A 72,089-nucleotide genomic window follows, 5' to 3' on the forward strand; every position below is an offset into this window, starting at 1 on the left:
TATAAATCATTCTATTATAAAGAGACATGCATATGTATGTTTATTGCAGCATTATTTACAGTAGCAAAGTCTTAGAACCAACCCAAATGCCCATCAATGATAGACCAGATATAGAAAATGTGGCACATATATACCATGGAATACTATGCAGCCATAAAATGTATGAGTTCATGTCCTTTGCAGGGATGTGGGTGAAGCTGGAAGCCATCATTCTCAGCAAACTAACAGAGGAACAGAAAAGCAAACACCACATGTTCTCACTTATAAGTGGGAGTTGAACAATGAGAACACATGGACACAGGGAGGGGAACATCACACACCAGTGCTTGTCGGGGGATGGGGGTCTAGGGAAGGGATAGCATTAGGAGAAATACCTAATGTACATAATGGGTTGATGGGTACAGCAAACCACCATGACACGCGTATACCTATGTAAGAAGCCTGCATGTTCTGCACATGTATCTGAGAACTTAAAGTATATTTAAAAAAAGAGAGAGAGAGAGTAGAAGAATGGTAACCAGAGGCTGGGAAGGGATGTGGGAGGGTAGGGGTGAGGTGGTAATGGTTAGTGGGTATAAAAACAACAGTTAGAAATAATAAATAAGACTTACTATTTGATAGTACAACAGAGTGACTATAGTCAATAATAACATAATTGCATATTTTAAAATAACTTAAAGACTGTAATTGGATTGTTTGTAACTCAAAGTATAAATGCTTGATGGGATGGATACCCTGTTCTTCATGCTATACTCATTTCACATTGTATACCTGTATCAAAACGTCTCATGTAACAAATATATATACCTGCTATGTACACACAAAAATAAAAAAAGTTAAAAAATACATTAAAAAATAAACTCTCACAGAACAAATCAACGATACAATATATTTTTAACTTGGAAGTTTAGCTGTTCATCAAGGTCTTTTGCTGTTTATGAATCATCATGTTAGTACTGCATTAGTTTACACATTGTTTTAATATGACTTGGAGCAAGAGGGTGTATAATTGTTTTTACGTTTCTTTCCACTGACTGCACAGCATTGTTTCTTCCTGCACCTGAAAAAGTGTTTTCTCCTACCTGACACTTAACGAGGACATTTTCAGGCATTTAGCAGCAAATGCATACAATTTAGAACATATCTTATTTATATGATTAGGATTTAAAATGAAGCAGATTGCCAAATAGTATTAGAACAGCAGACATACAGGGAAAATTGTGTCCTTGTTATTTTGCTGTCTATTGTGCATTCATCTTGTTTTTATCTAGTCTCTCTTTCTCTCTCTCTCTGTTTCACTAAGATAATAGAAATAAATTAAACCAATGAATCAGTTTTGCCTCTCACAAAGACTGTAATGCTAACTAAACCAAGAAAAAGACTAAAAGGAAATGACTCTTTCTTAGTTTTCCCTTGTAGTTTCAATTATTTAAGGTGTAATTTGAAAGCATCATGAAGGTTGAGTTTCAGTAGAGACTTAAAGTACTTTGCAGAAATAAGTCAATTTCTTCTGAGCAACAATAATACATTCACTGGAAAAATGGTGAACATTATTTTTTTTTCATTTAGAAAAAGATGTTCCTTCAAGACCTAAATGATTAGGATATCACTCAGCCACAATGAAGGGTTATGTCCTTGAGTCTTTATACAAGGGCACTTTCTACTTCAACTCACTGCCACTGTTGGAAATAACAGTACAAAACTCTTATCTCATCTTAAATGTTACTTGGATATCAATGAATACAGCATATATTTAACTTGATATTTTAATTCCCATCCCCAATTTTAAAGTATACTCTATTTTCCTATTAGTATCTACCTTTATTATTTTTATCTTTAAGAGGGCAAAACACCTTTAAGAGGGCAAAAAGGTATATAGCAAGATGCCTTACATGTAAATTTTTTTTTTACTAGTGTAGTGTCATACCCCAAAATATCATAAGATATGGGGAAATGACTTCCAATATTCCACATATCATAAAGTGAAGAGCAAACTTCCATCCTTTTATTTAGGAATTCATTGTAAATATATTGTCTCCTGAACTAATTTGTTTCTACCTAACTGCTCCTCTGTTCACCTACCTCAGAGTGTTTTGAAACAGAGAAAGTAAGATTCCTTACTGTTCTTGATATAGATTTGTCTTCCCTCCTGGAAAGATCTCAGTCAGATGAAAAAAAAGAGATGGGTTTTTAAACTGTCCCAGATTCAAATATGAGCAGTAGTATCCATCTGGTAGGAGAAAAAAAGAGAATGATTTCAAAATACATGCTGCTTCACCAATTCTGACATGCAAATACTTATTTCTTTCTAAATGTACACAAATGAGGGTAAAGTGTTAGCATTTCCTCATGTTATTTACTTGTTTTGAAATGTATATATTTGTAAATTGTTAATTTGCCCCTTTTCACAGACACTAATTCATCACAGGGACATCATTGATAAACTCTATAATATTTTAATGGATAACCATTTGAAGCTTACTATGGACATGGAAGATTTTTAAAGGGGCAAATTTTCTATTAACATTAAGCAAAAATTAATTTCTTGCTGTTATAAATTTCAAAAAATACAATTGCATATGCATATGACAGAGCAGTAAGTTTATGTTGATCTTAGTTAATTATGGAGCAGAGATAAGAGAGATTAATTCTGGTATCTGCTACTGGCTTCCTTTGTGACCATGACCACACATTTCTTGGCTTATTTTTGTAGTTGGGATAATAATAAGTCTAATCTTTCTCAGAAGGATTTGATTTAAAAGCACAGAATACTTTCACCTCTTAACACTAACTGAATCTAACTGAATATTTCTATTTCTGGAGGGAATAAGGAACTCCAAGTCATCAGATCTTCAGTGAACAAAATGGAGGTGTCTTTCAATCTTGGGCGCATCAGTTCAAGGATCCTGTTGACCATGAAACATTCATAAATCTCAATATTAAAACAGACACTGATAGAAGAGAAAGAGAGCAAACACAGGTAATACAGAGACTGAAAAGATTATTTTGAAGGGAAATGGTGCTAAGGGACTGAGAAAAGACAATTAGATTTTCTACTTCTTGAGAGCCAGAAACAATGTCTTATTTAACTTTGTATCTGCAAGGTCTAGTATAGTGCCTGACACTTACTAGCCTTTTAGTAAATGTTGTTATGTGAAATTGAGAGCACAAATTAAACTTTTTGAATTTATTGTAGAGGTGGTTAGATTTTGAGGAAAATATTTCAGAAGGCCATTTTCATGTTGAAGTATTTGGGAGTTGGCATAGCAGATGTTAGACATTGCACTTGGAAACTAGGCCTTTTTGTAAAATGAAGCAATATGTTGCTAAATTTGTCTAATCGAATTTCCTTCCCTTATGAATACATGGCATTAATCGCTGTTAGCTCCTTCACCCTCTGAGTAATATTAAACCAACTGTGACTATATAGTGAAGAGAAAGCAGGAATTTATGAGAACATTCAAAGTAAATAATACGTTTGAATTTGTCAATAGTATGAATTCCCTATTAGTTAATATAACAACTTCGAGATGTGACCTCCTCCTTTTCCGATTACACACAGGTCCTCAGATTGAGCATAGCTTAAAAAGCTGCTGATATGAGAACTTTACCTAGAATTGAGGAGAGTGATGAAAGAAATAGGGACTAGTTGTGTTTTCTTTCTAGCCCCTTGGAGCAATTTAAGAGTTGCTCTTGTGAATGGCACAATTACACCTATTGAAGGGGAATGATGGATGATGTAAGAGTTGAGCATCATTCTGGTTGCTATATTTGAGCTTTTGACCATTTCCTCAAAGCCTTAGCAGAGATGATATTCCAGAGAAGAACAGATTATCTCCTTTTGTGTGATACCACAAAATCTACACTATTATGAACTCTGAGTTCTGTGGTTGACCAACATATCTAGGAGCAGTAAAGTCACAAACAGATAGAAAATCTTCAAAACAGTAGAGCACTCTTACATTGAGAGTAAAAAGGCTATTCTGAAAATATTAATCATTGTCTCTCTTAGGAAAGATTTTCAAGATTTTCTGTAAACTCCTTGTGTGTGTTAGAAAAGTCTGAGTTACGCTGTGGTAAAATAAAACAAGCAAACAAATAAAAACACATCAATCCCAGTAGCTTAAGACAAACAAAACTTGTTCTGTGCTCACACCTGTTCTTTTCTGGGTTCAGTCAACTCCACAAAGAAGTCATCCTCCACGTGTTGGCTTGAACTTCCGGATTCCTTTTAGCAACTCTGTGTTGAGACATTTTTCCACAATCATTGTAATGGCAAAGAGCAGGTTAAAAAGTCTATCACTAACATATTTTCTTGGCTAAAGCATGTCATATAGCCAAAATTGTGTTGGTTCATGCACAATTTTTCCTAGATCATTAACCTTTTGTGGCACCATGTATCAGGAGCTTAACTGCAATATATTAGCACAGCCTAATGTGCCAAATCACAGAAAAATACTGTACTTTACACAATGTCCATTCTTTTTACTATCTTCCTCTAAGCTGGATATAAGCTTATGTTCTGTCTTAGAAGTGCTTATTGTATGTCTCTTTCAAATTTTTGTTCATTTTAGTCTTGTTTTCAGTACTATTCCCTCAAGCTATTTTCACATTTTTCTTTCAAGATGAAGTCCTATATATAGTGTTGCAGTTCTTTGTTTATGAGCAGTTTAACATACCAATTTATTACCAGTGCTATAATTTTATTAATTTTTTTTTTTGCTTTCCACAGTGTTGAATAGGGTTTGAGTAGTCAGCTCAAACCTATTTTTCTCATAGTATCTTTTCTTTCTAGTGAGTAATTTTGCAGGATGTGATGTTTTCCTAGTAATGCATATATTACTTATAACAGAAACACTTGTATTGCAGTTAGTGTTGTACCAGTACTATAAAAGTAGTTCTAGCTAGCATGAGGATATAGAGGGGGCTTTGTTCCAGCAACCATTTCATCTCAAATTTGAGTAACACTTGCTAGGTTCCTATATAAATCAGACTCCCCAGAGACTTTGAGCAGTGGTAGAGTAGTCTAGAACTTTGTTTAACAATTAAACATTTCAAAATCTTTTGGCTGCTAATTCTATTGTCTCACTGTGTTATTCTATGTGGCAATGATCTGCCTGCTCCAAAATACTGGGTAATTAGCTTATTTTTTTAACAAACATCTTTTGTCACATTAAGGTCAGAATGCTTAAAAACTGGGAATTTACATCTTTTGTTAGGCTGTTCACTAGAAAGGTATCCCAATTTTTACATGAATGTTTACTCCACCGAGCATTGACCACTGAAAAATTAATGCAAACTCTTTTAGCCCCCCATCTCTGATCTGGTCATTATACTTATAATTCTACTGGTTAGAGAAACTAGCTGTCATTTTCTCTTCTTTTTCCCCCTTTTTTTTCTTTTTTAGTGATTTTAATAGTTTTGGGGGAGCAGGTGGGTTGTTTTTTTTACACGGATAAGTTCTTTAGTGGTAATTTCTGAGATTTTGGAGCATCCTTCACCCAAGCGGTGTACAGTGTACCCAATGTTTAGTCTTTTATCCTTGCCCCACCTCCATTCCCCCTGAGTTTCTAAAGTCCATTGTATTATTCTTATGCCTTTGCATCCTCATAGCTTAGCTCCCACTTGTAAGTGAGAATATAAAATATTTTGTTTTCATTCCTGAGTTAATTCACTTATAGTAATAGTCTCCAACTCCATCCAGGTTGCTGCAAACGCCACTATTTCATTCCTTTTTATGATTGAGTAGTATTCCATGGTGTATATATACCACATTTGCTTTATCCAATCGTGTATTGATGGGCGTTTGGGCTGCTTCTGTATTTTTGCAATTGCAAATTGTGTTTCTATAAACATGTGTGTGTAAATGTCTTTTTCATATAATGAGCTCTTTTCTTCTGGGTATATACCAAGTAGTGGGACTGCTGAATCAAATGGTAGGTCTATTTTTAGTTCTTTAAGGATTCTTTCTCTATTTCCCATAGTGGTTGTATTAGTTCACATCCCCACTAGCAGTGTAAAAGTGTTTCCTTTTCAACACACCCATGTCGGCATCTATTATTCTTTGATTTTTAAATTATGGTCATTCTCAAAGTAATAAAGTGGTATTTCATTGTGGTTTTAATTTGTATTTCCCTGATAATTAGTGATGTTGAACCATTTTAAATACATTTATTGGGGATTTTTAGATCTTCTTTTGAGAATTGTCTATTCATGTTCTTTGCCCACTTTTTGATGGGGTTACTCGTTGTTTGTTTTTTTCTTGCTGATTTAAGTTCCTTGTACATTCTGGATGTTTGTCGGATGCATAGTTTGTGAATATTTATCCCCTTCTGTGGAAGTCTGTTTACTCTGCTGCTGACTATTTCTTTTGCTGTGCAGAAGCTTTTTCGTTCCATCAGGTCCCATTTACTTGTTTTTGTTTTTACTGCATTAGCTTTTGAGTTTTTGGTCATGAAGATTTTGCCTCAGCCAAAGTCTAGAAGAGGTTTATCAATGTAATCTTATAGAATTTTTATAGTTTCAGGTCTTAGATTTAAGTCTTTGATCCATCTTTGGTTGATTTTTGTATAAGATGGGAGATGTATAAATTTTAGAATTTTTTTTCTAGTTCTGTGAAGAATGGCAATGTTACTTTGATGGGAATTACACTGAATCTGTAGATTGCTTTCGGCAGTATGGTGATTTTCACAATATTGATTCTACCCATTCATGAGCATGGTATGTGTTTCGCTCTGTTTGTGTTGTCAATGATTTCTTTCAACAGGGTTTTGTAGTTTTCCTTATAGAGGTCTTTCACCTCCTTGGATAGGTATTTTATTTTATTTTTTTTTACAGCTTTTGTAAAAGGAATTGAGTTCTTTATTTGATTCTTAGTTTGGTCGTTTTTGGTGCATACCAGTGCTACTGATTTGTGTACACTGATTTTGTATCCTGAAACTTTACTGAATTCATTGATCAGATCTAGGAGCTTTTAGGATGAGTCTTTAAGGTTTTCTAGGTATACAATCATATCTTCTGTCAAACAGTGATAGTTTGACTTCCTTGTTACTGATCTGGATGCTGTTTATTCACCTTCTTGTCTGATTGCTATGGCTAGGACTTCCAGTCCTATGTTGAATAGAAGTGGTAAAAATGGGCATCCTTGTCTTATTCCATTTCTCAGGGTGCATGTTTTTACCTTTTTCTCATTTGGTATAATGTTGGCTGTGAGTTTTTCATAGATGACTTTTATTGAGGTATGTCCCTTTTATGCCAATTTTGCTGAGAGTTTTAATCATAAAGAAATGATGGATTTTTGTCAAAAGCTTTTTTATGCATCTACTGAGATGATCATATGATTTTATTTAAATTCTGTATGTGATGTACTGTATTTATTGACTTATTTAAGGTAAACCATGCCTGTATCCCTGGTAGAAAACCCTCTTGATCAAAGTGTATTATCTTTGTGATATGCTGTTAGATTCAGTCCACTAGTATTTTCTTTTTAGGATTTTTGCATCTATGTTCATCAGGGATATTGGTCTGTATTAGTAGTAGTAGTTGCTGTTACGTCCTTCCCTGGTTTTAGAATTAGGCTGATACTAACTTCACAGAATGATTTAGGGAAGATTCCCTCTTTATCTTTTGGAATAGTTATAGTAAGATTGGTGCCAATTCTTCTTTGAATGTCTAATAGAATTCAGCTGTGAATCCATCTGGTCCTGGACTTTTTTTGTTGGCAATTTTAAAATTACTATTTCAATCTTGTTACTTGTTATTGGTCTGTTCAGAGTTTCTATTTATTCCTGATTTGTTCTGGCAGAGTTGTATATTTTCAGGAATGTATCCATCTTCTCTAGATTTCCTAGTTTGTGTACATAAATGTGTTCGTAGTAGCCTTGAATTATGTTTTGTATTTCTGTGGTATCTGTTGTAATATCTCTCAATTCATTTCTAGTTGAGCTTGTTTGCATCTTCTCTTTTCTTGGTTAATCTCAGTAATGGCCTATCCATTTTGTTTATCGTTTCAGATAACCAGTTTTTTGTTTCCTTTATCTTTTGTATTGTTTTTGTTTCAATTTCATTTAGTTCTGCTCTGATCTTTGTTATTTCTTTCTTCTGCTGGGTTTGGACTTCGTTTGTTCTTGTTTCTCTAGTTCCTTGAGGCGAAACCTTAGATTATCTATTTGAACTCTTTCAGACTTTTTGATGTAGGCATTTAATGCTATCAGCTTTCCTCTTAGCACCACTTTTGCTGTATCCCAGAGTTTTTGATAAGTTCTGTCACTGTTATTGTTCAGGTCAAATAATTTTTTAATTTCAATATTGATTTCATTATTGACCCAAGGATCATTCGAGAGCAGATTATTTAATTTCCATGTATTTGTATAGTTTTGAGGGTTTCTTTTAGAGTTAATTTCCAGTTTTGTTTCACTGTGGTCTGAGAGGATACTTGATATAATTTTGATTTTCTTCAATTTATTGAGACTTGTGTTGTGGTCAATTATATGTCCTATCTTAGAGAATGTTCCATGTGCTGAAGGAAACAATTTATATTCTGCTGTTGGGTAGAATGTTCTGTAAATGTCTGTTAAGTCCATCTGTTCTAGGGTATACTTTAAGTCCATTGTTTCTTTTTAGACTTTCTGTCTTGATGACCTGTTTAGTGCTGTCAGTAGAGTACTGAAGTCCCATACTATTATTGTGTTGTCATCTATCTCATTTCTTAGGTCTAGTAGTAATTGTTTTATCAATTTGGGTGTTTCAATGTTAGGTGCATTTTTATTGAAGATTGTGATATTTTCTTGTTGGTCTATTTCTTTTCATCATTATATGATGTTATTTTTCATTTTTTTATTGTTTTTGCTGTAAGTCTATTTTGCTTGATATAAGAATGGCTACTCCTTGTTGCTTTTAGTTTCCATTAACAAGAAATATATTTTTCCATGCCATTACCTTAAGTTTATATGAGTCCTTATGTGGTAGGTGGGTCTCTTAAAGACAGCAGATACTTGGTTGGTGAATTTTTATCCATTCTGCCATTATGCATATTTTAAGTGGAGCACTTAGTCCATTTACATTCAATGTTAGTGTTGAGATGTGAGGTACTGTTGTTTTCCTCATGCTAGTTATTGCCTTAATACCTTGTTTTATTTTTTTAAATTCTGTTGTTGTTTTATAGGCCCTGTGAGATTTATGCTGTAAGGAGGCTCGATTTTGGTGTATTTTGAGGTTTTGTTTCAAGATTTAGAACTCCTTTAAGCATTTCTTGTAGTGCTAGTTTAGTAGTGGTGAATTATCTCATCATTTGTTTGTCTGAAAAAGACTTTACCTCTCCTTCATTTATGAAGCTTAGTTTTGGTGGATACAAAATTGTTGGCTGACAATTTTTTTAAGGAAGTTAAAAATGGGACCCCAATCCCTTCTGACTTGTAAGGTTTCTGCTGAGAAGTCTGTTATTAATCTGATAGGTTTTTCTGAATAGGTTATCTGATGTTTTTATTTCACAGCTCTTAAGATTCTTTTATTTGTTTTGACTTTCAATAACCTCATGACTACATGCCTGGAAGATGATCTTTTTGTGATGAATTTCCCAGGTGTTCTTTGAGCTTCTTGCATTTGAATGTGTAGATCTCTAGCAAAGTCTAGGAAGCCTTCTTCAATTATTCCCTCAAATAAGTTTTCCAAACTGTTAGATTTCTCTTCTTCCTCAGGAACACCAATTATTTTTAGATTTGGTCATTTAACACGATCCCAAATTTCTTGGAGGCTTTGTTTATTTTTTAAAATTCTTATTTTTTTGTCTTTGTCTCATTGGGTTAATTTGAAAGCCTTGTCTTTGAGCTCTGAAGGTCTTTCTTCTGTTTGTTTTAGTCTATTGTTGGAAATTTTAATGGCATTTTGTATTTCTCTAAAGTGTGTCTTTCATTTTCAGAAATTGTTAGTGTATTTTCTTTGTGATATATATTTCTCTTGGGAAGTTTTCATCTAAATCCTCCATTGTTTTTTAATTTCTTTAAGTTGGTTTTCACCTTTCTCTGGTATCTCCTTGCATAGCTTAATAATCCACCTTCTGAATTGTTTTCAATTCAGAAAAATTTCTTCTTGATTTGGATACATTGCTGGCAAGCTGTTGTGATCTTTTGGGGGTGTTATAGAACCTTGTTTTGTCATATTGCCTGGACTGTTTTTCTGGTTCCTTCTAATTTGGGTAGACTATTTCAGTGGAGAGGCCTGAAACTTAAGTCTTGCTGTTCAGATTCTCTTGTCCCGTGGGGTGATTCCTTGATGTGGTGGTCTCCTCCTTCCCCTAGGGATGTGGCTTCCTAAGAGCTGAACAGCAGTGATTGTTATTGCTCTTCTGGGTCTAGCCACCCAGTGCGGCCACCAGGCTCCAGGCTGGTGCTGGGGGATGTCTGCAAAGTGTCCTGTAATGTGATCTGTCTTCAGGTCTCCCAGTAGTGGATACCAGCGTCTGCTCTGGTAGAGGTGGCAGGGGAGTGAAGTAGACTCTGTGAGAGTCCTTGTTTGTAGATATGTTCAGTTTGCTGGCTTTCTCGAATGCTGATTCTTCTAGCAGTGAAGTTGTCCTTTGTACACACTCAGGGCCTCTGGTTAGCCTGGATGTTGCAAATAGTGTAATTAGGTGTTGTCGTCTCCATCCTGGGATCAAGATCATTTTGTCCTGAGTTGCTGTAATGGCATGAGTTGGTTGGCCTCCACCCAAGAGGTGATGCTTCCAAGAGAGCACCAGCTGTGGTAGTACTAGGGAACTCTAATCCAACCCTAAGATGGCCATGGTAAGTATTTTGGTTTCTCAGGTGGTGGACAGAGCCATAAAGCTCCCAAGAGTTTCTATGTTTTGTGCTCAGCTACCAAGACATATAGGGACATACCTTCAGGTGGAGGCAGGGTTGGGTGAATCTGGACACTCCTTGGGTGGGGCTTGCCATAGCCACCGTGAAGGATAAGGGGTGACTCTCATGCCAATGTGGATATGTTCCAGAGGGGATCTTGGCTGCCTCTGCTGTATGATATAGTTTGCCAGAGGAGTGGGGGACAGTCAGCAGTGAGAGGTCTCACCCAGCTCCCATGCAGTTGTTGAGGTCAGTTTCACTTCTGCAGTGCCCCACTCAGACCATGCCCTAAGCCGTGATCTACACCACTGATACAGCAAGCATGGCTTTTGGATCTCACCCTTTCCCACCTGCCCACTTGGCAGCTCCTGTGGTACTGCACTCACTCATATCTGCAGCAACTCCCACTCATCCCCCGGACCCTGATCAAGAAAATTTGTGTCCACTCAAAACTGCTGCCAGGTTTAGTTGGGAGCTTCCTTTGCCCCATGACCCTTCCTTAATTCTAGTGTCTGCTTTCCCCAAGGGTTCCTGTGAGATAAGAGTTAGGATTGGCTTATCTGGGCTCAAGCTGGAGACTGGAAATGCGGGCAAGGCACTTCCTGCTGCTACTTCTACTTTTATATTTCACTCAACTCTATATCCATTTCATCTTTAGGTAAGGTTAAATCCTTTTCGCATGACCTAGATTTTCAGATTCCCCAGTGGGGCCGTGTATTCAGAAGTAGGTTTCCTCCCTCTCACATTTTGGGAACTCACATTTTTTTTTTTTTTTTTTTTTTGCCTGTTTTGTGGAATTTGCAGTGGTGTGCCACTTCTTTCAAAGGATCTTTGAATTCTTTTGGTTTTCCTGATACGTTTCTGCAGTGGTCCCTTGAGTGAAAAATCATCGTGTGTCTCCACATGCTGTTTTGTTTGTTCATGTGGGAGCTGCATGATAGCCCTGTCTCCTATCTGCCATCTTTCCCAGATCTCCTTAGCTGTCATTTTCAAAAGTTGTTGTTTAAATGTAGGACCATTATTCCAATCATATGCTAATAATATAGTGATTATAACTGAATTCAAGTACTGTTTATACTAGCAAACAAAGATCTTTATAATTTTGACTCCTTTCTTAAAAGAAAGAAAATTAACTTGACCACAAGAAAATGAGAGTAAAGTAAGTGACTGACAATGACTGACCATTTCTAACCTTTGTTGGAAATATTAACGGTAGCCTTTGTTCTCATTCCCTTTAGTGACACAGTGTGAACGCATTTGTACTGTCATTAGAAAGTCTGTGAAAGTTGCCAGGCATGGTGGCTCACATCTGTAATCCCAGCACTTTGGGAGGCCACGGTGGACAGATCACCTGAGGTCAAGAGTTCGAGACCAGCCTGGTCAACGTGGTGAAACCCCGTATCTCCTAAAAATACAGAAATTAACCAGGTGTAGTGGCAGGCACCTGTAATCCCAGCTACTCGAGTGGCTGAGGCAGGAAAATCTCTTGAACCTGGGAAGCAGAGGTTGCAGTGAGTTGAGATCACACCACTGTACTCCAGCCTGAGTGACAGAGCAAAACTCAAAAAAAAAGAGAAAAAAAATTCTTTGAAAGCCACTACTGTCTATAAACAGGCTTTTGAAAACCCTATCACATATATAAGGGGCCATGTTCACAGTGGTCATTACAGTTATTTCTTGGTAGTTAAAATGAGAGGATGATGACAAAATAAGCTTTTTCTAATTTAAAATTGTTTTTGATTGTATACAAAGGCTTAAAGGCATGCGATATACTTAAATATCATCGTCCATCTCTCTCACTCTCTCGCTAACTGCTTTTGGCAAGGGACATAATGAGTATGTTAAACTAGGGTATATTTAGAATTGGTAGACTGAGGAGAATTCTTATAACCCAAATGTCAGTATTGGATATACTGCAGCTGTACAATGAGAAGCCTCCGAAAAGAGATTATTCTACTTTTGCTTTTTCAGAATCCTGTGGCTGAGGCAAAGGAAGAGATATGAAAAATGGCTTAAAATGATTTATTGTAAAACATAGGCCTTGACTACTAACCTAGAAAGTAGCAGTAGGAAAGATGTCACAATTTTATGAAATGAACATAAAGTAGGAAATGAACAAGCTTTGGAGTTCCCAAAGTTCCCTTCTTCAGTTAGTACCTTCATCTTGCAGGAAGAACTTCTCATTCCTCCAAAGCAGATGTATTCAATGTTTTTCTATGCCAGGCTAATAAAAGACTTTTCATTGTTAAAATATTGGAGCCTCAGGTTAAAACTCATTGCAAGGTACTTTGATTTTAATGAAGAATTTGGGAAAATAGTGTACATGAAGAGCTTTCTGTTTGTAGTGATTGCCTTAAAAGGTAATTCAGTTCCTGTCAGAAGTCAGCAATTAGGGTTTTAAATGAAAGATGCTATCAAAAATAACAGCAGCATTTGGATGTTTCATAGATTCTCTGGAAATACACATTTCATGTGCAATATATGGCATTATAACTGTTATTTGGCATCTCTCACATGGTAAGTCAAATTGCTGTAGAAAAAAAAAGTTTCAGCCATAAGAGGCAGAGATTCTGGGCCTTATTTGTAAAATGGGAATAGTATTTCCTCATAGGTTTGCTAGGAGACCAAATAGGATAATACATTCAGATGTGCTTTGTGAATTGTAAATTGCTCAGCAGATATTAATTCTAATTCCAGCGTCATGTGCAATTAGTTCTTGTAAGAATGTTTTTTTCACCAATATCCTAAACTTCCTGGTGAAACCAGGTATGCACTTTCATTTGATCACAGATAAAAAAAAGACAAATTATTCTCTGTAGCCAATAGGAGATCAATTTTTTTAAATGAGAAAGGCAATATAATTGGAGCTAGTCTAAACCATCACAGACATCTTTCAAGAAATGGCCTCATTTTTACCTATAACTGGAATTCAATTTATGTTGTTTTGTATTTCTGAACAAATATAAGAGATCAGGAAAAATATGTGTTCTCTGGCTTTTCTTTGGTTCTCTCATGTGACTTTCTGAATCAGCCTTTGCTGGGGAGAAGTTTCAAAGAAATTTGCAATCACTCTCTCATATTCATCTTCTGAGGTAGTGTGCAAGAGGTCTCAGTGTATGAACAAGAAAACTAGAACTGAACATTAAAATTAATATAACTTTCAAGTATATAATATTGTCTTAATTAACAATGATTTAAACTTATCAGTTGAATTATTTAATTAAAGAATACAATAATTTTATTTCCTAAGGCATATATATATAGCTATTATATATAGGTGTATATATATATAGGTATTATATATAGGTGTATATATATGTATTATATATAGATGTATATATAGTTATTATATATATAGGTGTATATATAGGTATATATATAGGTACTATATATAGGTAATTGAACTTTTGAACTGCTGTCTTATAAATGTAATAATTCATGTTATATTTCATTAACATATTATTCTGAATTCAATTATTGTTTAGAGGAAGTTAGTTCTAAAAATTATATGTAATTATAATTATATGAATATTTTTGTATATTTATAATACAATTATATAAATATATATAATTATATGAAATTATGTATGTATAAAATATTTACAGGCAACAATTTTTGATATGTACTCAATTAAATAAATATACTCTATGATTTTATACTATGCATTCATAGTTTTTTAAAAATAATTTTTATTTTAATTGTGTCATTGGGGTTGCAGTTCTTTTTTTCCCTCTCTTGTTATAAATTAATTATTTATTATGACTCTACTAAAATTCAAACCTTCTAATATGTGCTATCCAGACTCATGATTCTATTAAACTCTCTACTAATAAAACATATATGTAGTTTGATACAGAAATAAATGTTTTCACTTATTGAAAATAAAAACTTGAAATAACCATTTTCTTGGCTTTGGATAAGAGACCAGACCCTATACATTCTTTCTTTATTTGAGCCTTGTCTAAAGCTGCGATGGTTACCAAAATTTTCACAAAGACTGACTCCCTGTTTCTAGCATGCAACTTCATGGATAAGCGCTATAATGACAAGGACCAGAGAGTATGCTTTCATTATACTTCTCAATCTCATTTCCTGCCTGAGACAGCTGGACATTTTTACTGGTGGAAGAGGAAAGAAGGACTTCCACAATACTTTGCACACTGTAAATTCTCAATGTGTTTGTTGAACAAATGTAAAATATTTGCCAATTCCTCAAGCAAATGCCTTATTTCCCACGTCCTATATCATAATGCACATTCATGTTAATGAATATACTACAAGTGCATGTGTACAATACAAAAATGTTTCATTTCACTAGAACTTGAGATGTCAAAAAGTAGCTGATTATCCTGAGTATAAACTTGCAGGGAATAAGGGATTGGTGGTAAGTTGTACAGTAGAATGATATTTTTTGTGCACTGAAAAAGAAGAGGTAATTTCAGCACTTCATCTCATCGTGAAAAAGCATGGCTGTGGGAGCCATGTTAAAGCTGTGCAGGAAGTGCAAGGGAAGGAAAATCAAATAGGACAAAAAGCTAACTGACAAGAGCCATCTCTGGATTTGTTTATTATCTATACTGAAGTAAAAATTAAAGACGTATTTTATCGGAGACATTTAAAATCATTTGATTTCATTACCCTTATATTAGAGAATTTATTTTTAATTTGAAATATGAATAAATTTACATGCAGTTCCTGAAATCAGATCTTATAAGGGCATTAAAAATATAGTATTTAGTTAGAAACAAATACTTTTTATTACATTTTGTATTTACCATACAACAGAGGAGGTTCATATTTATGTAGTTGTCACTGGTTATACAACGCGTTTCTACTATCTGTAAACTATATCTGCTTCATGTGGTAAGGCCAAAGGAAGGTAATATATGTTATATGAAAACTGAACAGCCTAGTGTCTGACACTCACTAAATTGGAGACGTCATCTTCATTTTCATCATAACCATCATATCTTTCAAAGGTTAAAGAGTACGCTTTAATCCTGTTTTGTTCTTACTCTTTTATTAAGTTTGAATTTATACAGAAAAATAATCTAGCATCCTTTGAATTCCTTGACATGCCCTTCTTTTAGATTTTTCCTTTTCTGTTTTTAGTTCTAATAGCAGTTGCCAAATTTGGTGTGGTTTAGGTGTAACTGAACCCCACTGTATTGTATGAGAATTCCAGAGTAAGTAAAGTCCTTTGTTTTCATCGTTTTCCGGAGTAATTCACAGTCAACAAAGACCTATGTCCTGTTCCTACGCCTTAAGTGACAGCATAGATATAATAGTTTAGGTTATATTTTTCTGAACTGAGTTGTCACACTTCTATCTATCTTTAAGCTTTTCTTGAAGCTTATCTGATGCTTTTCTGTCAACTCAAATAGCCATGTTATATCTTCTCATGGTTTAACACATCCACATACATTGGCATTTTTCTCATTTCATTTGACTCTGTGCCGTTTAAATTATCTGAGAGGTAAGGAACAGAGCCAGATAACACTGTACTCTGTTGTGCAGGCCTCCTGAAGATGTGTCCTAAAATAACTTAAGAAAGGGGCGTCTTTCAAGTATGCAGAATATAAGGCCACATTTGTGCTATTATTTGAGGGATGCTATAACTCTTCCCTTGTCCTCAAATACTTTCTGCCACACACAAAAATGTCTCCATCCTCAACTTTCTGTATTGTGAATATGTTAAACAAATTTTAGAATGCTTTAGATCCTAATGGATTTCCTTGGTTCAGGAGACCCAACTTAAACTTCATTTTATCTGGGAATACCTTCTTGACTCCTCTAGGTAATTAGGCTTTGCCCCATTCTCCTACTGGTCCCTGTCTACACTTTAGTCATAGCACAAGACAAATTTACTTGTTTCCATGATAGCTGACACAGTGCCTGAAAGAAAAATGCTCTCAATACATATGGATCAACAAATAGGAAATAAATAAATGGGGCAAATGCTTAGGGGAAATATTTTATTTTAAGCCTGAAATACCTCTCCATGAAATATTTGATAAGATCTTCATGTGAGTTGATTTTTTAAGAATAGGGAGTTGTAAGGAGTGAGGGGAGTGGGTGTTATCTGTCATACAAATGAGAGGGGTGTTCTCTGTGGAAAGAAGTGTGGAAAAGATTGGTAGATACTTCTTAAAGCTTTTCTTAGAGCCTGACTGAATTAAATCTTTGCATACCTAATCATGTCCTCTTTACCATTCCACACTATCTTCTGTAAAACAAAAATAAAATTCTAAGCCCCTTAACCATCTGAATAAGCTCCTACTCTCGGCTAAGGGCATTCCAAAGTTAGCTTGAAAAACTAGTGTCAGGCCATGATGGGTATGGGGAGCTGGACATGCTTCATTACACCCTTTTTCCTTTCGGAATTACTGGTAGAACAGACTCTTTAAGCTTGATAAGAAACATTTACAATCTCTTCTCCCTGAGGCCTCTTACCTGGAGGCTTCATCTGCACGATAAAACCTTGGTCTCCACAACCACTTATCACAACCCAGACATTCCTTTCTATTGGTAATAAGTCTTTCAACCAATTCACAATTAGAAAATCTTTGAATCCTTCTATGACTTGGAAGCTCCTGCTTCCCAGTTGTTCTGCCTTTCTGGACTGAACTAGTGGACATCATATATGCATTAACAGATGACTTCTGTCTCCATAAAATGTATAAAACAAAGTTGTGGCCCGACCACCTTGGGCACATGTTCTTACAACCTCTGAGGCCTGTGTTAACAGGCCATTGGTCCATCATATTTGGCTGAGGATAAATCTCTTAAAATATTTTAGAGTTTGACTCTTTGTGTTGACACTTCCTACATCCTATCGCACTCTCTGACAACACTTTCTTTTCATACTCTTGCCTTTGTGTAGCAAATTTACCTACTAATAAAGGATTGAATGTAAACTAGGACTTTCTATTGATATGGAGAAGGTATACAAACATAGAAACATATTAAGAAACAAAAAATGATAAAATTTAAAGCTGTAATATTCTGATTTGTACATATTCATTTAGAATGATTCATTGTTTTAGCAAAGAAGGTATGTTTTAATTTTTCCTAAAGTGCAATATAAAATATTAAAAGTTTTGAGAACAAATGTTACATAAACCAAATAAAAACAGTCATAGCATTTCTCTTGGATGAATGCCTGTCACTCAGAACACATGGTCTTCTGCTAATCTACCTATAATGGTGAATTTTGTGAAAGGTTATTTTTCTTTTTTGTTAGTAGTTTTCAGAAGAACATAGGTGTTTACATGTGTAATATCGTTTTGAGTAACAAATGCCTCTGACTTTATGACAATGTGTCCACTACTGTTTTGTTGATATAGCAATATCTCCTATGATACTTGCATTCATTCTTATGTGTTTTACTTGTTTTAGAATTAGAATAAATAGAACATTTTTCCATTTAGGAAATATTTTGGGGCTAGAAATTTGTAATAAAATAAAACTGATACACATACAAATAGATGTAAGGTTGAATGTTAGATGTGGAAATAAAGGAACACACTATTAGGATTGTGAGTGGAGAAGACTGAAACATAATTAACATAATTTTTAAAACACATATTTGAATATTCCAAGAAAAATGTCAATTCTTGTTTCTACATCCCTCATGTATATTTTGAGGATTCTGACAATGTTAACCTGAGAAATACCATCCTTAACTGTCCTCCTTCTAACTGCATTCCTGGTTGCATCAGCCTTTTCAAGCCAATTTTCAGTCAGTAGTGGTATTTTCTTAAAATTAACATGTGGAAAATTGCATTTAATTAGTAGAGAGCATCCTTTTTTCTCTAGTTGCACTTTAGTAACACTTTCCATGTTTCTAGCGTTAGTCTACCTCATCCTACCAGCCCATTTTATTCGCTCATGATTTGGACCATATGGTTTATCCTTATGAATGAATGGCTACCTATGTGGTATGATGTGAAAAATACTGACATGCCTCTTAGTTTCTTAATATCTCCCCTATGGGTACTGACAGTATTATTGACAAACTCCATTTTTATTATTCCTATGATAATTTTGAACAGTTTAACCTTTATTAGCTGCAGTATCTCTTATAAAAGAGACTTCATGCAGCATTGGGTCTGCTTGCCCCTCTGCCTTCAGCCATGTGAGGACACAGCATTCCTCCAGATCCAGAGGATGCAACAATAAGGGACCATCTTGGGAGCAGAGAACAGAAAGCAGCTATCACCAGAAAACTAAACTTGCTGGTGCCATGATCTTCAACTTTCTAACCTTCAGAGCAATGAAAAATAAATTTCTGCTCTTTATAAATTACCTAGTCTCGGGTATCCTAGTTCAACGGCATGAATGGATGAAGACATGTGATTATAACAATACTGATAAATAACTACGGTGAAAGATGTTAGTACTGCTCACCAGTATTTCTCATTCTTCTCTCTTGCTGGATACAAATGAAAATTGTACCTCCCTTCCCCTTTGAAAATAGGTGTAGCTGTGAGAATTATCTTGAGCAGGCAATAAAATATGAGTGAAAGTAATGAGTGTCACTTCCAGGTAAAGCTCTTAAAAATGTGTCTTGTTCTCCCTTATACCACTTCCCAGCACCCAAAGCAAGTGGCAACAGTCCAGATAATAGAATCTGTGTCAAACCGCGTCCCTAAGTGAGGACTATATGAAGCAGAGCACCTCTCTCCAATCTAAACAATGGACTTGTAGAACATGTAGTAATGGGGGAGAAACAGACTTTACTGACTTTAAACAAATGATATTTTGGTGTTTAATCATAGCACATATTAGCATATCATAATTAACATAATTTATTCTGTGAGTTTCAGTATTTCATTGTAATGAACATTAATTTTTTGTGGCAAATTATACAAAGACATGGGATATTTTTTCATTTACTTGTGTCTTCTTTCTTTCACCAATATTTTGTTGTTTTTAGTTTATAAATCTGTCACTTCCATGTTTACGTTTCAAGACTGTTTTGGCTATTTGGGTTTCCCTGTGACTCCATATGAGCTTTGGGAAGAGTCTGTCTATTTCTGAAGAAACTATCATTTAGATTTTTATAAGAATTGCATTGAAACCAAGCATTCCTTTGGGGAGTATTGATATCTTAACAATAGTAAGTTTCTGAATCTATTAATAATGGCTAGCGTTCCAATTATTTATATTTTTTTAATGTCTTTCAGCAATGTTTTTTACTGTCTTCGATATTTTCTTTGTTATCAGTCTTTCGTCTTCATGTATATCCTTATTTTCTTCATTATTTTATTTATTTATTTTCATTATTAATCTTTCACCTCTAAGTATTCCCAAGTATTTTATTCTTTTTTTACTATTATTTTCTATTGTGGTAAGATATACATAGCATAAAAATTACTATTTTAACTATTAAGTGTATGGGTCGGTGGCATTAAGTATATTCACATTCTTGTGCAATCGTTCCCTCTATTTATCTCCAGGATTTTTATCACCAGAAACCAAATCTCTGTGCCTATTAAACAATAATTCTCCATTCTCCTGACCACCAGTCCCTAGTAGCCATTATTCCACTTTCTATCTTCATGAATTTGACTACTCTGGAAAGCTCATGTTAGAGGAACTATACAATATTTTTCCTTTGGTGACTGGCTTAATGTCTCCACTTAGCATAATATCTCCATGGTTTGTCCATATCATCGGATGTGTCAGAATTTTATTTGTTTTTGTGGTTAGATAATAGTCCATTGTATGTACCTATCACATTTATTTATCCATTAATCTGTTGACTGACACTGGGTTATTTCTATCTTTTGACTATGGTGAATAATGCTGCTATGAAAATGGTGTACAGATATCTATCTGAGTCCCTGCTTTCACTTATATTGGGTATATACCCAGAATTGGGATTGCTGGATCATATGGTAATAATTCAGTATGGAATTGCAATCCCATTTTCCATAGCACTGGTACCATGTTACACTACCACCAGCAAAGCGTGAGGGTTCCAATTTCACCACAGTCTCACTAACACTCGTTATTTTCTGTTTCTTTTTTCTATTTTTTTTAAATAACGAGCTTCAGGAATTCAGATGAACTAAAGGGAGAAAGAGAGAGAGAGAGAGAGAGAGAGAGAGAGAGAGAGAGAGAGCACATGCTGAGCTGTTAGATGTAGGAATAGCTGATTAAAGCAGCAAGCCAAAAATGAAAGAGTGAACCATTTAATGGCTTACTACAATGGTATAAGCAAGAAGCTAAAACCAGAAACAGTGCCAACACACCCTGCTCCATTTCCCCTGGTGCACTCATGAAGGGTCACATGGATCAGCACGAAAGTGGGATATATCTTAACCATTGAGAAAGCTCCCAAATGAAAGGCTCTAGCCGTTTTATGTCTCTGGGCTTAGAGGGAAAGCTAGAAGTGGAAAAGAACTGGGTACTGAGTCAGAGTGGAAAAGTGCTTTCAAATTTTTCTCCTCCTTACTCCCATTAGGAGGCAGAAGGACCTGAAGAGAACCTTTGCAAAAGGCCTCAGACAAAGAGATTGAAGAATGAAGGCGCCAGGGCTAGGAGTGTACATATGTGATGAGCGTGACTAGACAAGAAAGGCTGAGAACTTGATTGCAACCCTCTCTAGAGACTGTAATAAAATGGCTCTGCCTGAAGTCTGGTGTAGAGAGGGCAATTTTCCCCTGTGATGCCTGTCAGGTTGTTTTCTATGGTCTGGCCTGAAAAATTACACATAGGTTTTTAACCAGGCACCCTGCTCTTAAGTAGGCATCTTAATAGAGTGAAGTTACATCTCATTTGGTTTTGATTTGCATTTCCCTAGTGACTAGGGATAGTAAGAATCTTTTCATATGCTTATTAACCATTTGAATATATATATGTTGGAGATATGTTTGAGTCCTTTGCCCAATTCTGAATTGGGTTGATTGTTTTTTGTTGTTGTCTAGTTACAGAAATTCTTTATGTATTGTAGATATCAATCTCTTATCATATATTAAATTTGCAAGTATTTTTTTCCATTCCACTGATGGCCTTTTCATATTTTTGCCAGCATTCTTTGAAATATAAAAAGTTTTTAATTTTGATGAAGTCCAACTTAACTAGTTTTTTTTGTTGTATCCTGTCCTTTGATATTTTATACAAGAAATCATAGCCAGACTCGAGGTCATTAGGTTTTCTTTTTTTTCTAAGAGTTTTATAGTTTTGACTTTTATGTTTAGGTCTCTGATCAATTTGGAGTTAATATTTGTACGTGGTGTAAGGTAAGGGCCCAATTTCTTTGTGCATGTGTGCTGTGGATATCCAGTTTTCCCAAAACCATTTTCCAAAGAAATTGTCCTTTTCCCCATTAAATGGTCATAATATCCTTGTAGAAAATCATTGTGATAATGTGAGACAATGTATAAATGTTAATATGTGTATAATGAATGAAACATGTGTAATAAAAGTGAGGTTGTGTGTTTCCTGACATTTATGTGAGGGTTTATTTCTGGGCTCTTTATTCTAGTCTACTGGCCTATTTATTTGTCTTTACACCATTACCACACGGTTATGATTACCATGGGTTTGTAGTAAGTTTTGAAATCTGGAAGTGCATGAAGACTCTAAACTTGTTTTTTTCCAAGTTGTTTTGGCTACAGGGATCCCTTGATATTTCATATGAATTTTAGAATAACATTTTATGTCTACAAAAAATGTAACTCATATTACATTTTGTAGTTATTATTATTTCATTGATATATAGTATTTTACATATTTTTTGGGCACATATCAGTATTTTTTACAGGCATAGAATGCATAATGATGAAGTCAAGGTATTTGGAGTATCCATCACCTTGAGTATTCATCATTTCCGTGTATTAGTAACATTTCCAGTCCTCTTTTCTGGCTATTTTGAAATATAAAATATATCATTGCTAAGTGTAGCCACCCTAGTCTGCTATCAAACATTAAAACATATTTCTTCTACCTAACTGTAAATTTGTACCATTCACTAACTACTCTTCCTTTCCCCTTCACACCCTGATACTCTTTCCTGCCTGTGGTATCTATCATTCTATTCTCTATCTCCATGAGATCAAGTTCCTTAGATCCCACACATGTGTGAGATCATGCAATATTTGTCTTTCTGTGTCTGTGTTATTTTATTTAACATAATGACTTCCAGTTCCATCCATTTCTGAAAATCACACAAGTTCCTTCTTTTTATGGCTAAAAATTATTCTATGATGTATATACCACATTTTCTTTCTCAGTGAATCCATTGATGGACACCAAAGTTTATTCCATATCTTTGCAATTGAGAGTAGTGTTGCAATAAACATGTGTATGCAGGTATTCATTTGATATATTGATATACTTTCCTTGGGATCAATACCCAATAGTGGGATTGGTGGATCATGTAGTAGTTCTATTTTTAGTTTTTTGAGAAATGCCCATACTCTTTTCACAGTGGCTGCACTAATTTACATTCCTATCAGCAGTGTATGGAGTTCCCTTTTCTCCATATCCTCGCCGGTATGTGTTACTTTTTGTCATTTTAACAGAAGCCATTCTAACTAAGGTAACATGGCATCTCATTGTGGTTTTGGTTTGCATTTCTCTGATGATTAGTGACAATGAGCATTTTTCACGTACCTATTGGCCATTTGTAGGTCTTCTTTTGAGAATTGTCTAGTTACTTCTTTTGCTCACTTAAAAAGAATTATTATTTTTTATTGTTGAGTTGTTTGATTTCCTGGTATATTCTGGATTTTATTCCCTTATTGTATGAGTAGTTTGCAAATATTTTGTCCCATTCAAAAGGTTATCTCTTTATTCTTTGATTGTTTCATTTACTGTGCAGAAGCTTTTTAGTTTAATATAGTGCTATTTGTCTATTTTTTCAAATTTTATTTTAAGTCCTGGGATACACATGCAGAACGTGCAAGTTTGTTACATAGGTATACATGTGCCATGGTGGTTTGCTGCACCTATCAACCTGTCATCTAGGTTTTAAGCCCCACATGCATTAGGTATTTGTCTGAATGCTCTCCCTCTCCTTGCCCCCCACTCCCTGACAGACCCTTGTGTGTGATGTTCCCCTCCCTCTGTCCATGTGTTCTCATTGTTCAACTATCACTTATGTGTGAGAACATGCAGTGTGTGGTTTTCTGTTCCTGTGTTAGTTTGCTGAGGGTGATGGTTTCCAGCTTCAGACAGGTCTCTGCCAAAAACATGAACTCATCTTTTTTAATGGCTGTGTAGTATTCCATGGTGTATATGTGCCACATTTTCTTTATCCAGTCTGTCATTGATGGGCATTTGGGTTGGTTCAAAGTCTTTGCTATTGTCAATAGTGCCACAATAAACATATGTGTGCATGTGTCTTTGTAGTAGAATGCTTTAAAATCCTTTGTGTATATACCCAGTAATGGGATTGCTGGGTCAAATGGCATTTCTGGCTACAGATCCTTGAGAAATCACCACACTGTCTTCCACAATGGTTGAACTAACTTACACTTCCACCAACAGTGTAAAAGCATTCCTATTTCTCCACATCCTCTCCAGCATCTGTTGTTTCCTTATTTTTTAATGATCACCATTCTAACTGGAGTGAGATTGTATCTCATTGTGGTTTTTATTTGCATCTCTCTAATGACCAGGGAGCTTTGTTTCATATGTTTGTTGGCTGCATAAATGTCTTCTTTTGAAAAGTATCTGTTCATATCCTTCGCTCACTCTTTGATGGGGTTGTTTTTCTCTTGTAAATTTATTTAAGTTCCTTGTAGATTCTGGATATTAGCCCTTTTTCAGATGGATAGTTTGCAAAAATGGTCTCCCATTCTGTAGGTTGCCTCTTCACTATCACAACAGCTTCTTTTGCTGTACAGAAGCTCTTTAGTTTAATTAGATCTCATTTGTAAATTTTGGCTTTTGCTGCCATTGCTTTTGGTGTTTTAGTCATGAAGCCTTTGCCCATGCCTATGTCTTGAACAGTGTTGCCTAGGTTTTCTTCTAGGGTTGTTATGGTTTTAGGCCTTACATTTAAGTCTTTAATCCATCCCGAGTTAATTTTTGTATAAGGTGTAAGGAAGGGGTCCAGTCTCAGTTTTCTGCATATGGCTAGCCAGTTTTCCGAAAACCATTTAAATAGGGAATCCTTTTCCCATTGCTTGTTTTTGTCAGGTTAGATCATATGGTTGTAGATGTGTGGCATTATTTCTGAGGCCTCTGTTCCATTCTATTCATCTATATATCTGTTTTGGTACCAGCACCATGCTGTTTTGGTTACTGTAGCCTTGTAGTAGAGTTTGAAGTCAGGTAACTTGATGCCTCCAGCTTTGTTCTTTTTGCTTAGGATTGTCTTGGCTGTACGGGCTCTTTTTGGGTTCCATACGAAATTTAAAACAGCTTTTCTAATTCTTTGAGGAAAGTCAATGTTAGCTTGATGGAAATATCATTGAATCTATAAATTACTTTGGCAGTATGGCCATTTTCAAGATACTGATTCTTCCTATTCATGAGAATGGGATATTTTTCCATTTGTTTGTATCCTCTGTTATTTCCTTGAGCAGTAGTTTATAGTTCTCCTTGAAAAGGTCCTTCACATCCCTTGTAAGTTGTATTCCTAGGTATTTTATTCTCTTGGTAACAACTGTGAATGGGAATTCACTCTTGTTTTGGCTCCCTGTTTGTCTATTATTAGTGTATAGGAAAGCTTGTGATTTTCACATGTGGATTTTCTATCCTGAGACTTAGCTGAAGTTGCTGATCAGCTTAAGGAGATTTTGGGCTGAGACAATGGGGTTTTCCAAATATACAATCATGTCATCTGCAAATAGAGACAATTTGACTTCCTCTCTTCCTATTTAAATATCCTTCATTTCCTTCTGTTGCCTGATTGCTCTGGCCAGAACTTCCAATATTATGTTGAACAGGAGTGGTGAGAGAGGGCATCCTTATCTTGTGCCGGTTTTCAAAGGGAATGCTTCCAGCTTTTGCCCATTCAGTATGATGTTGGTTGTGCATTTGTCACAAATAACCCTTATTATTTTGAGATACGTTCCATCAATACCTAGTTTATTGAGAGCTGTTAGCATGAAGGAGTGTTGAATTTTTTTGAAGGCCTTTTCTGCATCTATTGAGATAATCATGTGGTTTTTTTCATTGGTTCTGTTTATGTGATGGATTACGTTTACTGATTTGTGGATGCTAAACCAGCCTTGCACCCGAGGGATGAAACTGACTTGATCATAGTGAGTAAGCTTTTTGATGTGTTGCTGGATTCATTTTACCATTATTTTATTGAGGATTTTCATATTGATATTCATCAGAGATATTGGACTGAAATTTTGTTTTTTTAATTGTGTCTCTGCTAGGTTTTGGTATCAGGATAATGTTGGCTTCATAAAATGAGTGAGGGAGGCATCCCTCTTTTTCTATTGTTTGGAATACTTTCAGAAGGAATGGTACAAGTTCCTCTTTGTACCTCTGGGAGAATTTGGCTGTGCATTCATCAGGTCCTGGGCTTTTATTTTGGATGGTAGGCTATTAATTACTGTCTCAATTTCAGAACGTGTTATTGGTGTATTCAGGGATTTGATTTTTTCCTGATTTAATGTTGGGAGGGTTTATATGCCCAGGAGTTTATCCATTTCTTTTAGATATTCTAGTTTACAATAATAGAGGTGTTCATAGTATTCTCTGATGGTAGTTTGCATTTCTGTGGGATCAGTGGTGATATCCCCTTTTTCATTTTTTATGCATCTGCATGAGTCTTCTCTCTTTTCTTCTTTATTAGTTTGGCTAGCAGTCGATCTATTTTGTTAATCTTTTCAAAAAATCAGCTCCTGGATTCATTGGTTTGCTGATGGGGTTTTGTGTCTCAATCTCCTTCAGTTCTGCTCTGATCTTACTTATTTCCTGTCTTCTGATAGCTTTCGAATTTGTTTGCTCTTGCTTTTCTAGTTCTTTTAATTGTGATGTTAGGGTGTCGATTTTAGATCTTCCTTGCTTTCTCCTGTGGGCATTTAGTGCTATAAATTTCCCTCAAACACTGCTTTAGCCGTGCCCCAGATATTTTGGTACATTGTGTCTTTGTTCTCATTGGTTTCAAACAACGTATTTATTTCTGCCTTAATTTCATTATTTACCTAGTAGACAGTCAGAAGCAGGTTGCTCAGTTTCCGTGTAGTTGTGTGATTTTGAGTGAGTTTCTTTTTTTATATTTATTTTTTTTGAGATGGAGTCTTGCTCTGTCACCCAGGTTGGAGTGCAGTGTCACGATCTCAGCTCACTGCAAGCACCACCTCCTGGGTTCACACCATTCTCTTGTCTTAGCCTCCTGCGTAGCTGGGACTACAGGTGCCCGCCACTACACCTGGCTAATTTTTTGTATTTTTACTAGAGATGGGGTTTTCCTGTATTAGACGAGAGGGTCTTGATCTCCTGACCTCATGATCTGTCTGCCTCGGCCTCTGAAAGTGCTGGGATTACAGGGGTGAGCCACCGTGCCTGGCCTTGAGTGAGTTTCTTAATCCTGAGTTCTAATTTGATTTAACTCTGGTCTGAGAGACTGTTATGATTTCCATTCTTTTGCATTTGCTAAGGACTGTTTTACTTCCAATTATGTGTTCAACATTAAAATAAGTGTGATGTGGTGCTGAGAAGAATGCATATTGGGTTGATTTAGGGTGGAGCATTCTGTAGATGTCTAAGTCTCTTTGTAGGTCTCTAAGAACTTGTTTTATGAATCTGGGTGGTCCTGTATTGGGTACATATATATTTAGAATAGTTAGCTCTTCTTGTTGCATTGAGCCCTTTACCATTATTTAATGCCCTTGTTTGTCTTATTTTGTCTTTGTTGGTTTAAAGTTCATTTCACTGGAGACTAGTATTGCAACCCTGCTTTTTTTGCTTTCCATTTGCTTGGTAAATTTTCCTCCATCCCTTTATTTTGAGCCCATGTGTGTCTTGGCACATGAGATGGGTCTCCTGAATACAGCACACTGATGGGTTTTGGCTCTTTATCCAATTTGACAGTCTGTGTCTTTTAATTGGAGCATTTAGGCCATTTACATTTAAGGTTAATATTGTTATGTCTGAATTTCATGTTGTCATCATGATGCTAGCTGGTTATTTTGCCCATTTGTTGATGCTGTTTATTCATAGTGTTGATGATCTTTACAATTTGGTATGTTTTTTTGCAGTGGCTGGTACCAGATTTTCCCTTTCAATATTTAGTGCTTCCTTCAGGAGGTCTTATAAGGCAGGCCTGGTGGCAACAAAATCTCTCAGCACTTTCTTGTCTGTAAAGGATTTTATTTCTCCTTCACTTATGAAGCTTAGTTTGGCTGGATGTGAAATTCTGGGTTGAAAATTCATTCTTGTCTTTAAGAATGTTGAATATTGGCCCCACTCTCTTCTGGCTTATAGGGTTTCTACTGAGAGATCTACTTTTAGTATGATGGGCTTCCTTTTGTGGGTAATCCAACCTTTCTCTCTGGCTGCCCTTACCATTTTTTTCCTTCATTTCAACCTTGGTGAATCTGACAATTATGTGTCTTGGGGTTGCTCTTCTCAAGGAGTATCTTTGTGGTGTTCTCTGTATTTCCTGAATTTGAATGTTGTCCTGTCTTGCTAGGTTGGGAAGTTCTCCTGGATAATATCCTGAAGAGTGTTTTCCAACTTGGTTCCAGTCTCCATGTCACTTTCAGGGACACAAATCAAATGTAGGTTTTGTCTTTTCATATAGTTCCTTATTTCTTGGAGGCTTTGTTCCTTTTCATTCTTTTTTTCTGTAATCTTGTCTTCATGCCTTATTTCATTAAGTTGATGTCAATCTCTGATATCCTTTCTTTTGCTTCATGCATTTCGCTGTTGATACTCATGTACGCTTTATGGAGTTCTTGTGCTGTGTTTTTCATCTCCATCAGGTTATTTATGTTCTTCTCTAAACTGGTTATTCTAGTTAGCAATTCCTCTAACCTTTTTCCAAGGTTCTTAGCTTCCTTGCATTGGGTTAGAATACCCTCCTTTAGCTTGCAGGAGTTTGTTATTTCCCACCTTCTGAAGCCTACTTCTGTCAATTCATTAAACTCATTCTTTTTCCAGTTTCGTTCCCTTGTTGGTGAGGAGTTGTGATCCTTTGGAGGAGAAGAGGTGTTCTGGGTTTTGGAATCTTCAGCCTTTTTGCACTGGTTTCTCCCCATCTTTGTGGAGTCATATACCTTTGATTTTTGATGGTGGTGACCTCCGGATGGAGTTTCTGTGTGGATGATTTTTGGTTGTTGTTGATGTTGCGGCTATTCCTTTCAGTTTTTTAGTTTTCCTTCTAACAGTCAGGCCCCTCTGCTGCAGGTCTATTGGCATTTGCTGGAAGTCCACTCCAGACCCTGTTTGCCTAGATATCTCCAGTGGAGGCTGCAGAACAGAAAGATTGCTCCTTGATCCTTCCTCTGGAATCTTCATCCCAGAGGGGCACCTGCCAGATGTCACCTGGAGGTCTCCTGTATGAGGTGTCTGTCAACTTCTGCTGAGAGGTGTATCCCAGTTAGGAGGCATGAGGGTCAGAGACCCACTTGAGATGGCACTCTATCCCTTAGCAGAGCTCGAGTGCTGTGCTGTGAGATCTGCTGCTCTCTTCAGAGCCAGCAGGCAGGAGCATTTAAGTCCGCTGAAGCTGTGCCCACAGCCATCCCTTTTCCCAGGTGCTCTGTCCCACAGGGATGAGAGTTTCATCTATAAGCCCCTGACTGGGGCTGCTGCCTTTGTGTCAGATATGTTCTACCCAGGGAGAAGGAATCTAGAGAGGCAGTCTGGCTACAGTGGCTTTGTGGAGCTGAGGTGGGCTCTACCTGGTTCAAACTTCCAGGAAGCTTTGTTTACACTGTGAGGGCAATACTGCCTACTCAAGCCTCAGTAATGGTGGATGCCCCTCCTACCACCAACCTTGAGTGTCTCAGGTTGACTTCAGACTCCTGTGCTGGCAGTGAGAATTTCAAGCAAGTAGACCTTAGCTTGCTTGGCTCTATGGGGGTAGGATTCACTGAGAAAGACCACTTGGCTCTCTGGCTTCAGCCCCTTTCCAGGGAAGTGAACAGTTCTGTCTCACTGGTGTTCCAGGCGCTCCTGAGCTATGAGAAAAACTCCTGCAGCTAGCTCGGTGTCTGCGAAAATGGCCACCCAGTTTTGTGGTTGTAACTCAGGGCCCTGGTGGTGTAGGTATTCAAAAAAACCTCCTGGTCTGCGGGTTGTGAAGACCATGTCAAAAGCATAGTATCTGGGCCAGAATGTACCATTCCCCATGGCACAGTCCCTCATGGCTTCCCTTGGCTAAGGGAGGGAGTTCCCTGACCCTTTGCACTTCCCGGGTTAGGAGACACCACACCCTGCTTCTGCTCTCTCTCCATGGGCTGCTCCACTGTCTAACCAGTCCCAATGAGGTGAGCCAGGTACCTCAGTTGGAAATGCAGAAATCACCTGCCTTCTGTGTTGATCTCGCTGGTAGCTACAGACCGGAGCTATTCCTATTTCGCTCTCTTACCAGCCCTCCTAATGAACACATCTTAAAACCTAACAAATTGAATCTTAGTGGTACCTTGTCCCAACCTGCAGGACAGTCGAACAGACCCTGGAAGGGGGAGTGGGAATGGAGGAGACAAGAAAACACGAGAAATGGAGACAAGACAAATAGCCTGATCAAGTCTCGTTTAATGAGGGCGTTGGTACAGCTTATATAGGATGGTAAGAAAGAGGAAATGCGGCAGAGCAGGCGGGGAGGAGAATAATGAGAGATGTCACCAGGCGCATGCTCCGTAGACTTAGTCTTTCCCGGGCGCGGGAAGTTATCTACGCGCGCGCCGGAAAAGTTCGCGCACGCGGGAAAAGTTGATGATGAAGAACCAGGAAGTGCGCCATCTTGTCTCCACGATGCAGAGCTTAAGCAACAGAGGCCGCGGCAATTTCCAGGCCTCACGGCTCTGGACAGTACCTTGCATCTATTTCTTTTCTTTTTTTTTTTTTTTAGGAGGAGTCTCGCTCTGTCGCCCAGGCTGGTGTGCAGTGGCGTGATCTCGGCTCACTGCAAGCTTTGCCTCCCGGGTTCCCGCCATTCTCCCGCCTCAGCCTCCGAGTAGCTGGGACTACAGGTGCCCGCCACCTCGCCCGGCTAGTTTTTTGTATTTTTAGTAGAGACGGGGTTTCACCGTGTTAGCCAGGAGGGTCTCGATCTCCTGACCTCGTGATCCACCCGCCTCGGCCTCCCAAAGTGCTGGGATTACAGGCTTGAGCCACCGCACCCGTCCCCTTGCATCTATTTCTATGCTATGCAATCTTTTGAGGGTCTTCCCTTAAATGGAAGGGTTGTAGTCATAATTTGGTCTTAAATACGCTATGATGTGCTCTCAGTGTTCCTTGATACTCTTCGTTGCCAAAATTTGTAAACACTAATGTAAATTCTAAGTTCAGAGCAGTTCAGAGAAGAAAAGTATTAGCTGGAGAAAATTGGAAACATTTTTTTTGACAGGGCGGAGATATAATCTCTTACTGAAAGGGTGATTAATAGGTCTTTGTAATCACAAAGAAGACAGTGAAGAAAATTCACATGGAGGAAACATTCTAATAAATGGTGCAGATTTGGGAATGGATATTTCATATTTAAGGATAATGAGGATATTTTCTGGTTATATTAGAGAGTTTATGTTGGATGCTATTGAAATAGATATATGTAAAAATAGTTTGGGGCTATATTTTGAAGTATCTTAAATGCAAATTTGTAGAGTTCTAAATTGTCTCAAAAACAATGGGAGACATTTTACGTTTTTGTTTAGAGACATGGTAGTGTATAAGGGCTATAGCATCAAGAATCAATGTCTCTTTGGTATAATACTTCATCCAACAAATACAAATTGACACCTTACTATGTGCCATGCGTAATAGTAAGGGGTCAATTAATATCAATTAGTATTTGTTGAATGAAGAAATTGTAACACACAAGAGACTAGATGCAGGAAGATCATTTTTGAGGTCATTCAATTAAAGACCTTGCCCAGAGTGGTAGCGTGGGAATAAAATTGAAAATTGGGACAAATGTTATAAGCACAAGAGGAGACTGTTGTTAAAAAAAAAAAAAAAAAAAAAAAAGAAAAGCATCTTAAGTACTAGTCAGCACTGAGATTGGTAACTTAAATTGGTAAATTAAAATTGCAGTATTTAATTTGTTTGTAGAATTCATATGTGCTAATGTAAAGAATGAAATGGATGTTTTCGAGCAATTTGAGATCCAAGTAAGGATAAAGAGTGGGTTCACTGGGTATGAGGATTTGAATTTTTTTTATTTAAATTTTCTCGTTTCGAAACATGAATGACCTGGAGGAAGGTAACAATTCCTAAGTATCATATTTCAGACTTCCTAAATAGGCATTCTTTGATTTATCATGCATTATGGCAATAAGCAGACCACTTTTAGTATCATTCTCATCTGTAAACCAAGGATAACAGTAATTACTACATACGGTTTGTATAAGGATTAAATGAGTTAATAAATGCAAAGCCGTTAGTAGAGTAGTTGGCACATAAAATGATGAATGTTTTGTAGTATAATTAATATTAAATCAGTAGTAACTTCTGGTTAAACATTTATCTGATACATTGTTTCTAAAACTCAACTTCTATTAAAGGTTTTAGGATTCCTTAGATATACAGTATTATACATGTTGCACCCTCCCACCCCTTTTTAACCTTTCTTGGCCTTTGGTTGAATCTATATTAAGACACTTGATTGATGTTCTTAGTCTATTACATTTTGGCTGTATCTGCCTTGGGAAAAATAAATAATTTGTGCCTTTTAATATAGTATAATCTTATAACTTCTTTGCTTTTCATACAAGGACATATTTGATATGGGAAGTAAATGAGGCATCAAGTCACTGGGCTTATGTATTTCTGCCAACATTGAAATCTGCTCTTGATTTCTCAAAAGAAGAAAAGAAATACCTCAAAGGTCCCGAGTAATATGTAAACCAGGTCATTTCCTTTAAAGGTCTTTTTTTGGGGGGGAGAAAAATGTAATCTTTATACTTTTGATTATTAAGAAAATAAAAAGTGTGAAGATTAACTTGATATGGGAATTTAGGATATGAATATCCTGATTAATTACTAAACCATGAATATAGTAAGCCTTCTTTTGAGCTATATGTGGAGAATTTTTGTTCAATTTTTATTTAAAAAGTCCCAAGGATGATACCTGTAGCTATTGATTGTAAGTATTGAACAAATGTTTCAGTTGAATTTTCTGACAAATGCAGTGTTTACCTCTTCAGGTATCCACAGCCAGCCCTCTATAACCTTGAGTTCCACATTCATAGATTCAAACAACTAAAGACCAAAAATATTTTAAAAAGAAAAAAAAAACAACAATAAAATTACAAATACAAATACAGTATAACAACAATTTGCATAACATTTACATTGTATTAGGTATTATAAGTAACCTAGAGATGATTTAAAGTGTTCAGAAGGATGTGCATAGGTTATATGCAAATACTATGCCATTTTCTATAGGGTACTTAAGCATCTCCAGATTTCGGAATACCCAGGAGGCTCAGGAACCAATCCCCAGTGAATACTGAAGGATGAATGTAGTCTTTTTTATTTTATTTTTTAAAAAAGGAATATCCCAGATGGCTGATTAGATATAGCCAGAAGGAACATCTGTCACTGAGAAATCGGGACATCAGGAAGACTGGCACACTCTGAGTAGACCTTCGGAGGTGAGGCATTGAGAATGGATGGAGAGAGGACACAGATGCTGGGTTGAAGGGGGAGGAAGCTAGGAACCCTGTACGGGGATACTGAGTACTGGGAAACGTTCCTGGCCCCCAGAAACTTCTGGAGGAAAGGTGAGTACAACAGGAAAAAAGTGGTCCACTCTCACCATGGACCTCTGGCATCTTGGTAGTAGGAGACCCTACAACTCTGACGGACACATGAGCTGTAAGAGAGCTGCTTAAAAGGATGCTAGGTGCAGGATTTCAGTCTATGTGGAGCCCAGAGCATTTGGTGTGGGAACGTATGCAGTTGATCATGGCCAGGGAGATGCATAGGAACATGAGCCTTGAGCTGGCTTTTGGACCTGGACAGAGCAGGGAGGTCTTGCCCATGAGATGAGACAAATTCAATCTGAACACAGTCATGTCTGCTTGCCTCTTCAGGGCCCCAGTCTGCCCATGCCCAGTTGCCATGCAGCCTCAGATGCTCAAACTGGGTGTGAACTAGAGGCCTTCATCATAGCTCATTTAATGACAGATCATACCTGACATTTTGAGAGCTCCAACAGTGTAGCCTCTGCTGACATTCACCAGTCTGCTGGCATCTTCCCCCGACTGCAGCCTCCCCTGTGTCACTTTGCAGGCACACACTTGCCCATGGCCAACCATTCATTGCTTTGCTGGCATGGGTGAATGGGTAGAACTCACTTACCTTTCCCCGCCATCATGTTTGTGTACATGCACCCTGTCACACCACTACTGGAGGCAAGAGTAAACCCCTTGGGCTCGACCACTGATGAGTAGACACTGGGCCATGCTGACATTGCAAGCGTGAATGCGTGTATGGATACCAGAAACCCTGCTCCCTCTTGCACTGACACTGCCGCTGATACAAACACACACGGATGTGGGCCAGTGTCTCTACTCCCCTATGCTACCATTGCTGTTGCTACAAATGTGTGCATGGAGGTAACCTTACATCAGCCAGCACCCTGCCCCAACTATTGCCACCAGTGTGAGAGTGAGCATAGACACCAGCAACCCCATGCCTGCCAGTACCCTGTCCCTCTATGCCACTGACAGAACTGGCATGAATGCATGCAGAAATGCAGCAGTCCCACTCTTACCAGTACTACACCCCAGCCAACATGTGTGCATCTTGTCCTACTGCCACAGCTGCTGTACTCACAAGTGTGACAATGTGCTTTGGTTGGCATCACCCATTGGAATGTTGTGGCTAGCAGACTGAGAACACATCAGTCCCTCTAGTGAAGCAGGTTCATAACCTTGAAGGGCCAGAGAACAAAGGCAACGGCCTGGTACCAGCCCCCCAAATTAGTGCACACAGCCCAGGATTGCTGAGCTGAGCCTTGCCTCCCTAAAATCTTCCAAAAATGAAGTCAGTCAGCTGAATCCACCTTATAACAAAATCAAACCCTCAAGAGCATCAAAGAAGATAAAAGGAAAGGAAACTCATCCAAAAGATACCAACTTCAAAGATTGAAGGAACATCAGCCCACACAGAAGAGAAGGAACCAGCACAAGAACTCTGGAAACTCAAAAATTTGGAGTATCTACTAACCACCAAATGACTACTCTACTTCTTTAGCCATGGTTCTTAACCAGGCCAAAATGACTGAAATTACAGAAATAGTGTTCAGAATGTGGATAGGAAAAAAAATCATTGAGATTCAGGAGAAATTCAGATCCCAATGCACGGAACCTTCAGAAGACATGAAAATGATACAGGCGATGAAAGATAAAATAGCCATTATGAAAAAGAAACAAACTGGACAGAGCTGAAAACTCACTACAAGAATTTCATGATATAATCACAAATATTAACAACAGAATTGACCAAACTTAGGAAAGAATCTCAGAGTTCAAAGAGTGGTTCTCTGAAATAACTCAATCAGACAAATATTTTTAAAAAGAATGAAGGATAAACAAACACTCTGAGAAATATGGGATTATATAAGGAGACCAAATCTGATTCATTGGTGTCCTTGAAAGAGAGTGAGGGAAAGCAAGCAAATTGAAAATAATTTGAGAATATCATCCTTGAAAATTACCCCAAACTTGCTAAAGAGGCCAACATTCAAATTCAGGAAATGCAGAGGAACCTTGCAAGACACTATGCAAGATGACCACACCCAAGACATGTAGTCATGAGATTTTCCAAGGTTAGCTGAAAGAAAAAATGTTACAGACACCTAGAGAAAAGTGGCAAATCACATACAAATGAAACCCCATCAGGCTAACAGTGGACCTTTCAACAAAATCCTACAAGCCACAGGAGATTGGAGGTCTATATTCAGCACTATTAAAGAAAACAAATTCCAAACAAAAATTTCATATTCAGTCAAACTAAGCTTCATTTACAAAGGAAAAATGAGATCCATTTCAGACAAGCAAATGTACATGAATTTGTTACCAACCACCACATCACACTTACAAGAGGTCATCAAAGGAGTGCTAAATATGGAAAGGAAAGACTGTTATTGGCCACCACAAAAATTCATTTATATACATAGGCCATTAAAACTTTAAATCAATCACAGGATCAAGTCTGCATAATAACCAACTAACAAGATGATGGCAGAATCAAAACCACACATACCAATATTAAACTTGAATGTAAACAGGGTAAATGACCAAATTAGGAGGCACAGAGTGGTAAGTTGCATAAAGAAGCAAGACCCAATTTTATGCTGTCTTCAAGAGACATCTCACATCCAATGACATGCATAGGCACAAAGTAAAGGGATGTAGAAAAATCTACCAAGAAAATCCTCCAAAAATTGGGGGTTGCTATTCTAATTTCAGACAAAACAGACTTTAAACCAACAATTATTTTAAAAGACAAAGAAGGGTGCTACATAAGGGTAAAGGGTTCAATTCAGCAAGAATACTGAACTTTCCTAAAAATATATGCCACTCAACACAGTAGCACCCAGGTTAATAAAGTAAGTCCTTAGAGATCTATGAAGAGATTTAGATCATGACAAAATAATGAAGATGAGAACACTCCGCTGAGATTATTAGACAGATCATTGAGGCAGAAAACTAACAAAGATACTTGAGACCTGAACTCAACACTTGACCAAATAGACCTAAAAGACATCGACAGAACTCTCAGCCTCCAAACCAACAAGATATACATTCTTCTCATCTGCACATGGCACATATTCTAAAATCAACCACAGAATCAGCTATAAAGAATTCTCAGCAGAGTCAAAAACACTGAAATCATGCCAACCACACTCTTGTATTACAGAGCAATAAAAATAGAAATCAATACTAATAAAATCACTCAAAACCATACAATTATATGGAAATTAAACAAAGAAAACCCCATCGTCTCTGTCCCAAAGCTCCAAATCTGATAAAGAACTTCAGCAAAGTTTCAGCATATGAAATCAATTTACAAAAGTTAGTAACATTCCTATACACCAATACCGAAGCTGAGAGCCAAATCAAGAACACAATCCCATTCACAACAGCCACAAAAAAGAATAAGATACCTAGGAATATAACTAATGAAGAGGTGAAAGATCTTTACTATAAGAATTATAAAACACTGCTCAAAGAAATCGAAGCTGGGAAAAACAAGTGATGAAACATTCCATACCCATGGATAGGAAGAATCAATATTGTTAAAATGGCCATATTGCCAAAAGCAATTTACAGATTCAATACTATTTATAACTACTAATACTATTTACAACTACTTCAGATAGTTAGATAAAGCCATTTTAAATTTCATATAGAACAACAACAACAAAAAAAGAGCTCAAAGTGCCAAGGCAACCCTAGGCAAAAAGAACAAAGCTAGAGGCATCATTATTACCTGGTTTTGAGCTATACTACAGGGCTACAGTAACCAAAACAGCATGGTACTGGTATAAAAACAGATACATAGATCAATAGACCAGCATAGAGAACCTATAAATAAGACCACACAGCTACAACTAACTGATGTTTGACAAAATTGACCAAAATGAGCAATGGGGAAAGGATTCCCTACTCAATAAATGGTGCTGGAATAACTGGCTAGCCATATGCAGAAGATTGAACATGAACCAATTCCTTACATTATATACGTAAATCAACTGAAGATGGATTAAAGTCTTCAAAATAAAACCTAAAACTATAAAAAGCTCTAGATGAAAACCTAAGAAATACCATTCTGGACATAGGCCCCGGCAAATATTTCATACAAAGACACCTAAAACAATCACAACAAATGCAAAAATTGACAGATGGGACTTAAATACATTAAAGAGCTTCTTTACAGCAAAAGTAACTACCAACGGAGTAAACAGATCACATAAAGGATAGGAGAAAATATTTACAAACTATGCATCTGACAAAGACCTTACATCCAGAATTCTATAAGCAAGTCAAGCAAATTAGCAAGCAAAAAATAAAAAAAAATTAAAAGAGGGCAAAGTACATAAAGTGAGACTTCTCAAAAGAAGACATGTAGATGGCCAACAAACACGTGAAAAAATGCTCAACATCACTAATCATTAGAAAAATGAAAATCAAAACCATAATTAGATATCATCTCACAACAGTCAGAATGGCTATCATTAAAAAGTAAAAAATTACAGATGTTGCTGAGGTTGCAGAGAAAAGTACTTTTGGTGGGAATGTTAAATTAATTCTGCCATTGTGGAAAGCAGCTTGGTGATTTCTCAGAAAACTTAAGACACTGTTACCATCCAACACAGCAATCCCTTTATTGGGTATATACCCAAAGGAATAGAAATCGTTTTACAATAAATACATATGCATGCGTATGTTCATTGCAGCACTATTCACAATAGCAGAGAAATGGAATCAACCTAAAATCCATTAATGGTAGACTGGAGAAATAAAATGTTGTACATATATATCATGAAATACTACACAACTGTAAAAAATAACCAGATTATGTCATTTGCAGCAACACGGATGGCGCCGCAGGAACTAATAGAGGAACTTGCACAGAAACAGAAAACCAAATGCTGCATATTCTCGCTTTAAAGTGGGAGCTAAGCGTTGATTAAACATGGACATAATGAAGGGAACAATAAATGCCAGGGCCTATTTGAGGGTGGAGGGGCGGAGGAGGTTGAGAAATGAAAAACTACCTATAGTGTACTATCGTTATTACTGAGGTGATGAAATAAACTGTATACCAAATCCCCATAGCATGCAATTGTCTATATAACATCTGTAATCTTGAACCTAAAATAAAATTTATAAATAAATAATTATAATATAAAAAGTGGGATGAGGGAACAGATTGCCAGGTTGAACCCTGCCCCACTATTTTGCACTCTTTTTCCCAATTGAAAAATTGGCATCATGACAGCGCCAATAGTACAGTTCTGTTGTGAGGATTACGGAGGTTAATACAGGTGTAGCTTATTTTATTGTGTTTCCCCTTATTGCACTTCTCAGATATATATATATTTACAAATTTAAAGTTTGTGGCAACCCTTCCTCAAGAAAGTCTTTCAGTGACATTTTTCCTAAATGAATTGTGCTCACTTTGTGTCTCCATGTCACTTTTTTTTGTAATTCTTATGATATTTCTAACTTTATTAGTATTATTATATCCGATTATTACTGTATCTATTTAGACGATCTGTGATCAGTAATCTTTGATGTTACTATTACAATTGCTTTGAGGCACCACAAACTGCACCCATAAATAATGGCGAACTTAATGGATAATTGTTGTGTGTGTTCTGACTGCTTCACTGGCCAGGTGTTACCCTCTCTCCCTCTACTTGGGCCTCCCTATTCCCTGGGACACAACAATATGCAAATTAGGCCACTTAAGAACACCAAATTTGACTTTAACTGTTCAACTCTTTCACTTTAACTCGAAAGTCCAAAATGTTTAAGCTTAGTAAAGAAGTCATGCCAAAAGTTAAGATAGGTCAAAAGCTAGGGCTCTTATGCCAGTTAGGCAAATAGCGAATACAAAGGGAAAGTTCTTGAAGAAAATTCAAAGTGTTACTCCATTGAACACACCAATGATAAGAAGAATAAGCAGACTTATTGCTGATATGGAGAGAGTTTGAGTGATCTCAATAGAAGATCAAAGTAGCCACATCATTCCCTCAAACTGAAACCGAATCCAGAGCAAGGCCCTAACCCTCTTCAATTCAATGGAGACAGAGAGGTGAGAAAAGTTTGAAAAAGTTTGAATTTTGCAGAGGTCGTTTCAATGAGATTCAATGAATGAAGCCACCTTCATAACATAAAAGTGCAAGGTGAAGCAGCAAGTGCTGCAGGAGAAGCTGCAGTAAGCTGCAGAAGATTGTGTTAAATAATGAAAGTGGCTACACTAAACAACAGATTTTCAGTGTAGATGAAATGGCCTTCTATTGGAAAAGAAAGCTTTTTCCAATAGAAAAACTGCACATGTGGTGGATATAGCAAGAGAACTAGATTAGAAGTGGAGACTGAAGGTGTGCCTGAATTGCTGTAATCTCATGATAAAACCTGAACAAATGAGTTGGTTTTTACGGATGAGCAAAGAAATAGGTTTCTTGAGGTGGAATCTACTGCTGGTGAAGATGCTGTGGAACATTTTTGAAATGACAACAAAGGACTTAGAATGTTACACAAACTTAGCTGATAAAGTGGTGGTAGAGTTTGAGAGGACTGACTCCCAGTGTGAAAGTTCTACTGTGGGTAAAATGCTATCAAACAGCATCACATGCCACATAGAAACCTTTCATAAAAGGAGGAGTCAATTAATGAGGCAAATGTTACCTTATTAAAAATTTCCTTGGGCACCTCAACCTTCAGCAACCACCATGGTATTCAATCAGCAGCCATCAACACTGAGACAGAACATCTACCAAGAAAAACATTGCAATTTGCTGAAAGCTCAGATGATTATTAGCTGTTTTTAGCAATAAAGTATTTTTAATTTAGACATGTACATTTTTAGACAGAAAAATAGTCTATTTCACTCTTAGTAGACTATAGTATAGTGTAAACATAACTTTTATATGCAAGAGTAAACAAAAAAAGTCATGTGACTTGCTTTATTGTGATATTTGCTTTATTGCAGTGGTCTGGAACTGAACCCTCTATATCTCTGAGGTATACCTGTGCGTGTGAAGTGCTTAAAACAATACTCAGCATATATTAAACGGTCTGTAAATATATCTATTCTTATTATTGTTTGACTTTAGGAAATTATCACACTTGGGTGTCTTTTTTAATCTATCACTTCATATTATGGATGTATATGCATGTGTATATATGTGTGCAGCAGTATAAGTGGATATTTCGGGATGACAATTTTCAATTTCCTGCTGGCTTTTGAAAGGCTACTTAAAACATGTATGAAAAAAATTATTCTAACATTGATGACTGAATTTTTTGTATCTTTTATAGATGACAATTTTATTTATTCATTCAAACAACCCGAGGCACTATATTTCCCTTATACATTTTTTACTTTAAAAAATTCTAAGATAGTATACGACTACATAAAGATATTCATAAGTGTTTGTGGGTATCAAGATAAGATGTTACTTTTTGAAGGAGCTAATCATTCTCTTTAATTGAATGGCAAGTCTCCTATTTTAAATAATCTTATAACTTTTACTTGCATATAAGACTGTTTACAGTTTAGACTGTAGGCTAGATGAGAGGTTATCTAACATCTTTATAGTGAGGAGTTGACATTTAGAAACTCATAACAAAGGGAATGATGTTAAAATATTGTAATAGAATATAAGCTTCAATTTCAATTGTTCTGGATTCGGTTTCAGTTTAAGGGAATTATGTTGCTACTTTGATCTTCTATTGAGATCACTCAAACTCTCTCCATATCAGCAATAAGTCTGCTTATTCTTCTTATCATTGGTGTGTTCAGTGGAGTAACACTCAATTGCAATTAAGTAACACTTATATTCAATTGTAATAGAATATAAGCTTCAAACTTAAAAGGTAAGTTTAATCACTATTCTTTAAAAGAGTTATGCTTGACTTTTGGCCTTGGTGGCATTTGTAATTCACAATATAGAGACTGATTTTTAAAACATCGTGTTTCCTGTGAATAAGCATTCTCTACTTTGAATTCTCCTCAGTTTTTATGGTTCTTTTATATCCAGTTTTCTTCTCTTATGTATTCAGAATTTATTTCGGTCTCAACAAGTATATTCATAATCCTAAAATATTTTCTTAAAACTCCAATCTGCAAAGGATTTATCATCAGAGAGGAAGCAGCTTTTAATTTGTCACTGATATAAATAGATTTACTTTAGAAATTTCAAGTAGATTATGATAGCCACTAATAGCCAATAACATTTCTTAATAATTTCAACTTTTATTTTAGATTTGGGGGTATGTGCAAGGTTTGTTACCTTGGCATATTTCATGATGCTGAGGTTTGAAATACAATTGATCCCATAACCCAGGTACTGAGGATAGTACTCAACCTACTACTAATACTTAAGTTTTCAGGGTAGTGTTCCAGGGTGTATAGGTACCACATTTTCTTTCTCCAGTCCACATTTGATGGGCACCTAGATTGATTTCATGTCTTTGCTGTTATGAATAGTGCTGCAATTAACATACAGGTGCACGTATCTTTTTGGTTGAAAAACTATTTTCTTTTGGGTGTATACCCAGTAATGGAATTGCTGGGTCGAATGATAATTCTGTTTTAAGTTGAGAAATCTCCAATCTACTTTCCACAGTTGTTGAATTAACTTATACTCCCATCAACAGTGTGTAAGTTTCCTTTGCTTTGCAACTTTGCCCATATTTGTTATTTTTGACCTTTTAATAATAACTATTCTGACTGTTGTGAGATGGTATCTCATTGTGGTTTTGATTTGCCTTTCTCAAATAATTGGTTACGTTGAGCAATTTTCATATGCTTTTTAGCCACCAGTATGTCTTCTTTTGAGAACTGTCTGCTCATGCATTTTGCCCAATTTTTAATGTGGTTGTTTTTTGCTCCTTAAGTTACTTACAGATTCTGGATATGAGACTTTTGTCAGATGCATAGTTTGTGAATATTTTCTCACACTCTATAGATTGTCTGTTTACTCTGTTGATAGTTTCCTTTGCTGTTTAGAAGCTTTTTGGTTTAATTGGATCCGACTTGTCAATTTTCGTTTTTGTTGCAATTTCTTTTGAGGACTTAGTCATAAATTCTTTCGTAAGGCTGATGTCCAGAATGGTGTTTCCTAGGGCTTTTTCTAGGATTATTCTCATTTGAGGTCTTACATTTAAATGTTTAATCCATCTTATGTTAATTTTTGTGTATAGTGAAAAGTAGAGGTCCACATTAATTCTTCTGCACGTGGCTAGCCAGCTAGCCCAGCACTATTTTTTGAATAGGTAGTTGTTTCCCCGTTGCTCATTTTTGTCAACTTTGTCAAAAATCAGGTGATTGTAGGTCTGTGGCCTTATTTCTGGGTTCTATAACCTCTTCCCTTAGAGTATGTATCTGTTTTTGTAACAGCATCATGCTGTTTTGCTCACTGTAGCCTTATAGTATAATTTGAAGTCTGGTAATATGATGCCTCCAGTTTTTTCCTGTCTGCTTGGGATGACTTTGGCTACTTGGACTGATATTTGATTCCATATGAATTTTACAATAGTTTTTCTTAGTTGTGTGAAAAATGACTTTAATGTTTAATAGAAATAAAGTTGAATCTATATATTGCTTTGGGCACTATGGTTATTTTAATGTTGTTCTTCCAATCCATGAGCATAGAATGTTTTTTTTTTCATTTGTTTGTGACATCATTTATTTCTTTCAGCAGTGTTTTATAGTTCTCCTTTTAGAGATCTGTCACCTTCTTGGCTAGATGTATTCTAGGGTACTTTAATTTTTTGTGGCTATTTTAAATGGGATTGCGTTCTTGATTTGGCTGTCAGCTTGAATGTTATTAGTGTTTAGAAATGTTACTGATTTTTGTACATTGATTTTGTTTCCTGAAATTTTACTAAAGTTGTTTATCAGTTCCAGGAGGCTTTTAATAGAGTCTTTAGAGTTTTCTTGGTGTAGAATCATATCATCAGTGAAGAAAGATAATTTGACTTCTTATTTTCTTATTTGGATGTCTTTTCTACTTTCTCTTGCCCCGTGGCTGTGGCATGAACTTTTAGTACTTTGTTGAATAGGAGTGGTGAGTGTAGATATCACTGTCTACGTTCTGGATCTCAAAGGAAATGCTTCCAGTTTTTGCCCATTCAGTGTGGTGTCTGTGGGTTTGTCATAGATGGCTCTTATTAATTTGAGGTATGTTCTTTTGATGCCCAGTTTCTTGAGGGTTCTTATCATGAAAGGATTTTGCATTTTGTTGAAAGCTTTTTCTGGGTCTATTAAAATGATCATGTGGTTTTTATTTTTTAATTTTGTTTATTTGGTGAATCACATTTATTGATTTTTGTATGTTGAAGCAAGCTTGCGTCCCAGGAATGATCATGGTGAATTACCATTTTGATATATGGTTGGATTCAGTTTGCTAGTATTTTGTTGAGGATTTTTGCATCTCTGCTCGTCAGGGATATTGTCCTGTAGTTTTCCGTTTTTCATTGTGTCTTTGCCAGGTTTTGTATTAGAGTGATGCTGGTTTCACAGAATGAGTTAGAAAGGAGTCCCTCTTCCTCAATTATTTTGGTACCAGCTTTTCTTTGTACCTCTGGTAGAATTCAGCTGTGATTTCATCTGATCCAAGTCTTTTTTGGTTCATAGATTCTTTATTTCTGATTCAATTTTGGAGCATCCTAGTAGGCTGCTCAGTGTTTTAATTTTTTTCTGATTTAATCTTGGGAGATTGTTTCCAAAAATTTATCCATTTCCTCTAGATTTGGTAGTATGTGTGCATAGAAGTGTTCATAACTGTCTCTGAAGATCTTTTGTATTTCTGTGGGATCAGCTGTAATGTTCCCTTTTTCATTTCTGATTGTGTTTATTTGGATTCTCTCTTTCTCTCTCTCTCTCTCTCCCCCACCCCCTGCCCTCTGTTAATTTAACTAGCAGTCAACTGGTGCTGATGATCCCTTCAAAAAATCAACTTTTGGTTCTGTTGATGCTTTGTAAGGATGTTAGGGTCTCAATTTTGTTCAGTCTGCTCTGATTTTAGTTATTTCCTTTCTTCTGCTAGCTTTGAAGTTGGTTTGTTCTTATTTTTCTTTTATTATTATTATTATTATTATTATACTTAAAGTTCTAGGGTACATGTGCACAACGTGCAGGTTTGTTACATATGTATACTTGTGCCATGTTGGTGTGCTGCACCCATCAACGCGTCAGCACCCATCAACTCGTCATTTACATCAGGTATAACTCCCAATGCCATCCCTCCCCCTTGTTTTTCTACTTCCTACAGGTGCGATATTAGATAATTAATTCAATATTTTTTTCTGTGGTAGGCATTTAGCACTATACATTTTCCTCTCAACACTCCTTTTGCTGCATCCCTGATGTTTCTGCATGTTGTGGCTCTGTTTTCATTTATTTCAAATAATTTTCTGATTTATGCCTCAATGTCGTTGTTTACCCAAAAATCATTCAGGAGCAAAGTGTTTAATTTTCATGTAATTGTGTGGTTTTGAAAGATCTTCTTTGTATTGCTTTCTATCTTTATTCCACTGTGGTCCAAGACAATGGTTGGTATTACTTCAAGTTTTTTGAATTTACTAAGGCTTGCTTTATGGCTGAGCATGTTGTCTATATTGGAGTATGTGCCATGTGCATATGAGAATAATGTATATTCTGTGGTAAATGGGTGGAGTATTCTATAGATTTCTATTAGGTACAATTGGTCAAGTGTTGAACTTCAGTCCAGAATTTCTCTGTTAGCTTTCTGCCTTAATGATCCATCTGAGGCTGTCAGTGGTATGGTGAAGTCCCGCACTACTGTTATGTCTAGGTCTTTTTGTAGGTCTAGAAGTACTTGTTTTATGAATCTGGTTGCTTCAATGTTAAGTGCATATATATTAAGTATAGTTAATTTTTCTCGTTGGATTAAACCTTTTATCATTATATATGCTCTTCTTTACTATTGTTGGTTTAAATTGTGTTTATCTGTTATAAGAACAGTGATTCAGGCTGGGCGCGGTAGCTCACGCCTGTAATCCCAGCACGTTGGGAGGTCGAGGCGGGTGGATCACCTGAGGTCAGGAGTTCGAAAGCAAACTGGCCAACATGATGAAATCCCGTCTTTACTAAAAATACAAAAAATTAGCTGGGTGTAGTTACGGGCACCTGCAATACTAGCTACTAGGGAGGCCTGAGGCAGGAGAATCACTTGAACCTGGGAGGTGGCGGTTGCAGCGAGCTGAGATAGTGCCACTGCACTCCAGCCAGGGCAACAAGAGTGAAACTCTGTCTCAAAAAAGAATAAGAATAAGAATAACAAGAATAGTGACTGCTACTTTTTTATGTATTCTGTTTGCATGATAGATTTTTCTCCAACCCTTTACTTTGAGACTATGTCTGTTGTTATGTGTGAGGTGCATGTTTTGAAGAGAAAAGATGAATGGGTCTTTTTTTTTTTTAATTTAACTTGACACTCTGTGCCTTTTACTTGGGGTGTTTAGACCTTTTATATTCAAGTTTAATTCAAGGTTAATATTGATATGTGAGATTTTGATCCAGTTGTGAAGTTATTAGTTGATATCTTTGTAGTTTCCATTGTATAATTGCTTTATAGGATCTGTGGGCTATGTACTGAAGTGTGTTTTCTTGGCAGCAGGTATTATTCTCTTATTTCAGTGTTTAGAACTCTCATAAGGATCTCTTATAAGATTGGTTTAGTGATAACAAATTCCCTTAGCATTTGCTTGTCTGGAAAAGATTTCATTTCTCATTTGCTTATAAAGCTAAGTTTGGCAGAATATAAAATTCTTGGTTGGATCTTCTTTTCTTTAAGAATGCTGAAAATAGGCCCTCAATCTCTCTTGGCTTACTAGGATTCTGTTGAGAAGTCTGCTGCTAGCCTGATGGGATTCCTATTTTATATGATCTGACCTTTTCTTCTAGGTACCTTCAAGATTTTTTCTTTAGCATTGACCTAGGACAGTCTGATGACTATATGCCTTGGTGATGTTTGTTTTTTATAGTGTTCTCTGAATTTTTTGTACCTTGAAGTCTGCCTCTCTAGAAAGGTTAGGAAATTTTTCTTGAATTAGTCTCTCAAACATATTTCCGGGTTGTTTGTTTTCTTTTTCTCCTTCTCTCTCAGGAATGCCAACCATTTGTAGATTTGGCTACTTTACATAATCCCATATTTCTCAAAGACTTTATTCATTTTCAAAAATTCCTTTTTTCTTTATTTTTGTCAGATTGGGTAAGTTTGAAGGACTAGTCTTCAAGTTCTGAAATTATTTCTTCTACTTGTTCCAGTATATTGATAAACTTTTCAATTGTATTTTGAAATTTTAAGTGAGCATTTCAATTCCAGAAGCTCTGATTGATTTCTTTTTAATATGTATATCTATTTCTTCATTTCATGGATTGCTTTAGAAGTTTCTTTGTGTTGATTTTCAGCCTTATCTTGGATCTCATTGAGCTTCCTTACAATCCATGCTTTGAGTCTTTTATCTGTCATTTCTGAATTTATATTTTGGTTAGGAACCATTGCTGGAGAGCTAGTGTGATCCTTTGGTGGTGTCAGTATATTCACATATTTTATGTTGCCAGAATTCTTGCACTGGTTCCTTCTCAGCTGAAGATGCTGGCACTTCTACTATTTGAAGCTATTTTTGTACAGGTAGGATTTTTCTCTTTTTCCCTATAATATTATCATTTTTTTCTTTTTTCAGTTTCTCTTTCTCCCTCTTCCCTGGGGATGTGACTGTAGACAATGCTGGGTAGGGTGTTTTCGCTTTGCTTCTGTAACCTCATGCACTTCTGTCAGCAGGTTTTATATTGGACTGTGCAGTTTGACCAATAAGCCAGTAGGTGGTGTTTCTGGGTAAGAGCCCACACTGGCCGATGTGGCTGGGTATATACTTGATCCTTGTTTACTGGTAGAACCTCTCTGTCTCCTCAGGCTATGGCTGGTAATATAGAGTGCACAGCAGTCTGAGCTTACTTCTTAACACCATAGGGTTGGGGGTGGGGCAAGATTGATGGGGTCAGACTGGGCAGTTCCACGTACTGGTGTCCTGATGGCAGGGACAAGCACTAGTGCTGAATGAGAGTCCACTGGGCAGCCACCAAGTGCCCAGAGATGTGTCTAGGTATGAAGCTGTGGAACCTCCCTAATCTCAAGATATCTGCACAAGGATAGGGATGTCCTAAACTCCTACTCCAGGAGGGTGGATGTTCCATATACCTGGAGATCTGCTTGGACAAGAAGTTGAGAGGATTCTTCTGCACCAAGATCTCTGCACAGAAGTGGGGAGAAACTCAGGATGCTGAACCAAACAAGTAGGTGCTCTGAATGCCTGGAGATGTGCCTGGGCACAGAGCCCAGAGGGCCCCGCTGCACCACAATCTATGCACAGGAAGGGTGAAGCAATTCAGGTTGCTGATCCAGGTGAGCAGGTGCTCTGCATACCTGGAGATGTACCTAGTAGTACATCTGGAGCAGAGAAGGGCTCACTGCACCACAATCTATGTCCATGAAGGGTGGGGCAGCTCAGGCTGTTGGTCCAGGGAAGTGGGTGATTGGAGAGTCTGGATTTCTGTTTGTGGGTGAAGCAGAGAGGGTTCTGCCATACCACAACCTCGGGGAAGCAGGATGAGATACCCAGCAATGACACACACATATTGGCTCCAGGTTGCCAAGCTGGCCCTGGATGTAGTTGTCATTGTCCAGGAAAAATTGCAACTGTAGCAGCTCTCCTCTCACTTAAGGTATGCAATAGGGGAGAGCACAATTCCAGCACCTGATGCTGAGGCACTTTCCACAGTTCTGGCTGAGGAGGTCCCAGCCCTACTCCAGAGCAGGCCCTCCAAACTCTGGCCTAAAACTAAAATGTCTACACAGTCACGCTGCTGGGTCGCCACAGAATAGCTGACTTTGCATGAGCCTGGATTAAAAATGGCATCCTAATCTCAACTCTGGGTCTTGGAAAATGAGTGCAGCTTTTCCCAGTGTCTTTCTCTCACAATGTCTTTATGCCTTTCACCAAGTTAGCTCCAAGACTTGGGAGGGAAAAATGTGCTCTTTGGCCTAGGTTGCTCAGATTTCCCCAAGGAAAGGTGGGTCACCTCCCTCATGCACTGGCTCCTTCATGCACTGGGACTTCATTCACTTTTATCAGCCAGACATTATCAGAGGAGCTGTTTGCCCACGATCTCATCCCCAGGATTTGGGGTGTCCTTCATGACTCTGGTGTACTCCCGTTTTCCTTCCTGTATTAAAGTGCACAGCGTTTATCTTTATGAACTCTCTTGATATTTCCAAGTGGCTGAGGCAAGCTAAAAGTCTCTAATCTGCCATCTGGGAAAGAAAAACTAATAACATTTTAAATTATCTGTCATTTATTTGTCCATTAAATCACTTAATAATTTTAATATTTAGTTTAGATATATTTGTTGTGTAAAATATATAAAACAACTCAATATGTTTTAAGTCATTTAAATTTAATTTTATTTAACAAATTAAGTTTAATAAATTTAAATTTAAAACCATAAACATATATATACTAGATTATTTAACCATGACTTTCATTACATGTATATAAAATATATATAACAACACAGCTTATATATAATAGTTACATAAATTAAAATTTCACTATATTATTTCATGTATTTGTTATAAAATTTACACTAGGGCCTTGATTTTGCATTTACAATGCTCATTAGTTTCCGCTTGTGGAAGTTTTATTTTCCTTAGTGCAGATATTCAGGATTTCCACGTTTAATTATTTAACATGGCATCTTTTAGCAAACCCAAGCTATGGTTCATGTAAAACAGGAAAAGTATTTTTAATGAAAAAACACAATTAGGAAACCTTACTTCATTAGCAATGTGTTTCCTGATACTTCTTACATTTTAATTTCAGATTTTTCTCTCCCGTGTATTTCCAAATATCCAACTATGGGCTATGGGGTCTATCAATCAAGATCAATTTTTAGTAGTGATTTGTATTGTATCTACAATACAAATAATTTGAAAGGGAATGCATTTTTGCTAAGTGAGGAGTTTGCAGAAGTTAATTACAGTTACCTCTAAACCAGTGGAATAAACCACGAAGGGAAATTCTTTTTTGTTTTTTTTCATTTGTTGGGAATACAGCACACTCTGAAATCAATTGATATGGGAAAATAGAGCAGATATGGTTTTATTTTGTTCTTGTTCTTTCTATAAATCTCAACCTGGCTTTTCTCCAGGCTCGAAGATGCACAGAGAGGATGATCTATGATAGTTAAGGAAGAGGTAGAAGGAACGGTTATATGGGTAGGTTAACTCAGACTCAACCTCCGAAATACAGCTAAGTATTCAAAAATAAAAGTAGAATTTTTTTTCTATTCTTCATATCTCCTTACTAATCTATTACCTCCTTAAGCACTAAGTCCAGATCATGTGTGTCCTGTAATGATTTTCTTTAGAGTGGTTATATTTAGTTTGCTACAAATGTTTTTAATACTAGATTACATATTCAAATTGCTATGATGCTCTTTCTTGAGATAAATATGTTCCAGTAAAGCATACATTTTACATTTGAAAACTGATTTTAGAGAATCTTGAGTCTCCCAATTTATATGCCACTGCATTAATCAGGATTCCTGGGTAATTCGAGTTGCTGGGTTAACAGAAATAACTAGCATTCGTGTAATACATTGTTTTTTGAAGAATACTCCTACGTATTTATTGTTTTATGAGATCCTTATAACTGCCCTATGGAAGACAAAAACTTTAGTATCTGAATCTTACAGAAGAGGAAATTGATGCTTGGTGAGTGTAAATTGTACAAAGCAGGATTGAAACTGGAAATGTTATGTGCTCTTATATTACTTCACCCTAATGACCAGAGTTCATTATAATTCCCTAGATCATTGGCTGGTTTATGTATAATGTGTCACATGACCAAGGAATTTCACAGTCTCTTGCATTATTTTCTGCAACGTAATCTATTGCAGTAACCAGTGTTTTCATCATTTTCCATATTGTTGAAAATAATACTGCCATACACTTGCAAGATATTAGATAATGTTAAGTAAATATACTTTGAAATGCTTTATAAAAAAGATTAATAACATAAATTTGATGTTGAGTTCTAATGTAGTCATAACAGTGAATTTAAGAATGAGTATATATGTGAGGGAAACAGGTATGTGAGGGTTGTCCAATGAAGGCTACAGAAGAATTTAGTTGGTTTCCCTCGCTTTAATTCCCATAAACTCTACTGTGGCTTTTTCTATACATTACATTCTGTGGCCTGGTCGTACTTAGGAAACTTCATGCCAAGCCCCTCTTTATTCTCCATTGAATCGACTTTTCATCTGGCTATCTTAAAACAAGAAAGTACCAGATTTTAAAAATTCACATGATGTCTGCAAGACTGCTAGAGATTCCTACTATACTCTTCACCTTCCCAATATCCCTCCACTGGTCATTATTCTCTTGTTCCCATTATTTTTGGGCTAAATGAACTTTAACCATATGTAACAACAACGCCCTGTTTGCCTCTTAGTTTTGATCATTCAGATTTACTATTAAGACTCTACAAGAATATCTAATGAAACAAAAAATAATGACTTATTTCTAAAAAAAAAAATTTTTTTTGGAAGTTGCAAGAAATAATTTGACATGGTTTGACTGTGTCCCCATCCAAATCTCATCTTGAATTGTAGCTCTGGTATTTTCCACGTGTTGTGGAAGGGACCTGGTGGGAGATAAGTGAATTATGGGGTCAGTTTCCCCCATACTGTTCTCATGGTAGTGAATAAGTCTCACGAGATCTGATGGCTTTGTAAGGGGTAACCACTTTAACTTGGCTCTCATTCTGTCTCTTGTCTGCAGCCATGTAAGTTGTGCCTTTCACCTTTCACCTTCCACCATGACTGTAAGGCCTCCCCAGCAACGTGGAACTGTGAGTCCATTAAACCTCTTTTTCCTTATAAATTACCCAGCCTTACATATGTCTTTATCAGCACCATGAAAACAAACTAATACAGAATTAAAAGGCAAAGAAAAGTGAAATTATAGTAATTTACTACTGCAGAGTTATCTCAAATTGATTATATATTTAATATTTTATTTGAGTTTATTAAAATTAAATAAAATAGTATAAACATGTATATTAAAATTATAAAAATTAAAGTATGATGTTATCTATGCTATCAGTAAATTAATAATTGCTTCTGTGTGAAGTAATATACATATCTCCTTAGAGTTAAAAAAGACCCAGTCCTACTGATCATCTTGATGAATAATTCACTCACCTGTTCAGTAAAGTAGTTCTGGTGAATTCCTGTTACCTGAAAGAAGAGAAAAAAAATCTCTTTTTGTTTCATTTACAAGTTTGAATAATAGGAAAACTATAATATTACTCTGAAGTTTTAAATGTTTCAACCAATAACTGATGTAAATCCTTATTCTGGGATACCATTATTAGGTCAGTTCAACAGTTTCCCTTTTATTAAATAAGTATGTAATCAATTTCAATTAAAAATACTATTCAGAGCTTTGAGAAATCAAAAGTATTAGTTTTGATTGAATCAGTGGCTATCCAACAGTGGCTATACTATAAATGACATCAAAAAATGCTATAAAAGCAAATTCTCTAAGTCTTTTCAGAGCAGCAGCCATTACCTTTATAAATAGTGTAGAAATGCTGGATACCTTTGGATTTTTTTTTAATTTGGTTGTTCAAGGCAATTTTATTGAGGTTCTCTTATCCATTTGGATACATAAAAATTAAAATATTGGTGTTATCTTTTAGTTGTGACATATTTGTTTCAGACATAGTATATTGAAAAGTAGTTTCACTTATGCTTAGTTTCTTTGTCCTACTTTGAAGGCAAATTCTTCCTCTTCTTTTCAAACATCTTCATTTTATTTTCTTTATGTTTTTATAAATTAGGGATAATAATATATTACAAAGAAGTGACAAGATAATAAGTGTGCATCTTTTGTTTCTTCTGAAAATCTACTCTGAACCTCTTCCCTACCTCACTTCTAAAATTTTTCCATATACAAAAGGATAAATTAATGCTGAATTCTACCTTTGATTCCAAATTTTTCATTATAGATAAATTATTATTACTATTAAAATATTTCTCCTGGCAATAATCTTCACTTTTATTTAATAGACTTGGTCTCAGATTTGTATGATTCTACCTTCTTTGAGCTTTTGTCTCTCCATCTGAATAAAGTTAACTACAAAAGTTCCTCTTATCTACCAAATTGAAAACTTTACAATTATTAGTGAGACAGGGAAACAATGTTCCAAATGAATACCAAGAAAATCTCTATGTAGTTTAAGCATAAAACATCATTGAGGAGTAAAAAATATTTGCTGCTTCTTTCTGTTAACACCAAAATCAAGTACAGATTTGCCTTACCAGGAGAAGAGATATACTGTAATGAACTCTGCTTTCTAGAAAACTATAACTATACCTCTAATCATTTGATGTATATCATTAAGAACATTTGCAGCATATTCATTAGAAGTCAGAAAACAACTGTTATAATTTCTTTGAATAGCAGAAATATTTATTCAAAATAAGAAAAATTCCAACACTTTAGTGGAATACAATCACATATTTAATATTTAAGAACAAAATAATTGCTTTGGTTACGTATTCATATTTTATTTATCATAGCAATTAAGTAAAAATTAGAAAATATCTAAATACTGTGACATATTCTGACATAAAAAGTTACACTCAGATGATTCTACCTGATACCTTTTAGCTGGAAAAGTAGGGCAAAGATTCAATTTAACATGGCATATAATAATGCATAGGAATTCTTCAAGAAAATTTTGATAAATATACCGTACTACAACCTCCATAAGAACAAGGACAATGTTCCACTCATTTTTGAATGTTTCTTTGGAGCACTGGAACTGAGATTGCTAATGGTGATCCACAGTAAATACCAGCTATAGTTACCTTCAAAATGGAGGTAATAGTAGTATTTATGTTAGGGCTGTGTGCAGTAAATGAGATAATGTGTATAAAATGCCTATCACAATCACTAATTCTTAGTAAACATTCAGTGAATGTTAGTAATGAAAATAATAACAGTATTAAATACAAAAATAAACTATTTTGGCTGGGCGCGGTGGCTCAAGCCTGTAATCCCAGCACTTTGGGAGGCCGAGACGGGCGGATCACAAGGTCAGGAGATCCAGACCATCCTGGCGAGCACGGTGAAACCCCGTCTCTACTAAAAATACAAAAACCTAGCCGGGCGAGGTGGCGGGCGCCTGTAGTCCCAGCTACTTGGGAGGCTGAGGCAGGAGAATGGCGGGAACCCGGGAGGCGGAGCTTGCAGTGAGCTGAGATCCGGCCACTGCACTCCAGCCTGCGCGACAGAGCAAGACTCCGCCTCAAAATAAATAAATAAATAAATAAATAAATAAACTATTTTATCAGTGTGTTTTAGGGAAGTAAAACATTAATTAATTTATATTCTTTATATGAAAACATGTTAATTATCCAAATATTTTAAAATCAAATGTATCTTGTCAGAAGCTTTTATTCTGTTTCACTAAGATACAAACAGGATACTACTGAATGAAAGAAAAGTCATAGTATTCATATTGTTAATTAACACACTTGGATTTGATCTTGATTGATAAAATTGGATTGCTATGTTAAATTCTAATATGCTTAAGGTTAGTTTTTTGATACCTAACTATACTACACAGCCTTTACAGAGTAAAAATTATCACTGAAATAAGTTAATTTTCAGACTTTTATCCTCCATATTGTGGATGTTTTTATTACTATTGCTATCAACAATCAACGTTTTTCAATATTTTTAATTTTCAATATAAGTTCAACCTACTTAAATTATATTTTAGTTGTATCATATTTGTTGAGTGTAACTATAACTGAGATAAAGGAATTTACTACTCTGTGTTACTGATCACTATAAAAACAGACAAAATTTTAAATGGGTCATTGAAACTTACCAGCATTAGTGCAGTATGTAGTAGGGCAAAGTAGTTAAGAACAAAAGCTTGAGCTGAAGCTACACATGGGCGAGAGTACTGCCTTTTGTCCGTACCCACCGTTTCTCAGTTTCCTCATTGGTAAAGTATGAAAAATAATTTCATCTTCATTAAATAAAGTAATTCATTACATTGCTTACTCTGGTGACTGATACATAGTAATAATACAGTGTTTGTCATCATTATTTGAAGAAAATCTCAGCTCTCATGATATGCTTGTGATGTATCACTAGTGTCACATTTCTATCAATATTGATTAACTCTAAAACATTGTGATAAAATCTTGATTTTAATTACTCATTCTTTTATTTATCTTAACTTCAGTCACTTGAATTGTTTTGTATGTTTTCTTACCTGATTTTGAAAGGTAGATTTTGTGTTGAATATAATTTTATTCCAACATATCAAAAACTCATTCAGTGGGAATTTGGGAAAAATACCTAGTGCAACTGTGTTAGCTAAATCGTGTAGATAACTATATCTTGTCTTTTTAAATAATCATTTTGGTTTTTAGAGACATCAAGAATTAAGGTTTGGAAACCTCTGCCTAGATTTCAGAGGATGTATGGAAACATCTGGAGGTCCAGGCAGAGGAGTGCTCTAGGGGTGGAATTCTCATGGAGAACCTCTGCTAGGGCAGAGTGGAATGAAAATGTGGGTTGAGAGCCCCTAGACAGAGTCCCCATGGGGCACTGCCTAGTGGAGCTGTGAGAAGAGAGCCACCATCCTCCAGATCCCTGAATGGTAGATCCACTGACAACTTGCACCATGCACCTGGAAAGCCACAGACACTCAGTGCCAGGCTGTGAAGGCAGCCAGGAAGGAAGCTATACTTTGCAAAGCCACAGGGGTATAGTTGCTCAAGGCAGAATGATATGATTTGGCTCTGTGTCCCCACCCAAACCTTACCTTGAATTTTAGTTCCCATTATCCCCATGTGTCCGGTGGGAGGTAATTTAATCATGGAGATGGTTTCCCTCATGCTGTTCTCATGATAGTGAGTGAGTTCTCATAAGCTCTGACAGTTTTATAAGTGGCTTTTTCCCCTTTTGCTCAGCACTTCTCTCTCCTGCCACCTTGTGAAGAAGGATGTGTTTGCTTCCCCTTCCACGATGACTATAAGTTTCCTGAGGCCTCCCCAGACAGGTGGAACTGTGAGTCCATTGAACTTCTTTCCTTTATAAATTACCCAGTCTGGGGCAGTTCTTTATAGCAGTGTGAAAACAGACTAATACACCTTCTGTTTCAAGACAATGAGAGGCTTTTTTTTCTTTTAAATGGCTTCTGCTGAAATTTTTGTGGTTGTTGCCTATCAGTTTTAAAGATCAGGGTAAGGTCAGGTCTAAGTCTCAGATAATGTTTACAGTTTTCTCAAATGACTTAAAAATGGAATAAAGTGTTTTCAGTCAACAGTAGTCAAAGTTACAGAGATAATCTCTTAAGTGGGTCTGATGTAGTTCCTATGTATGCACAGTAAAATATGTCATAAAATACAGTAAGAAACTTTTTACGTTAAGAGAAACTGGTGACCAAGGTATCAGAATGCATCTTTTGGTTATTAAAGTTGCTAGACAGAGATTATGCAAGAAGAGTTATTAGTAAAAGTTTCAGACCAATAACTAGTATTTTTTCCCATTAATAGCTACTCTTAGTCACAATATACTTCATTAATTTAAATACTTTGATTATACCCTTTTCAAGTAATCAGGCATAGTTATTGTATATGGGGAGGGGAAGGAGAGAGAAGGTACACATGATTCTCATTGGCCTTATTGGATTTTACATATATCATTTCAAAATCTGTACACTCTGGTTTAGGATTTTATTACTCCTTCTCAGGAATCATTTAGGACCAAAAGTAAATAAATATATAAACTACTGTGTCCTTTGTCTTAGTTCTAGTCAACTTGGCACAGTTTGCATAATTGTAATCCAATAAAATGTCAATTAAGAAATATCTCAGAAGGATTGTTAACATTAGTTAGTCTCCTCTAGCTGACTTCTGGTGCTGCATCTGCAGAATCTATGAAAATAGGATTTGTCAATAGACTTATAACTCATTCATCAGTCAGTGTGCTACTTATTTAGACTGTCAGCAATTATACAAATTTTCAAGTAAGGTTTAAGCCAGTGATCAGTTATACTTGAAATGCACAAGTAAGAAGCTATTATTGTGAGTTCAGCTCAGAATATTTTAATAATGTTTCTGGTTTCTGTACACTTCCTAGAAGAGGCTCATAAATTTGTCTCTAATCATTTTAATAGCCAAAGTGGAGAAAGAAACAGTTTAAAAACACATTTATTCATTTATTTAAGAAATATTCATTGAACTCTGTTAAGATGCTCCTTTAAAAGTCTCAGTATACATAAAAATAAAAGCAAATTAATTTTTCAGTAGATGCATAACTCATAACTCTTCCTGGGACTAAGGCCAGAGTGAAACTTCTTTAGTGAGCCATCATAAAGAGAATACTGTGTCTGACTCATTGTCCTGGGTTTGGCATTGTTTCCAAATGTCACAGTTAAGAATCTTTCATTGCCCTGAATCCTGGGCATGTTTTTCTGCATTTCAGGTGTAGGTTTTTAAGGTTTAAATTTATAATAGACACTCATCAAAATTGAAAATTTGATTTGTGTAATGTGGTAAGCATCATACTGAACAACACTCTCACAATGAATAGAATAATGGATTTCAGAGGATAGTTTCTTATAATGTCCTTCACTGTAGGTTGATTACCTAATGCCAAAGGCCAGTATAGGGAAAGAAATTTGGGGGAAATAAAAATGATTTGGCCCCATCATACAGCTCTCTCGTTGACTGGCTTCCCCTGATGATAGATTTTAATGTTTAGTTAGTTCTTCTATAACACAACTTACAGTATTCTAAAAAACACCATATTTTTTTCAGAATTGTATAAGAAAAACCTGAAAACTCAAGAAAAATGAGGTTGGGGCACAATATTCAAACACTTTGTCAGTGACATATAAAAATAAATAATAGAAATCTAATATATATGGTAGCACAATTTTACATAAATGCTATAATACGGCACTTTACCTTGTGGAAGTAGGCCTCAGAAGGATTGCAGCTTGTGAGTTATTGTGAGGTTGTGTGGGGTGATTATATGAAAGCAAATGCAAAGTTGTAGCACTAGATGTGGATAGGTATGTGTATTAGTCTGTTCTCAGGCTGCTAATAAAGGTGGACCTGAGACGGGGTAATTACAAAGGAAAGAGGTTTAATGAACTCACAGTTCCACATGGCTGAGGAGACCTCACAATCATGGTGGAAGGAAAGAAGGGGCAAGACACATCTTACATGGTGGCAGGTAAGAGAGAGCTTGTTCAGGGGAACTCCCATTTATAAAACCAGCAAATCTTGCGAAATGTACTCACTACCATGAGAATAGTATGGGGGAAACTGCCCCTGTGATTCAATTATCTCCACCTGGCTCCACCCTTGACACGTGAGGATTATTACAATTCAAGGTGAGATTCGCGTGGGCACACAGTCAAATCATATCAGTACGGCTCATTGTCCTGAGTTTGGCAATGTTTTCAAATGCCACAGTTAAAAATCTTTCACAGCCTTAAATCCTGGGCATGTTTTTCTTCATTTCCGGTGTAGGTTTTTAAGGGTTAAATTTATAATAGACATGCATTTCATAAAAATTGTAAATTTGATTTGGTGTATAGCCTTCTTCTTCAAGTAAGTTGTGAATCATTGCTGGGAATTATGTTGTGGATGTCTCATGTGCACCCATAGCTTATCCAGACAGCTGAAGGCTTTGAGAATTGTAGAGATGTTTGACAACACTAAAATAGCCACCACTAGGACTCATTTCCCAAGATAAAAGAAGTCACTTCTGCAGGATTTAGCAAACTCTGTTTTCTTTCTTTCTTTCCCTTCCTCCCTCCCTCCCTTCTTTTCTTTCTTTCTCTCTCTCTTTCTTTCTTTCTCTTTCTTTCTTTCTTTCTTTCTTTCTTTCTTTCTTTCTTTCTTTCTTTCTTTCTTTCTTTCTTTCTTTCTTTCTTTCTTTCTTTCTTTCTTTCTTTCTCTCTCTCTCTCTCTCTCTCTCTCTCTCTCTCTCTCTCTCTTTCTTTCTTTCTGAGAAGGAGTCTCGCTCTTATTGCCTAGGCTGGAGTGCAATGGTGTGATCTTGGCTCACCTCAACCTCTGCCTCCTGGGTTCAAGCGATTCTCCTGCCTCAGCCTCCCCAGTAGCTTGGATAACAGGCATGCACCACCTTGCCCAGTTAATTTTTGTTTTGTTTTGTTTTGTTGTTTTTTAGTAGAGACAGGGTTTCTCCATGTTGGTCAGGCTGGTCTTGAACTCCCAACCTCAGGTGATCCGCCTGTCTTGGCCTCCCAGAGTGCTGGGATTACAAGCGTGAGCCACCGCGCCTAGCCTATTCTGTTTAAGGATGTTATGTATAGATAGTCTTTTCTTCTTATGAGAAAATTGTTCCCAATATTTTTCACTGTTGAGACTAGAATTTATATACTCAACAATCTTTTCATTTCCTTATTTTATTTAGGCCTTGTTGTTACTGACTTTGAAGCAGTACTTCGAGTGGTTCCTGCCTGTGTAAAGTCTTTGTACACCAACAACCAATTCTCTGAGTCTCTCACACCAACTGGATGCCCAACAACTCAAATTTAGTTTTGATATTATCTACCTGAATTTAGCATCACATCCCACAAATTTAAGGGCTTGGTTCCTCAAACTGCTTTCATTTCAGATGCCAGCTGCAACTCCCGGGGGCCACCTGTACTTTTGACTGACTGGCTATAATTCGGGGGTTCCTATGACATCCTTCTCAGATTTGACAATTTGCTAGAACAACTCACAGAATTCAGAAAAGCATTACTTATGTTTATTTATTTATTTATTTATTTCATTTTTTTTTTTATGAGACGGAATCTTGCTCTGTCGCCAGGGCTGGAGTGCAGTGGCCGGATCTCAGCTCACTGCAAGCTCCGCCTCCCGGGTTTACGCCGTTCTCCTGCCTCAGCCTCCCCAGTAGCTGGAACTACAGGCGCCCGCCACCTCGCCCGGCTAGTTTTTTGTATTTTTTAGTAGAGACGGGGTTTCACCCTGTTAGCCAGGATCGTCTCGATCTCCTGACCTCGTGATCCGCCCGTCTCGGCCTCCCAAAGTGCTGGGATTACAGGCTTGAGCCACCGCGCCCGGCCTATGTTTATTGTTTTATTTTAAAAGAAAAAAACTCAGAAACAGCGAAATAGAAGAGATGCACAGGGCAAGGTATTTGAGGAGGGGATGCTGTGCAACTACCAGGCCCTGTTCAGGCACACCACCCTCACAGCACTGTGAAGTATTCATCCACCCAGAAGAAGCTCCCTGAATCACATGGTTCAAGAGGATTCATAGGGTCAAATCTCCAGCCTCCTGCTCACCTCCTCAGAGGCCAATGGATAGAGTAGAATTTCCACCCCTCAAATTACTTGGTCCTTCTGGTCAGCTGCTCCATCCTGAGGCTGCCTAGGAGCACCACACCAAATCAATTCATTAGCATAAACTTAGGTGTTTTAAAATGACACTGCTGTTTCCCAGGAAATTTCATAGGTTTTAGGAGCCCTGTCCCAGGAACCAAAAACAAAGACCAAATAGATTTTTTATTATATCACAGAGTCATAGACATTTCTTTTTTCTTGCTCATTATCTCTGAGGGGCCACAGAGTGGATTTCTGTCTGTTGCTTGGGAAACATCATGTTCTCTCATTTTGAAGCACTTCATTATTCAAGCTTTTCCTCAGTACTTAATTTTTTTCTTTTAATGCACTACTTGGCATTTTTGAACCAAAATATTTATACATGTTTTGGATGTTGATTTTTTATTTAGTATAAAAATATTCTCAAATACAAAAGAATGGCAAAACATAACCTTGTAGGATAACATACATAATAAACTGAGGTTGCCGGTAAATTGTTTTGGTACGCTTGTGTGTGTATGTTTTTATATTATTATGCTGAGTGCAGTTTTCTGTGTTTACCGAGAGATTTTCAGAGACTAATACAATTTGAAATCCTCTTTATGCTCAAATTGTTCCCTAATATATCAATCGTGTTGTAACAAATTCGTATTTTCAAAAAATATTTTAGCAGAACTGACTGTACCTTGAGGAATGGATGAGCAGCATATTCTTCAGAAAATGCTACCTAAATAATGGATATATTTCTCATATATATATTCATAATGTTGAGAGGTAGACTTTAAGATGACCCTCCCTAATAAGTAACTGGAGTGAAGTTATTCTATACCATTGTTTGCGTGAAGCACTACTTACCTTAGATGAGAACTCAGAGCTAGGTTGCAGGATCCAGTACCCTATCCTCTTCACTTGCCAAAGCATTAACTATTGCATGAACCTTCAGAAACAAAAGAAAACAAAACAAAAGTAAACAAAACAAAACAAAGCAAAAAACAGTGAAAGATACTGACTTCAGATACTACTGCTGCCCCTTACATATTCTAAACTTTAATATAGCTTATAATGTATTTTCAAATATATGTCAATATTTACAATGTTTTTACAAAGTGCAGGAGAACAAGCCATTACCCAGTTAATCAGTCAACAGATATCTGAGCCCAAGTATGGTATTGCCTAAGTCCCACCTCTTTAAGAAGCTTATATGCAAGTTTCTGCTTTTCATTTCTTTGCATTCTATTTATTTGCCACCACGACATCACCACATCGTGTTGTAATGAGCATCTCTTTTTTTAACCGTCATTTGAAGTTGCCTCTTATTTTATTAAGTGAAACTTAGCTCTAGGACTCTATGCGAAAAGCACTGTGGAAATCTTTACCTTGGAAGAAAGCACAAAGTTATGGTTATATCATACTTTATCGGCTAGTCTCCCATCGGAGAAAATACCTGGAGAAGATCCCCTGCTTTATGGTATTATATAATTTGTCAAATAAAATAAATATCATAATTAGCAAGATATATGGGAAAAGCTGAGTGACTGATTTGAATTTTAGGCTCAAAATATAACCTTTCTTGTCATTTCCACCGGGTAGCATGAAACTTAAATGTGAACATTTTCTGTTTAGCAAAGCATTAGGGTGTGGAGATGTAACTTCCGGTTCTATCTAGTAGGAAAGAACTCTAATATTAGAAAAAACCCTATTTAAGACAATTTGCACTAAAAAGACAAACACTATTTAAAAAGAAAAAAGGTACACCTGTTTGAAATGCTGACTCAGAAAAAATGGTGACTTTTTCAAAGAAAGTCATAATATCATGAATCCGAAAATAGGATTGTGTACTCCACTAATTTCTAGGTGGAAGGAAAAAAAAAACTGTTTTAAATGTTGCAAAATGTTGATGAAAAGAGGGTGCACTTGTAAAATGTGAATTATAAAGATTGATTGGAGATAAGGGAAATTACCTAAATAGAAAAAAGGATTGTGTACTTCACTAATTTCTAGGCGGAAGAAAAAAACTGTTTCAAAATGTTGATGAAAAGAGGGGTGCATTTGTAAAATGTGAACTATAAAGATCGATTAGAGATAAGGGAAATTACCTAAATACAGAATCTTTCATTCTTATTCCTTGTAGAAAGCAGGAAAATATTTACTGTTTATATCTTAAAGCAGAGAAAAAGAAGAGGATTGACCAAAAAAAAAAAAAAAAAAAAGTACTGTTCTAAGGATGCAGGTCTCCTCGAGTGGGAGGAGTCTTAAGGAATAATGTTTACAGACCGGAATTAAAAAAATACACATCTATTATAATCGTGTAGGATGACAAGCCAATATGTTAATGTGTTTAATTACATATTTTAAAATGTTTGAATGACATATTTATGTAGTGCATTTTAAAAGAAAACAACTTAACTACAGTTTGTAGTGTATGGGATATTCTTAAGGCAATTTTGCTTTGCTATCCAGAGCTTATTGAATCTTAATATTCCTTTTTAATCCAATAAATGTTGTTGAAGAATAACTATGTGTTAGGGAAACTCTTCAGCACTGAGGATGTGAATAAAAATAAGACATACTTTCACACCTTGAGAATTTCACCATACAGCAAGAAGTTCTACACTCTATAACACATCCTAGTATTACTGATCAAATACAAACTATATTATCTCTTAAGTAGTGTGAATAGTAAGGGATGATGTAGCAGATTTCTTAGAATCATCATTAGCATATTTCCTAATTAAATCATAGGCATTTAAAAAAAGATCATTCTTGATTTATAAATAAATGTTATATTAGCAGTATATTCTATATGCTAAAAACAGAAAGGTCTGAAATAGAATGAAGCTTCTTGAATGGTACATCCCATAAGAATTTAAGGAATGTCCCGTTATCCATAAACTTTCTAAAGATACTCTCATCTACTCAAAATTAAGCCCCTTTTCTGTTTTATTTATTCATGTATTCATTCACTGATGCGTTGATTCATTCATCAAGAAATGCCTCAGTCTTAAACATAAAAAAAGAAAACAACATATTCCTTGTTTGCAAATAGCTCAGTTTCTTAACTTGTTCTAGCCTTCTATAGTCTTGTTTCTAAGATGGCAACATCTTTGGGCATTTTCACAGTGGTAGTATTGTATTAGTCTGTTCTTACACTGCTAAAAAGAACTGCCTGAGACTGGCTAATTTATAAAGGAAAGAGATTAAATTGACTCACAGTTCCACAAGGCTTGGGAGGCCTCAGGAAACTTACAATTATGCTGGAAGGGATAAGAAAACACATCCTCCTTCACATGGTGGCAGGAGAGAGAAATGAGTGCCCACCGAAGGCGTGAGCCCCTTATCAAACCATCAGATCTTGTGAAAACTCACTCACTATCATGAGAACAGGATGGGGCAAACCGATCCCATGACTCAATTATCTCCATCTGGTCCCTCCCATGATATGTGGGGATTATGGGAACTACAATTCAAAATGAGATTTTGCTGGGGACACAGGCAAACCATATCAAGTATATAATCAAGCAGCCCAGGCCAAAGTTTTGAGGCAAGTGATATTAGCACTGTGGGAGACCGAGGCGCATGTATCACCTGAGGTCAGGAGTTCAAGACCAGCCTGACCAATGTGGAGAAACCTCGTCTCTACTAAAATGTCGAAATTAGCCGGGCATGGTGGTGCATGCCTGTATTCCCAGCAACTCAGGAGGCTGAGGTAGAAGAATCACTTGAACTCGGGAGGCAGAGGTTGTGACAAGCCAAGATTGTGCCATTGCACTCCAGCCTGGGCAACAAGAGCAAAACTCCATCTCAAAAAAAAAAAAAAAAAAAAAAAAAAAAAAAAAAAAAAAAAAAAGGCGATAAGCGCCAGACCGACCCCTTTTCATAGCCCATTGACAATACTAGGTAAGTATTTTCCAGTGATAATAGAAGAGAAAGACTGGTCTAGGTATTCTCCTTAATCTCCAAATCCTTTCTTTAAAAAGAAGCTTATTTAATTAATTTATTTAACAGATACTTCACTAGCACTTAGCACATATAATGTTCCTGGTACTATTTGAAACTCTTCAAGATCGCAAAGCACTTTAAGTGGGCCCTGAATGGAAGACAATATATGCTATTACAAGCTGGTGGAATTTAATCTTCTGGTGAAATAATCCTAACATTCATAATAATTACTAACTCTTCCTGCCTGGGACTTTATATACATTTCCCTTAATACAAATTGCAAAAATATATATAGGCCCTATATATTGTCATCCCTGTTTTATGGTTGTGGAAAATAGAGGTTAAATGTCCAGAGTCACAAAGTAACTATTGGAGCCTGGATTCAAATCCACATCTGTCTGACTTCAAAGCTTAAGATCATACCCATCGCCATCACAATGTACTGGGTTGTATGTGAATTTGGATGCATAGTTAAGGATCTTCTGCAGAATCTTCCTCACAGTTCATCAGATTTTCTGGTGTTATATTATTATTGATTCATTTTAAGGGAACTCTCTTAAAATTACTTTTAAAAATTCAGAAAAACAGAAACCTCGTAGTACAATGAAGAAGTTTGATAGTAAATTTTTAGCCATGCATATTGAAACCTGGGAAGAGTAGTGAGCAAAATTGCTAAAGAAAGTGACTTCGTTAGAAAAAGCAGGGAAGTTGAAAGGAGCTGCTGACTTGGTAGACTTAACTGTTTACCTATCTATGTCTGTCTACTTGGTACTAATTGCCAAATATAATTGTTCACACTTGTATATTGAGTCTTGAGATAATTGTACCATCAATTAATTAGCGGCATGTATACCTCTTTTCTTTAAGATTTAAATTAAAGTAACTAATAAATGTATGCTAGAGTAATCTACTTTAACACAAGAGTGTTTTGGCACACTGGATTTTGTACACCAGAAGCTAGAATAGCACACTGGATTTTGTTCCCCAGAGGCTAGAATAGCAAAAGTGATGTCTCAGGAAAACAACCCTTAAAATGTTTCTCTTTAGGACTTAGTTGGTCTCTGACACAGATCTCTTCCTTTTTCTTCTTTTAAGTATTTGACTCGGTCTTTCTCTTCTTTCTTAACCTTTGTAAAATCAACCCTGATATACAGTTGACCTTTGAACAATCTGGTTTTGACCTGTGCAGATCCACTTACGTACAGATTTTTTCAATAAACACGTTGGAGTATATTTTGGAGATTTACAACAATTTGAAAAAAACTCACAGACAAGCCACATATCTTAGACATATAGAAAAAAAAAACAAAAAGTTATGTATGTCATAAATGCATAAAATACCTAGATGCTTGTCTATTTTATTATTTATCACCATAAAATACACACATCTGTTATAAAAAGTTAAAATACATCAAAACTTATTCATACAACCACTTACAGATGTTACATAGTGTCATTCGCAGTTGAAAGTAGACAAACATAAAGATATGTTATTCAATCACAACTCCATAAAATTAACTGGAGTATGTAGTGCACTACTATAGTTTCATTGCCACCTTCTGTTGCTGTCGCAGTGAGCTCGTGTTGTCAGCATTCACTTAAAATGCCCTGTGATGCTGATCATTTCCACATGAGCAGCTTGTCTCCTCAGTAAATTGTGCATCATGGTAAAAAGGGATTTCTCATGGTTCTTGCATATTTTCTTCATGTTTAGTGTAATACTGTAAACCTTGAGTAACACCATGGGATTCATATGATGTGCCACTGATGATGCTGGAAGTGTTACCAAGAAGCAGAAAATAGTTATGGTATTACAAGAAAAACTTGATTTGCTTGATATGTACCCTAGATTGAGGTCTGCAGCTGCGGTTGCCTGTCATTTAAAGGTAAATGGATCCAGCATAAGGAGCACTGTAAAAAAAGAAAACGAAATGTGTGAAACCATTGTTCCTGCTATCCCAGCAGGTGTGAAAACCTTTCAAATTTTGTGAAATATCTTTTTATCTTTTACTGAAAATGCAGTTTTTATGTGGGTGCAGAATTGTTATTAAAAAAGGCATACCTACACAATTTAATAGAATTTCAGAAAAAGCAAAGTCATTATATGACAACTTAAAGCAAAAGGAAAATGAAGAATCTAAAGCTGAAGTATTCAATGCCAGCAAAGGAAGGTTTGATAAATTTAGAAAGAGGTTTGGATGAAAATATGTAACGATAACGGAAGAAGCAGCTTCTGCCAATCAAGAAGCGACAGACAAATCCCTAGACGCCATTAAAGAAAAAACAGTGAGGAGAACAGATTTATAATGCAGAAAAGTGCCCTATTGTGGAAAAAAAAAAAATGCCGCGAAGGATATTTATTACTAAGGAGCAGAATCAAGCACCAGGATTTAAGGCAGGAATGGATAACCTAACTCTACTGTTTGCTTTGTGTAAATGCAGTTGGGTTTATGATCAGGACTGCCTTTATCTATAAAGCTGCTGACCTCTAAGCCTTAAAGAGAAAATATAAGCACCAGCTGCCAGTCTTTTAGGCTGTACAGTAGGAAGGCCTGGACAATGAGAACCCTGTTTTTGAATTGGTTCCTTCCATGCTTTGTCTCTGAACTCAGGAAGTATTTTACAGTAAGACACGCCTTTTAAAGTTCTTTTGATATTGGACAACGTCCCTGAATACTTGAAACCCCGTGAATTCAGCACAAAAGGTGTTGAAGGGGTCTCCTTTCCCCACATGCAATATGTCAAGTTCAGCCTCTTGATCAGGGCTCATAGGGACTTTTAAGACTAATTACACATGATTCTCTATGGAAAGGATTGTGAACAGTATGAAAGAGAACCTGGATACAGAGAGCATCATGCGAGCCTGGAAGAATTACACTATTGAAGATGCCATCATTGTTATGGAAAGAGACATGAAAGCCATCAAGCCCAAAACAATAAATTTATGCTGGAGAAAACTGTGTTCAGATGTTGTGCATGACTTTACAGGACTTACAACAGAGCTAACCAAGGAAATCATGAAAGAGACTGTGAATGTGGTTAAAAAAAAATAAGTGTGTTTAGGGGGGTTTAGGCTTTGAAGATATGGGGCTTGGAGAAATTCTAGAGCTCATAGAGCCCACACCAGAGGAATTAAAAGAAAGCGACTTGATGGAGATGAGTGCTTCCAAACCAGTGCCAGACAATGAAGAAGAAGACATAGAAACAGGGCCTGGAAAGAAATTGACATCAGGCAGCCTGGCAGAAAGGTTCCAGTGATTCAAGATTGTGTTTGACTTCTTTTATGACATTGCCCCTTCTATGACACAGCCACTGAAACTAAAGCAAATAATGGAAGAAGAATTGGTACTGTATAGAAACACTTCTAGAGAAATGAAAAAGTGAAAAAGTCAGAGAGAAATTATGACATATTTCTGTAAATGTACATGGAGTGTGCCTGCATCTCCTGCCTCCCCTTCTACCTCTTCCATCTTTCCACCTCTGCCGCTTCTGAGACAGCAAGACCAACCCTTCTTCTTTTTCCTCCTCATCAACCTACTCAATGTGAGTGTGCAGATATTTATGTTGCAGACCTTTATGATGATCCACATCTGCTTAATAGTAAAATACATTTTATCTTCCTTATGATTCTCTTACTAACCTTTTTTTCTCCAGCTTACTTTATTGTAAGAATAGAGTATATAACGCATGTAATTGATATACAAAATCTACTCTTAATTGACTGTTTATGTTCCATTTCTGGAGAGTCAACAGTTTGAAGAAAAACTGAATTCTATTCTATACATAACTGCATTCTGTAACAGCATGTGACCACACAGTAATGAACATCATTATAATGTTCATTTTGCTTATCATTTTGAAGTTTGAATTAATGATTTTAGCAGTGTGTTCTTAGGCATTTGTAGTTAATTTGTCTACCCTGCTAATTTACAATATAATATATAATTACAAAGAAACAGTGGGAGAAAAAAATAGTGGTAATCCCAACAGAGGTGTTAACAGAGATTCCAATTTTACTGAAAAGAAGTAGAGATCCCACTGAAGCTGGCAAACAAAGAGAAATCTTCTTTAGCTAGTAAGATTTGCTAAATCTTACTTTTATCCTTTGTGCTATGTCAGATCATGTTGTTCTACTGCTAAGAATTCTCCAATGACTTCCATCTCAGTAAAGGTAAGGGTCAAATCAAGCTTCTATACACCTGAAGGCCTTACTCCTTTGACTTCATCTTCTCCAACTTTTTTGCTCACTCCACTTCATCAGTATGGTCCTCTTTGCTGTTGGAAAGAGGACAGCTTAGAGCTGTTGCATCTCCTTTCCTTCTGGTTGAAATTATCTTCCCCAAGATATTTTTCACTTCATTGTTTCCTGATCTTTGTTCAAATGGTACCATCTCAGTGAATTTTTCCTTGATGATACTGTATGAAATTATGTTTCCTCACCTCCTCTTGTCTGCTTATTTGTGTTTCTTAACGCTTATTACCTTTGAATATGCTTCATAATTTACTTATTTATTTTGTTTACATTCCATCTTCCCCAAGTGTGTAAGATTCATGAGGGCAAAGGTTTTTGCCTATTATTTTACTTCTCTTTCTGCAGTGCCAGTAACAATGTCAGACACATAGTAGGTGCTCACAAATACCTATTATATGAGTGAATGAATGATGGATGGTAAACTAAGGAAAACCTCTTTGTTCTAATAGTAATGTATGAATCTTCAAGCTTGCTCACAGTTAATTACATGCAATAATTTTAGGGGAAAAACCTTTCCATAAGCCACCCTCTTTTGTTTCTGACTGAAGCTTTCTTTTACCCTCCCAGTAGGTAACATGATGAATATCTTCAAACACTTGTTTTGCATTTTTCCATTGAAGAACAAACTGGAATGTTTGGGGAAAGATAACTTCATAAGCAAAAGTATAGCTGAAACTCAGAGCATAAATAGCATTTCAATGTTCTTTAATAGGGTACAATAGTAGAGGAAGCTAAATGTCAAAGTATGTAAGTTTTTCCTTTCCTGTCATATAATGCAGCCCTAACAATATTCTCTGTTATATGTTTGAAAATGGAAGATTATTCGTATTCTAAGTGGAACTTCCAGAAAGTATGCATATAATGAAAAGTGGGTAGACAATAAGATAAGAGGTGTCCTAAAATTAATAGATAAACATGAGATCTGATACAAGATGAATGACTTATTCTTATAAATTTCAGTGTAGAATGTATGCACAATATTAATGTAGCAGTATATCATCAGCTGAAAGGGACTGGTAGTACAGTAAGTAATTAATTTGAAACTACCTTTAACAAAAACCAAGCTTTTTAATCACTAAGCTGCTAACAAATCCCTTAGCATAAAATAACAGGTATCACTGTCAACATGGACAATGTCAGTGTGCTTTTTATAAAATAATGTTTCAATCATCTCCTGGATTTTTACAGAAAGATCCTACTAACTTATCCTTGAGAAATCAATTCACTCACTGTCAGTCACATAGGTTAAACAAGCTTGCAAAGTAATTGTGAGAGAAGAGCGACCATAAGCTGCACAATGTGAATGAGTAGATTTAAACTGTTATTAAAATATATAAATGACCTAATTTGGGTTAAAATTATTTTCATGATAAAACTTTATTATAACCCACATCATTTAAACCTGGCACATTTTTTCCAGAGGCAGCTAACATTCAGCCTAATGAGTGAGATCACATGGATTGAGCTACTATCTTGTGTATCACCTATATTCCATTTTCTTGAGGCTGAAAGAATGATCTTTGCTCATTTGTTTGTTTGAGAAACTATCACAATGTGAAGTTTTCTTTAAAAAATGTCAAGGATAAGCCTCTTTTAAAATTAATCATGTGTTGTTTTTGGTTATGGGTTTTAATAGATTGACCAGTAAGATGTATAATAGTAAATTAATTTTCTTAAAATAAAATGTGAAAAAAGAGGTTTCATTTAAAAATTGTATAGAGAATTATCTTTGTAATATGATCTCATGTTTATCATACATGGTTCTTTTCTGAGTTTCCAAACCAGAAATTTGAACATCTGAGACTAATCTACTGTGCTGTTTACTAAAATTACACTCTCCTTCTGATTGCACTGAGCACATTCTGACAAAGCTAAGCTATGTAATAGGGATACCTGGGCTGGAGCAGTTTCTGGGAAGGTATTCTGAGAATGATATATTAATAATAACATTGTAAATACACATTTGGACATGCACTATCCATTATTATTGATTATTTATTTATTTATTATTGATTACTTATTTATTCATTCAACAATCATTTGTTGAGATACCCTGAAATGCAGCTATGCCTTTAAGAATCTCAATATATGGTTGGAGGGCAGCATGTAGCACAAATAATGTATACTCATTATATATTATTCTAAGTGCAATTATAGAGATACATCATAGGTATAATGGTACCATAAATAAGGACTGCTAAATGGTGTTTTTTTGGATCAGAGTAATTTTCACTATGGAGGAACCACTTGATCTGCATATTGAAAGAATGTTGCACATTCATTATATGAAGTTACAATAAATTTATAGTTTCCAAGCTGTGGTAGGGTGTTAATTATCGTCCAATAATTTTTAGTCACCATGAAGACAGAGAAGCTCTCAGATTCCTTTATGTTGCTCTTCAATGTCCACTCCAGACTTACATTTTTTCCACCTCAAATCTCCTGACATTCCTTTCTCTTTCAGTGTTAGCAGACTTAGCCTCTCACTTCGCTGAGAAAATGGAAGCCGTAAGTCAAGAATCACTACAACTTTCTTACTTTTCCCCTACTATGTATCTTCATGTCCACATATCTTTTACTTCCTCACTCATAACTCAATGTAAGAGGGCTCCCTTCTTCTCCACATGGCAAATTTTCCCGCTTCTGTTTCTTCTGTCTCCTAAAAAACTTGCTCCATCAGATATCATCTCTATATTCTTTGTCAATAACATAAATCTCTGTAGTCATCATGCCATTTTCTTTATAGCTAAGAGGCATCATAAGAGTAGTCTATATTTATTTACTGCCTCTGCTTATTTACTGCTCACTGTCCCCAAATTACAATCACCTGGCTTCTCAACAACCCCTCCCATTCCCTTGAAATGGAAGACCCTGTCTTCCCAAATTTATCAATGGGACCAGTATTTCCAAAGGCTCCAGTCACTTTGCTTTTCTTGTCTTACTTTATCTCTCTTTGATATTTTGGACTGTGGCCCACTGTCTTTGTGAGATTGTCCTTCCAAAATTTCTATGATAACCCTGTCTCCTTGTTTTCCTCTATCATTATGACTATTTCTCTTACTCCCTTTACAGGTTCTTCAGTGTGAGTAATCCTAAAATGTTTATGATATTCAGGAACCTATCCTCACCACCTGCTTTTTAGACTCCATAGGCTCTTTCTGGATAATATCAGGCATGTTCATATCTGTAGTTTTATGTTTATAACTCCAAAGTTTCTGTCTATAGTCACAACTTCACTACAGAATTCCAAACCAAGCATGTTCAGCTTGCGACTGGACATCTCCATTGTCACATTCCATTGGAAACTTAAAAAAAAATCTTTCTTCCAGTCTTTTCTTTCTTTATCCCAGTTTTCATTCCTTCCTAAGCATTATTCAGTATCCACTAAAGCTCAGGCTTAAAAAAGAATGCCATGGAGTTATTGCTGTATGCATACAAGTCCCCAAAAGACAAAAAAAAAAAAAAAAAAAAAAAAAAAAAAGCAAGCTAGAATATAAAATACAAGAAATAAAAGTGACCTTTTAATAAAACATTCTATAAACAAATGTACAAGCAAAAAGCAAACATCCCAATTCAAAAGTGGGCAAAGGACATGAACAGACACTTTTCAAAAGATGACATACTGGGCCAAAAAGCACATGAAAAAAAATTGCTTAACATCACTAATGCTTAGAGAAATGCAAATCAAAACCACAATGAGATACCATCTCACACCAACCAGAATGGCTATTACTAAGAGGCCA

This window comes from Rhinopithecus roxellana, chromosome 7 (assembly GCF_007565055.1).
Source record: "Rhinopithecus roxellana isolate Shanxi Qingling chromosome 7, ASM756505v1, whole genome shotgun sequence".
In the NCBI taxonomy this organism is placed as follows: domain Eukaryota; kingdom Metazoa; phylum Chordata; class Mammalia; order Primates; family Cercopithecidae; genus Rhinopithecus; species Rhinopithecus roxellana.